At 42.5% G+C, this 72,089-nt stretch overlaps 1 protein-coding gene, 1 long non-coding RNA gene and 1 pseudogene across 7 annotated transcripts; 2 read left to right on the top strand and 1 right to left on the bottom strand.

Annotated features, from left to right (window-relative positions):
• The first annotated feature begins 6,791 nt into the window (after nt 1-6,791).
• On the top strand, nt 6,792-23,651 carry LOC115892096. Its single transcript, XR_004051984.1, has 4 exons — nt 6,792-6,841; nt 17,877-18,104; nt 19,628-19,820; nt 23,593-23,651. It is a non-coding gene; the product is annotated as an uncharacterized LOC115892096 (long non-coding RNA).
• Nucleotides 23,652-44,168: 20,517 nt separating this feature from the next.
• On the bottom strand, nt 44,169-45,437 carry LOC115892095 (annotated as a pseudogene). Its single transcript, XR_004051983.1, has one exon. The product of XR_004051983.1 is annotated as an uncharacterized LOC115892095 (transcript).
• A 147-nt stretch (nt 45,438-45,584) lies between these two features.
• On the top strand, nt 45,585-54,326 carry ZNF302 (zinc finger protein 302). Of its 5 annotated transcripts, none has more exons than XM_010359634.1 (5): nt 45,585-45,778; nt 46,694-46,768; nt 50,748-50,868; nt 51,108-51,191; nt 52,172-54,326. In XM_010359634.1, the coding sequence occupies exons 2-5, from the start codon at nt 46,760-46,762 to the stop codon at nt 53,155-53,157; spliced, it is 1,200 nt and encodes a 399-aa protein (XP_010357936.1). In that variant the 5' UTR covers nt 45,585-45,778; nt 46,694-46,759; the 3' UTR covers nt 53,158-54,326. The 5 variants fall into 5 exon arrangements, with proteins under 5 accessions (XP_010357936.1, XP_010357935.1, XP_030768569.1 ...); XM_010359633.1 differs by having other exon boundaries at nt 51,105-51,191; XM_030912709.1 differs by having other exon boundaries at nt 45,585-45,801.
• The last annotated feature ends 17,763 nt before the right edge of the window (nt 54,327-72,089 follow it).

Genomic DNA, 72,089 nt, shown 5'->3' with positions numbered 1-72,089 from the left:
AGAGCTCCACTTCTTTTTGCATTGTCTCAGTGCCCACAGGCCAGAATCTGTCTCTAAGGTTTTCATGCCTGAGGCCCCTGAGACAGCCTCTCCTTGCAGGTGCCTCCTCACCAGGTCTATTCAATGTGTCTCCTGATGAACACTTTTTGTTGTTACTGTTCTCGTTACACAGTTCTACAGATTTTTGAGTAGCCTATCACCCCATCTACCAAAGCTATTATTTTGAGTGTCTGATTCTGAAAAATGAGAGGATTTTCTGAGAAGCAGAACTTCGTGTACTAATACATGCACATGGGGTACATGGGATTTTTTACAACACGTGTGTATACATTGCATGCATCCCACAGAGCTGATAGATGAGTCTCAGGTCCTTCACATAAACCCAGACTGGGCCATCTTGCCCCTTCCTCCGGTCCAGTCCCCTCCATACCCTCCTGAACCTTCTCACCTCCTTTCCTCCCCAGCTGGGGTGCTCATCAGACTTCCTCCTGGTGCTCGTGCACAGGCGATTAGGGGGCCAGCCTCATCCTAGCCACCCTGACTGCAGCCGCCTCTGCAGGGGTGAGCCTGTGGACCAGAGGCCATTGCCGGGGATGCAGCTGTCTCCCTGAGGAGACTTTTCATCGTTGCAGATGACAAGGGTGATAACCCTGGGGGTGCTGGGTAGTTCTGTTGTAGGATTCCTGCATGCTGCCAGCTCTGTCCCTCCTCCTCTTACTCTCTACCAGACCACCATCACCACCAGCCCAGGATGCATCGCCTCTGGGGTGGACTCACTGGAAGAGGATGTTAAAGCTTATCCAAGCTGAACCCTTTCTAGAGATGAATCTTTGCCACTCATGCCTGATCTGAGCTCCATCTTCCTGCCCTGTTCTCCTTCTCACGTGAAGCTGGAATCCAGACATCTGCCCAAATCGGACTCAGTCTTTATTAGTCTGACTAATAAAACACCTGCAACTCAGCCACGTGTGTATGAGGTCTGTGTGCTGTGTGGGGAGTGTGGGAGGCTAGGCAGGAGATCCCGGGACATGGTGAGATGTGACACGTGAGGCCACTGAGAGCATGGGGACTGGAGTCAGGCAGAGCCGGGATAGGTCTAGGCCCTGCTGCTGACTAACTGTAGGATCACCGGTAAGCTGTTTTATCTTTCTGAAGCTCTGCCCTCATCTGTAAATGAGGATTCACGTAAATAACAAACATGTCACCATAGACTTCAGCAGCTTGGGAGAATAAAAATGATGTCAATAGCCACTGCATGAGTCAGTTTTCACATTGCTAATAAGGACATACCCGAGACTGGGCAATTTATAAAGAAAAAGAGGTTTAATGGACTCACAGTTTCACATGGCTGAAGAGTCCTCACAATCATGGCAGAAGGCAAAAGTTACATCTTATCCTATATGGTGGCAGACAAGACAGAATGAGAATCAGGTGAAAGGGGTTTCTGCTTATAAAACCATCAGATCTTGTGAGACTTATTTAGTACCATGAGAACAGTATGGGGGAAACTGACCCCATGATTCACTTATCTCCCACCAGGTCGCTCCCACAACACATGGGAATTACGGGAGCTACAATTCAAGGTGAGATTTGGGTGGGGAAACAGCCAAACCATATCAGCCACAGACAGACTTTCCCTTGCCCTGGCCTTTATCACAGTCGCAGGACCTGTAGCCCCTTAAACATCACTCTGGTAATGGCTGGGTCACTTAGAAGATGACCTGGACTGGCTCATCACAAATCCTCTGGGTCTTCTGGGTGACATTTGCCCTTTTTTTTTTTTTTTTTTTTGAGACAGAGTCTCACTCTTGTCACCCAGGCTGGAGAGCAGTGGCATGATCTCAGCTCACTGCAACCTCTGCCTCCCAGGTTCAAGTGATTCTCCTGCCTCAGCCTCCCAAACAGCTGGCACTATAGGCACGCACCACCATGGCCAGCTAATTTTTGTATTTTTAGTAGAGACGGGGTTTTGGCATGTTGGCCGTGCTGCTGTCGAACTCCTGGGCTCAAGTGATCTGCCTGCCTTGTAATCCCAAAGTGTTGGGATTATAGGCGTGAGCCACCACGCCTAGCACATTTGCCATTTTCTACTTCTTAGGTAGGTATCTCCTGAGGAGGCTGACCTTCTGCAGGGACACTCAGGACTTGACTTCTGCCACTGGGACCAGGACCCCATGCAGTCTCAGGCTGGAAAGAAGGAAGAGGAGGAGTGCACGGCAGAAGCTCACCTAAGGCAATGCTAGTGCCGTGGAGACAGCTCAGGCCCTGAAGTCTTCCTTGTAGAATGTGGTCCCTGGGACAAGTATCATGTCTCCTCTGAGCCTACTTCCAAAAGTATCAAATAGCCAATTGCATTTACCAGGAGGCTATTTGTGAGGCTATAAGGCAGAGACTAAATTTTACTTCTATTTACTAGAGACTAGAGCAGTGCTGGGCTCCAGTGACTATGCTACAAAAAAGTGGCATAACAAGTGTCTTAGTTCATTTCTTTGTAGCTATAAACTAAGTATCTGAGATCGGGTAATTTATAAAGAAATGGATTTCTTACAGATCTGAAGGCTGTGAAGTCCAAGAGCATAGTGCCAGCATCTGGTGAGGGCCTTTTTGCTGTCATAATATGGCAGAAGGCATCACGAAGTGAAAGGGCAAGAGCATGCATGTCAGCACAGGTCTCTCTTCCTCTTATTATAAAGTTGCCAGTCCCATCATGGGGACCTCATCCTAATGACCTTTTATAATCCCAAACACCTCCCAAAGGCCATGCATCCAACACATGAAATTTGGGGGACACATTCAAATCACAGTAACTGGTAATACCTGTCTACCTTCCTGAGTCAGGATGGCATGATAAGGTCACAAACAGAGTTAAATGTGGGACTTGGAGCTAAGGGGCCTGAGACTTGAGTCCTGGCTCTTCTTTGACCTGCTGGCTGAATGTAGGCATTTTAATTCACCTGTTTGCTTCTTACACAACTTAATTTTACATGTATTAAGTACTGAACACTCTGCTAGACTTAACATTCAATGTAGAGGTCATATTAAAGGGTCTAAAATTCTATTGAGAAGTATAAAATAAAATTTGAACAGATGAAGGACTAAATCATGTTTGTGTATGGGGTGAATCCACACTGTAGAAATGTCAGCTATTCCCAAATCCATCTAAATTAATCTTTGTTTCAATGAAGATTGATCTAAAACTTATCAAAGAGAATAAGTGCTTGAAATCAACCAAGAAAATTTAAAAAAACAAGAAGGATGAGCAGAATCTTTCTCACCCAGGATTACAACATAGGTATGAAACAAGGATTTATAAATAGTCTAATAGGTAGAGGATCATTGTGACAGAAACGAAACTACAGAAATAGACAGGAAAGTAGTTTAAGATAAAAAATGGCAGCTTCATGAATCATGGAGAAAGAATAGATTTGGTTTCTGTTTTTTTGTTTGTTTTTTGAAGATGGAGTCTCCCTCTGTTGCCTAGGCTGGAGTGCAGTGGCATGATCTCAGCTCACTGCAACCTCTGCTTCCTGGGTTTAAGTGATTCTCTTGCTTAGCCTCCTGAGTAGCTGGGATTACAGGTGTCTGCCACCCTCCCAGGCTAATTTTTGTATTTTTAGTAGAGACGGGGTTTCACCATGTTGGTCAGGCTGGTCTCGAACTCCTGACCTCGAGTGATCCACCTACCTCGGCCTCCCAAAGTGCTGGGATTATGGGCATGAATTGCCATGCCTGGCCTAGATTGCACTGGAAAAATGGCCAAACATTTAAAAGATCAGACTGACCTGCCAAGTCTGTCATTATGGATTAATGATTAATTGCCATAGATTCAAAGTTCCTTTGTTCACTTGACACAACTGGTTTTTCCCTCCTTCTCTCTGTCTCTCTCTCCTTCTGTTTCACTTTCATGATATGACACTCTCCTAGTGTTCTTCTCACCTCACTGGAGGATCCTTCTCATCTTCTTTTCTGGTTCCTTGTTTTATAGCAGGAATCATTCCCTCCCTCCCTCCCTCCCTTCCTTCATTCCTCTTCCTCCTCCTCCCTCCTCCTCCTCCTCCTCCTCCTCCTTCTTCTTTCTTCTTCTTTCTACTTCTCATCCTCTTCTTTTTCTTTCTTCTTCTTCCTCCTTCTTTTGTATTTTTTAAAATTTCATTTTAAAGAGACAGTGTCTCCCTATGTTGCCCAGGCTGGTCTTGCAGTCTGGGCTCAAGCGATCCTGCTGTCTCGGTCTCCCAGAGTGCTGGGATTACAGGCATGAGCCACTGTGCCTCTCTTCTGTTCTGTCTCTACTCATTTTGTAATTGATATGATCTAGCTTCATTATTCTAACTTCATCTACAACTTCCAAATTTAAACTTCCAGCCCCAGTGCTAAAATATTGCCACAAACTGAATATTTCTGGTCACTCAATATTTGCTGAATTAATGAAATTAAAAAAAAAAAAACTCTAAAATCCTCATGAGGAAGAAACATAATTTAAATAAATGAAAATGTTGAGTGGGAATTTTTAATAGAATAAAGATGCATTTTCCCCTAAAAATAGCAGTCAGTGTAATATAATAACAATGAAAATACAAACAAGATTGTAAAAAATTGATACATTATATTTTACATGTTAATGGGGTATGCATAATAATTGTTACATGCATAGATTTTTAATGATCAAGTATTGTAGCTCTGCCACCTAGACTGGAATGCTGTGGTGCGATGATAGCTTACTGCAGCCTTAAACTCCTAGGTTCAAGTGATCCTCCCACCTCAGCCTCCTGAGTAGCTGGGACCACAGGTGAGAGCCATCATGCCTGGCTAATTTTTTCAGTTTTTTTTGTAGAGACAAGGTCTCATCTGTTGCCCAGGCTGGTCGTGAACTCTATGCCTCAATCGATTCTCCTGCCTGTCTATCTGTATTAGGCCATTTTGCATTGCTATAAAGAAAGAAAAAGAGGTTTATGTGGCTCACAGTTCTTCAGGCTATACAAGCATGACACCAGCATCTGCTCAGCTTCTGATGAGGCCTCAGGAAGCTCATATTTATGGCAGAAGGTGGAGCTGTAACAGGCATGTCACATGTAAGAGAGGGAGCAGGAGCAAGGAAGTCCCCATCTTTTTTAATCAACCAGATCTCCTGTGAACTCCTTACCACTGGGGAGGACCCCAAGCCATTCATGAAGGATCCACCTCAATGACTCCAACACCTCCACTAGGCCCCACCTCCAACATTGGAGATCACATTTCAACATGAGCTTTGGAGGGGGCACACATCCAAACTATATCACCATCATTTAGAGTATTTATTATGTCTAGGCATTGGGACAATTCAAATCCTCTCTTCTGGCCACTTTGAAATATACAATACATTGTTATTACTGATAGTCACTCTACTCTGCTGCCAAAGAACAGAGCTTATGTCTTTTATCTAACTGTATGTTTGTACCTGTTAACCTAGCTCTCTTTACTCCCTCCCCTTTCCAGCCTCTGGTATCTATATTATAATCTCTGCCTCCATGATCAACTTTTAAAATTCCCACATAAGAGTGAGAACATGTAGTGTTCATCTTTCTGTGTCTGGCTCATTTCACTTAGTATAATAATCTCCATCTCATCCATGTTGCCGCAAATGATGGGATTTAATTCTTTCTTATGGATGGATACTATTCCATTGTGTATATATACCACCTCTTTATCCATTCCTCTGTTGATTGGTTGATTCCATGTCTTTGCTATTGTGAATAGTGCTGCAATAAACATGTGTGAGTTCAAGTATCCCTTTGATGTACTGGTTTCTTTTCCTTTGGATAAATGTCCAGCAGGGGAATTTCTGGATCATGTGGTACTTCTACTTTTAGTTGTTGATGTTTTTGAGAAATCACCATACTGTTTTTCCTAGTGGCCACACTAATTTACATTTCAGGCCACAGTGTATAAGTGTTATCTTTTCTACACATCCATGCTAGCATCTGTTTTTTGTTTTTTGTGTGTTTTTTTTTGTCTTTAATAATAGCCATTCTAGCTGGGGTAAGATGATATCTCATTGTAGTTTTGATTTGCATTTCCCTGGTGTTAGTGGTGTTGAGCATTTTTTCATTTACCTGTTGGCCATCTGTATATCACATTTTGAGAAACATTTTTTCATGTCCTTAGCCCAATTTTTTTTTTTTTTTTTTTTTTTTTGAGACGGAGTCTCGCTCTGTCGTCCAGGCTGGAGTGCAGTGGCCGGATCTCAGCTCACTGCAAGCTCTGCCTCCCGGGTTTACGCCATTCTCCTGCCTCAGCCTCCCGAGTAGCTGGGACTACAGGCACCCGCCACCTCGCCCGGCTAGTTTTTTTTTTGTATTTTTTAGTAGAGACGGGGTTTCACCGTATTAGCCAGGATGGTCTTGATCTCCTGACCTCGTGATCCACCCGTCTCGGCCTCCCAAAGTGCTGGGATTACAGGCTTGAGCCACTGCGCTCGGCCCCTTAGCCCAATTTTTAATGGGATTATTTGTCTGTTGTTTTTTAGTGTGGAGTTTTTTGAGTTCTTCCAACAGTATTTATGTTTTTAAAAAACGTACTTTGTTTTTTTTTTTTTTTCTGAGATGGAATTTCACTCTGTGGCCCGGGCTGGAGTGCAGTGGTGTGATATTGGCTCACTGCAATCTCTGCCTCCTGGGTTCAAGTGATTCCCCTGCCTCAGCCTCCTGAGTAGCTGGGACTACAGGCACCTGTCACTACACCCAGCTAAATTAAAAATATATATATTTTTAGTAGAGATGGGGTTTCACTCTGTTAGCCAGGATGGTCTCAATCTCCTGACCTCGTGATCCGCCCGCCTTGGCCTCCCAAAGTGCTGGGATTACAGGTGTGAGCCATCGCGCCCGGCTCCTATTCTTATAGTCTTCCATTTATCATGACCCAGCAATGAATACCTCTCCTAGGTATTCACCAAAGAGAAATGAAGACTTATGGTGACATAAAAACCTGATCAGCAATATCCATAACAGTTTTACTCAGATTTCAGTTTATTGAAACTGGAAATAACCCAAATGTTCAACTGGTGGATGGATACACAAAGTGTGTTACACTCAAGCAACTGAATGCTATGAAGTCGTAAGAGGAACAAACTACTGACACATGCAACAACACGGAAGAGTCTCACATAGATTATGATGAGTGAAAGAAAACAAACTTGGCCGGGCGCGGTGGTTCAAGCCTGTAATCCCAGGACTTTGGGAGGCCGAGACGGGCGGATCCCGAGGTCAGGAGATCGAGACCATCCTGGCTAACACGGTGAAACCCCGTCTCTACTAAAAAAATACAAAAAACTAGCCGGGCATGGTGGCGGGTGCCTGTAATCCTAGCTACTGGGGAGGCTGAGGCAGGAGAATGGCGTAAACCCCAGAGGCGGAGCTTGCAGTGAGCCGAGATCCGGTCACTGCACTCCAGCCTGGATGACAGAGCGAGACTCCATCTCAAAAAAAAAAAAAAAAAAGAAAAAAAGAAACCAAACTCAAAATGCTACTATTGGATGGTTTGTTTATATGACATTTATATTATACTTGGAAAAATAAGCAAAAATACCTGAGAAAGAATTTCAAAAATGGAGTATTAAGGACAAGAAGCCCTATGAAGTATTCTTTAAAACACACATATGCATGTGGGCATGCACCAATAAGTAGATTCTCAATGGAAAGATGTAAAGAGATCTAAATAATCAAAATTTTGTGAAAAATTTAACTTGCTAATCAGTGAGGTCATCATCCAGAGATCTTTAGGGTTTTGCAGAAAGTCGCAGTCAAGTCCTCACTGAATACTGCTGTGTATGTATGTGAGAAAATAACTCAAGACTAGGGAATAACCACCTGAAAGCAGGGGGAAACAATGACTGGAATTTACACAGGGCTGGAAATACTTTGTATTCCTAACAGCTGGAGAGGAATACCCTGGTTATTCATGGGGCATCAAGTAGTTTACTCAGAAAGGTATTATCTCAGTAGGAATATAAAATTTACCTTTGCATATGGCTGCTTTTGTGCCACCTAACAAAACTTGTAAAAAGCTTCAAATGGATCAACCTATTTCCAAATAACTCAACTGAATAATAGAACAAAACTCAAGAACATTTCTAGAAATACAGAGCTATTCAGCACCTAAAAAGTTAAATTTTACAGTATTTTGCATCCAAAAAATAATTACTCGGCAGGCAAAGAAGCAGAAAAGCATGACCTATCATCAGAAGAATCAACCAATATAAACAGACCCAGAAATGACACACATGGTAGAATTGGGAGACAAAATTATTTAGTTATAAAAATTGTATGAAATGTTCAAGAAAGGAGAGGAACACTTGACAAAACACAGATATATAAAAAAGACTCCAAAACTTGTTTAGATAAAAGACATGTTTTGAGAGGAAGTGGAGCAAAACAGCTGAACAGAATCCTCCAGTGATTATCCCCTCCTCCCCACAGAAACATCAAATTGAACAACTATCCATAAAAGAAATCCCCTTTATAAGAACCAAAAATTATGAGAGTGATCACAGTACCTGGTTTTAGCATTATATAAAGGAAAGAGGCATTGAGGAAGGTAGGCAAGACAGTCTTGAACCTCTGATGCCACCCCTCCCCAATTCCTTGGTAGAGATGCATGGTGAAGAGACAATCTGTGTGCTTTGGGGAGGAAGAGTGAAGTGATTGTGGGACTTGCATTGGAATTCAGTGCTGCCTGTCATAGTAGAACATAACACAAGAATGAATTTGGCTGGTGTCTATGGAGGGAGCAATTAAACCAGCCCTAACCAGAGATTAATCCTCTGTCCCAGCAGTAGGAAGCTGAGTTCTGGCTAGTCTTACCACCAGCAGGCTAAAGTGCCCCAGGGTCCTCAACAAATTTGAAAGGCAATCTAGGTCACAAGGACTGTAGTCTTCGGGCAAGTCCTGGTGTTGTGCTGGGCTCAGAGCCAACAGACTTGAAAACAGAAAATAGAAAATAGCCTCAAAAGAGCAAATCTGAGTAACTGCCCTTAAAGAGGAGGTAGAGAGAGGGATACGGGTCAACAGTTAATTCAAAGGGATAGTAACAGGGAACTCCCCAAACGTAGAAAAAGATATCAATATTCAAGTACAAGAAGACTATACAACACCAAGCAGATTAACCCAAAAAGACCACCTCAAGTATTTTATAATCAGACTCTCAAAGATCGAGGATAAAGAACGGATCCTAAAAGCAGCAAGAGAAAAGAAACAAGTAACATGCAATGGAGCTCCAATACATTTGGCAGCAGAATTTCCAGTGGAAACTTTACAGGCCAGGAGAGAATGGGATGACATATCTAAATGCTGAAGGAAAAAAATGTTTACCTGATAATAGCATATCCAGCAAAAACACTCCTCAAACATGAAGGAGAAGTAAAGACAGAAAAACAAAAGCTGAGGGATTTCATCAATACCAGACCTATCTTATAAGAAATGCTAAAGAAGTTCTTCATCTGAAAGAAAAGGACATTAATAAACAATAGGAAATTATCTGAAGGTACAAAACTCAAAATTAACTCACAAGTTGGAGTATTCTGTATTGATTACAATTTTATACTGTAATAGTAAGTACACAAATCAATACAGAACACTCTAACACTTTAATTGTGTTCTGTAAACCACTCATATCTTGAGTAGAAAGACTAAAAGAGGAACTGATCAAAAGTAATAACTACGACAACTTTTCAGGACATAGGCAGAACAATAAGATATAAATAAAAAAACAAAAAGTTAAAAAGTGGGGGACAAAGGCAAAGTGTAGAGTTTCTAAATATTTGTTTTTGTTTGTTTTTTGTTTATGCAATCAGTGTTGCCATCAGTTTAAAATAATGGCTTATATTATTTGCAAGCCTCATGGTAACCTCAAACCAAAAAACATACAACTGATACACAAAAAGTAAGAAGCAAGAAATTAAAACATACCATCTGAGAAAATCACCTTCACTAAAAGAAAGGTGGGAAGGAAGGAAAGAAGGAAGATCCAACCACAAAACAGAAAACAACAAAATGGCAGGAGTAAGTCCTTACTTATCAATAGTAACATTGAATGTAAATAGACTAAAGTTTCTAATCAGAAGACACAGTGGGTGAATGGATAGAAAAATAAGAATCAGTAATCTGTGGCCAAGAAACACATCTCACCTATAAAGACACACATAGACTAAAAATAAATGGATAGAAAAAGATATTCCATGCAAATAAAACCCCCCCCAAAAAGAGGAGTAACTATACTTATATCAGATAAAATTTATTTCAAGACAAAATCTCTACAAAGAGGCAAAGAAGATCCTTAAATAATAATAAAGAGGCCAATTCAGCAATAGGATATATATGCATCCAACACTGGAGATACATGAAGAAAATATTAGAACTAAGGAGAGAGCTAGACTTCAATACAATAATAACTAGCGACCTCAATATATCACATTTTTAGCATTGGACAGATCACCCAGATAGAAAATCAACAAAAGAATATGGGACTTAATCTGTACTACAGACCAAATGGACCCAATAGATATTCATAGAACATTTCATCCAGTGGTCACAAAACAAGTCTTTTTTTTTTTTTTTTTTTTTTTTTTTTTGAGACAGAGTCTCGCTCTGTCGCCCAGGCTAGAGTGCAGTGGCGTGATCTCGGCTCACTGCAACCTCCACCTCCCAGGTTCAAGTGATTCTCCTGCATCAGGCTCCTGAGTAGCTGGGACTACAGGTGTGTGCCATCACACCCGGCTAATCTTTTGTATTTTCAGTAGAGACGGAGTTTCACTGTGTTAGCCAGGATGGTCTCGATCTCCTAACCTCGTGATCCGCCTGCCTCGGCCTCCCAAAGTGCTGTGATTGCAGGCGTGAGCCACTGTGCCTGGCCCAAAACAAGTCTTAAATAACCCTACAAAATAAAAATAATATCAGATATCTTCTGTGACTACAATGGAGTAAAACTAGAAATCAATAAGATTTTTTTTTTCTGAGACGGAGTCTCACTCTCTTACCCAGGCTGAAGTGCAGTAGCATGATCTCAGCTCACTGAAACCTTTGCCTCCTGGATTCAAGCAATTCTCATGCCTCAGCCACCTGAGTAGCTGGGATTACAGGCATGTGCCACCACACCTGGCTAATTTTTTGTATTTTTAGTAGAGACGGGGCTCTCACTATGTTGGCCAGGCTGGTCTTGAACTCCTGGCCTCAAGTGATCTGCCCACCTCGGCCTCCTAAACTGCAGGGATTACAGGCATCAGCCACTGCACCCAGCCTAACAAAAGAAATTTTAGAAGTGATTAAAACACATGGAAATTAAACAAAATACTCATGAATGACTAGTGGGTTAATGAAGAAATTAAGAAGGAAATTGAAAAGTTTCTTAAAATAAACGATAATAACAACACAACATGGCAAAACCCATGGAATACAGTAAAAGCAGTACTAAGAGGGAAGTTTACAGCTATAAGCAGCTACATCAAAGAGCAGAAAAACTTCAAATAAACAACCTAACAATGCATCTTAAAGCACTAGAAAGCAAGAGTTTAACTTGCATTCTTCTGTTAACCGAGGTGTTTGGTAAATTGAGGCATTTGATGATTGGCAGGAAGTTTGTGAGTTATGTACGTTATCTGCACAGGAGGGCCATATGTCCTGGGCCATAAAGAAAGGCAGACCGGTAGCTTACCTGCTTTCTCTCTTTGCTTCCTCCTGGTCCTGCCAATCTGACTCCTTTTCCCTAATTAGGACTCCATAGTTAATTTTATAACCTATGGATAGTTCCTCTCAGCATCATTGGATGCCACTGAAAAGTTCCCCTTTGTTGAAAAGACATCAGTGTGAAATTATGGCCCTTGTTTACTTATGCCCCCTAGGAAGTTCTTCATAGTCTTTTGTGAGTTCTGTTTTCATTAAAAATTTAATAAATGTCTATGTGTCTAAGTCATGATATGTCATAAGGAATTATGTTTCTCACAGTAAACAAAATCATCTGCACTAAGGAATTGGCTTCTATGCCTTCACTTATAATTTCTGAGGCCCTCTCTTTTCCATCACTGGGTAAACCACTGGGAAGTTTTCTTTTCCTGCAACTATTATTAATTATTTTGGGTATATAGCTAGAAGTGGAATGGCCAAATCATATGGTCTTTTTACAGTGTTTGGTGGTTTATTTTTGGATTTTTTTGTAGAGATGGGATTTCACCATGTTGCCCAGGATGTTCTCAAACTCCTGAGCTCAAGTGATCCACCTCGGCTTCCCAAAGTGCTGGGATTATAGGTTTAGTTTTCTGGGGAACTGCCAAACTGCTTTCCACCCCTGCTCATTTACAGAAACTACTGCAATTTAACTTCCCCACGCTCTGCACCATTTTTACAGCAGCATTTCACAGCAGCTGCGCCATTTTACATTCCCACTGGCAAGGTACAAGAGTTCCAGTTTCTCCACATCCTCCCTGTATTAGTCCGGGTTCTCCACAGGAACAGAACCAATAGGACATATGCATATATAAAAGGGAGTTTCGTTAGCCAAATTGGCTCACATGATTACAAAGGAAAGTCCCGTGATAGGCCTACTGCAAGCTGTTGAAGACAGAAGCCAGTAGTGGCTCAGTCCGAAAGTCTCAAAAGCAGGAAAGTCAACAGTGCATCTTTCAGTCTGTGGCCAGAGGCCAGAGAGCCCCCAGCAAGCCACTGGTGCAAGTCCCAGAGTCTTAAAGGCTGAAGAACCTGGAGTCTGATGTTCAAGGGCAGGAGGAGCAGAAGGAAGCATTCAGCACAGGAAAAAGGAAGGAAGCCAGAAGACTCTTCAAGCAAGGGCAGCTCACCTTCTTCTACCTGCTTTGCTCTAGCCTCACTGGCAGCCCATTGGATGGTGCCCACCCACAGTGAGGGTGGATCTTACTCCCCCAGGCCAACAACCCACATGTCAATCTCCTCTGGCAACACCCTCACAGACACACCAAGAAACAATGCTTTACCAGCCACCCAGGCATCCTTCAATCCAGTCTAGTTGACACCTAATATTAACCATCACACTCCCCAACACCAGTTATTTTCCATCTTTTGAATTATAGCCTTCGTAGTAGATGTGAAGTCATATTGATGTGTGGTTTTGATTTGTGGTTTTGATTTGCATTTCCCTGACACAGATTCACACAGGCAATGGATACAAGCCCTGTGAACAGTCAGTAGATCTGACTAAGCACTCTTGATCACCCTTCACTACAAGGCCTCATACTTATGACTACTGTGGAATGTGCCCTGTTAATATAACTGACATGCTGCACAAAGAAGGCATCCTGAATGCCTTTGCAGGATTCTCTTCATTTGGCTCAACAAATTTTCAGACAAGGGTAAAATTCTAACTCTCCAACTCCTCCCATTTCTACTCCAAAGATTAATAGACACCACAATGACAGTATTTCAAACACTGAACTTCTCTGGCATAACACACCCTTCCCCATCCCAGAAAGTGGTATCTGCAACCAGCTGGTAGCTCAAGGTGCAATTTTGGATTATTGCTGATGCCATGTTTCTCTCACACCTACATTCCACCCTTCAGGAAATTCTCTTTCCCCTACATTCATAACCTATGCAGAACCTACTGCCTCCAGCAGTGGCCTCCTTCGCATGAGTATCTCTCTTTTGCATTCCTTTGACAGCATCTTTATTGATCACCCTGTTCTTGCCTGTGCCCCATACAGACAGCCCCATTAGATCATGTCACACATCAGCTCAGAACCCTACAACAGCTCTTCCTTCCTATGGGAGTAAAATAAAAAGTGGCAACGATGGCTTAAGATGTCATCAGACGTGGCTTCCTTCAAAACACTTACTTCACCCCTACTAAATGTGAACAATGTGGAAATAATATAACCAAGCAACGTGTTGAGGGCAACATGAAGATCTTGTGGGAAGTAGGCTTCCTACAATATGTTCTTATCTTAAATAACTCAGCCCAGAGTCCTAAATTTTGATCAAGTATTACAAGAGCAAGCCAAGTGGGATGGCTCATGCCCGTAATCCCAGCACCTTGGAAGGCCAAGCCAGGCAGATCATTTGAGGTCAGGAGTTTGAGACCAGACTGGCCAACATGGCAAAAACCCATCTCTACTAAAAATACAAAAATTAGCCAGGCGTGCTGGGGCACACCTGTAGTCCCAACTACTCAAGGAGGCTGAGGTAGGAGAACTGCTTGAATCTTGGAGATGGAGGTTGCAGTGAGCCGAGATCAAACCACTGCTCTCCAGCCTGCATGACAGAGTGAGACCCTGTCTCAAAAAAAAAAAAAAGGAAAAAGAAAAGAAAAAAAAAAGTATTACAAGAGCAGTCTACTGTTGGTGTATACTTGGGTTGTTTACTTTTTTAAAAAAATATATTTTATTTTACTTATTTAAAAAATTATAAATAGTGTGGCTACAGGTTTTCTCGCACATGTCAAGCACTTATGTGCATGATCTTCATGAGACAATGCTTCTATCTTGGTGTATTGGGTAGGTGTGGTGGTGAATTCCTATAGCAGCCACAGTTTTATGAAACACTGTGGCATCAGTTGGCTTCCTCTCAAGGCTTAGAGTATGTAATAAGGGAGGACTGGATTGTGCAAAGTATGTTCCCATTCATGACTTTACTGTACAATGACATATTGTTTCCAGAGTTGTACCAATTTACGCTCCCACCAGAATTTATGGTTATTTTGGTTGCCAACTGTTATTGTCAACACTTGATCTGTGAAATTTTCAAAGTCTGACAATCTCATAGGTGTTAAATCGCAGCTCATTGTGGCTTAAATTTGCATTTCTAATTGTTAATTGCTAATGAGATTAAGAATCTTTTCATGTGCCTGTTGGCTGTAGTATTGCCTTCTCTGAGAATTGCAGGTCTTTTGGTCAATGTTCTTTTAAAGAAGGATGACCTTTTTAATATTAAAGTGCAAGAGACATAGGAGGAAGAGGGCAGAGACTAGGATAGTAGAATTCTTTTCTACTTAGAATCCTGGGCTTTCAACTGAATTAGTAACTGAATGTGTTTTCTGGAGTTTGGCGTAATGTTTCTGGTTGTAAAATTCTTAAATTCTTTTCTGCTTGGGATTTGCTGAACAACTTGAATCTGTGAAGTGCCATCTTCAGTGCTCAGCAAACTCTTCCTCTCTCATATACTGCCTCTTCCCCATTCTTTCTCTTCCTTGAGAACTCCAATTCATTATAAGGCAGGTATTACCTGCTCTATCCTCCAGGTGTATTGAATTCTCTGTAATTTTTATCTTTCAATCTCTGTGTTGCATTCTGAATAATATATTCCAATCTACTTCCATTCATAATTTTCTCTCCAGGACATTTTAATTGCCATTCTTCAAAGATTTTTGTTAACATGGTAGGCATAGGTGCTTCATAATATGTATCTGATAATAACAAACCTGAAGATTTTATGAAAGTTTATTTTTAAACTCTTCAATCAATTTGCTTTGCTTCCATTTTTGGTGGTTATCTTTATCTGTCCTTGAAAAGAGATTTCATGGAGCTTCTCCATATCCTTAGAAGAACATGGCCTTCTCTTCTAGAGATTATATAATTTTATTTTCAGACAAGACCAGGATCCCTACCACTCTGGAGCCACTTTAAACCACACTTAAGACATAAAGTCCCTGCTCAGTCCAACCAGAAAAGCTTACATAGGGATTCTTCATTGTTGCTGCTTTTCCTCATGAGCTCCCTGGAAGAATTTTCGTGCCTTTCCATTATGAGTTCTCAGCTATTTTGAACATGAGTTAAGTTCATGAGTGGAGAGAGGGCCAACATTAAAAGACCTGATGTGACTCAGGGCAGAGGTAAGAAGAACTGAAATGGAGAGCCAGTCCTTGCTGTGTAGCTAAACTCCTGAGTTGTGTGTGTTCCATGACTTGTATTATTAACAGAAAAAACAGAAGGCACTCAAATAGACATGAGGGGAAGAAATCCAGGGCCATGTGGTGAGTCTACAGTGAAGGATGCTTTGAGAACACTAACGAGAGTGTCCACTAATTTTTTTCTTTTAAGACAGAGTTTCACTCTGTCACCCAGGCTGTAGTTCACTGTTGCAATCACAGCTGACTGCAGCCTTAACCTCCTGGGCCGAAGTGATCTTCCTACCTTAGCCTCCTGAGAAACTGGAACCAAAAGTGTATGCCACCATGCCCAGCTAGGGGTTTTTAAATTATTATTTGTCTTTAGTAGAGACAGGGTCTCTTTATGTTGCCCAGGCTGGTCTCAAATTCCTAGGCTCAAGAGATCCTCCCACCTTGGACTCCCCAAGTGTTGGGATCACAGGCATGAGCCACTGCTCCTGGCCTGGGCTTACTGATTTTCATTTGGAAGTAAAATTTGTAAATGTAGAATATGTTGTCACCAGAACCCAAAATGTACCAAAAATTGGACTTACATGTCCTTAATGAAAGTGTCAAATAAGTCTCCTGGGAGGGGGATGTTATTAATATAATGTCTTACCTGTGCTCCTAGAGAAAAAAAGGTGAATGCAGTTCAGATTTTGTCTGCAAATATTGTACATGATGCCAGAGCTGGGCAGGTACCCCTTCAGTTGCCTGGGAAAGGTGTATTGCATGCCTTCAGAGATGGATGCAAATTGCTATACAGAGGTTGTTGAAATTGGCACCAAACAAACATGTTAGCCAAATCTATAAGAGCAAAACATATACCAGTTGTTGACTGAATAGAATCAGCAATTATAATAATATTGGATATTGGCTATGGAGACCTCAATGGATGGGACCACAGCATTAAGGTGTTAGTAATCCATCAGGAATTTTATGTCATATATAAAAGTACAAAAATGTAAAAGACAGGAAATAAAACTAAATGAAAAAAGTAAAATAAAATACATAGCTGGGAAAAATGTATAATATTGATGCAAGAAATATGAGGGTTGGAAAAGGGAGAGTTGAACTAAGCAGAGACCATGAACAAGGAAAAGTGAACATGTACTTTCATTGTTAAATTGTTTGATGAATAATACAGTTGACCATCTTAAATAAAAATTCAACTATATAAAGCATCAACATCTTATAGCCCATCCTGAGGCTATCCAGATGCTCTACCTTAAGTACCTCATTAGCATGAACTCAGGTGTCATCAGTGGGGCTTACTGGCTTACTATGAATAACAAATGACACTCTTATCACTCAGGACATTCCAAGGGTTTCAGCACTCTGACAGGAACTGGTGATAAAGGCCAAATATATCTCATACCACAGTCTTACTTGATCTTCTCTCAGCTTCCTAGATCTGTGCTTTTTGATGTCTGCCAGTAAGTTTGGAGAATTCTCAGTCATCATTTCAAATAGTTTTTCTGCTCCTTTCTCTCCTTCTTATCCTGTTGGATTCATTCTGATTACATTTATATTATATACTTTGTAATAGTCCACAGATCTTAGATATTCCATTTGTTTCTTTCCTCCTTCCCTCTCTCTCTTCCTGTTTCTGCTTTTAAGTTTAAGAAGTTTCTATCAGCACATTTCACATTTGCTGACTCTTTCCTTGGCCATGTTTGTTAGGCCTCCAAGCCCAAGCTAAGCCATCATATCCCCTGTGACCTGCACATACACATCCAGATGGCCTGAAGCAACTGAAGAATCACAAAAGAAGTGAAAATGACCAGTTCCTGCCTTAACTGATGACATTCCACCATTGTGATTTGTTCCTGCTCTGCCTTAACTGATCGGTTAAGCTTGTGAAATTCCTTCTCCTGGCTCAGAAGCTCCCCCACTGAGCACCTTGTGACCCCTGCCTCTGCCCGCAAGAGAAAAACCTCCTTTGACTGTAATTTTCCACTACCCACCCAAATCCTGCAAAACTGCCCCACTCTTATCTTCCTTGCTGACTCTCTTTTCAGACTCAGCCCGCCTGCACCCAGGTGGTTAAAAAGCTTTATTGCTCACACAAAGCCTGTTTGGTGGTCTCTTCATACGGACACACGTGACATTTGGTGCCAAAGACTTGGGACAGAGGGACTCCTTTGGGAGACCAGCCCCCTGTCCTCGCCCTCACTGCGTGAGGAGATCCACCTATGACCTTGGGTCCTCAGACCAGCCCAAGGAACATCTCACCAATTTCAAATCGGGTAAGCGGCCTCTTTTTACTCTCTTATCCAACATTTCTCACTATCCCTCAACCTCTTTCTCCTTTCAATTTCTGTGCCACCCTTCAATCTCTCCCTTCCCTTAATTTCAGTTCCTTTCCTTTTCTGGTGGAGACAGGGGAGATGCGTTTTATCCGTGAACCCAAAATTCTGGCGCCGGTCACAGACTCAGGAAGACAGTTTTCCCTGCATGTTTAAACATTGTGGGGACACCTGTCTGACTATTCACCCACACTCCAGAGGTATTTGACCACCGTGAGGATGCCTGCCTTGATCCTTCACCTTGGTGGCAAGCACCACCTCCCTGGGGGGAAGTATGACCCCTTCTCTCCATGTCTCTACCCTCTCTTTTCTCTAGGCTTGCCTCCTTCACTATAGGCAACCTTCCACACCCCCACATTCCACCTTCTTCTCCCTTAGCCTGTGTTCTCAAGAACTTAAAACTTCTTCAACTCTCACCTGACCTAAAACCTAAGTGTCTTATTTTCTTTTGCAACACTGCTTGGCCCCAATACAAACTTGATAACGGCTCTAAATGGCCAGAAAATGGCACTTTCGATTTCTTCATCCTACGAGACCTAGATAATTTTTGTTGAAAAAATGGGCAAATGGTCTGAGGTGCCGGACATCCAGGCATTCTTTTACACATTGGTCCCTCCCTAGTCTCTGCTTCCAATGTGACTCGTCCCAAATCTTTCTTCTTTCTCTCCTGTCTGTTCCTTCGGTCTCCACCCCAAGCTCTGAGTCCTTTGAATCCTTTTTTTCTACAGACTCATCTGACCTCTCCCCTCCTCCTCAGGTCACTCCCCACCAGGCTGAATCAGGCTCCAATTCTTCCTCAGCCTCTGATCCTCTACCCTATAATCCTTCTATCATCTGCCCTCCTCACACCCGGTCTGGCTTAGTTTCATTCCACAACTAGCCCTCCCCCACCTGCCCAACAATTTCCTCTTAAAGAGGTGGCTGAAGCTAAAGGCATAGTCAAGGTTAATGCTCTTTTTCTTTATCCAACCTCTCCCAAATCAGTTAGTGTTTAGGCTTTTTTTCATCAAATATGAAAAACCCAGCCCACTTCATGGCTCGTTTGGCAGCAACCCTGAGACCCTTTACAGCCCTCGACCCTGAAGGCTCAGAAGGCTGTCTCATTTGCAATATGCATTTTATCACCCAGTCAGCTCCTGACATTAGAAAAAAACTTCAAAAATTAGAATCCGGCCCTCAAACCTCACAACAGGAATTAATTAGCCTCGCCTTCAAGGTGTACAATAATAACAAAGAGACAGCCAAGTGGCAACATATTTCTGAGTTGCAATTACTTGCCTCCACTGTGAGATGGGGCCCCATCTCCAGCACACAAAAACTTCAAAACACCTAAACCACAGTGGCCAGGCATTCCTTCAGGACCTTCTTCCCCAGGATCTTGCTTCAAGTGCTGGAAATCTGGCCACTGAGCCAAGGAATGCCTGCAGCCCGGGATTGCTCTAAGCCGTGTCCCATCTGTGCAGGACCCCACTGGAAATTGGACTGTTTAACTTGCCTGGCAGCCACTCCCAGAGCCCCTGGACCTCTGGCTCAGGGCTCTCTGACTGACTCCTTCCCAGATCTTCTTGGCTTAGTGGCTGAAGACTGACACTGCCTGAGTGCCTCAGAAGCCTCCTGAACCATCACAGACACTTTGCGTAACTCTTACAGTGGAGGGTAAGTCTGTCCCCTTCTTAATCAACATGGAGCCTACCCATCCCACATTACCTTCTTTTCAAGGGTCTGTTTCCCTTGCCTCCATAACTGTTGTGGGTATTGCCGGCTGGGCTTCTAAACCTCTTAAAACTCCCCAACTCTGGTGCTGACTTGAACACTTTTCTTTTATACACTCATTTAAGTTATCCCCACCTGCCCAACTCCCTTATTGAGACATTTTAACTAAATTATTTGCTTCCCTGACTATTCCTGGACTACAGCCACACCTCCTTGCCACCCTTTTCCCCAGTTCAAAGCCTCCTTCACATCCTCCCCTTGTGTCTCCCTACTTTAGTCCAGAAGTATGGGATACCTCTACTCCCTCCTTGGTGACCAATCAGGCACTCCTCACCATCCCATTAAAACCTAATCACCCTTTCCCTGCTCAACGCCAGTACCCCATCCCACAACAGGCTTTAAGAGGACTAAAGCCCATTATCACTGGCCTGTTACAACATGGCCTTTCAAAGCCTACAAATTCTCCTTACAACTCCCCCATCCTACCTGTCCAGAAACTGGACAAATCTTACAGGTTGGTTCAGGATCTTTGCCTTATCTGCAGCCCCTCTTACAAATTTTCCCAACAGGATACCCTCCTGCTCCTCCAACACCTATTCTCAAAGGGATATTGCAAATCCCCCTCCAAAGCCCACATTTCTTCCTCATCTATTACCTATCTTGGCGTAAATCTTTGTAAAACCACATGTGCTCTTCCTGCTGATCATGTCTGGATAATCTCCCAAACCTCAACCCCTTCTACAAAGCAACAACTCCTTTCCTTCTTAGGAATGGTTAGGTACTTTCACCTTTAAATATCTAGTTTTCCATCCTGACTAAATCATTATATAAACTCACAAAAGGAAAGCTAGCTGTCCCCATAAATCCTAAATACTTTCCCCACTCCCCTTTCCATTCCTTAAAAAACAGCCCTAAAAGCTGCTCCCACACTAACTCTCCCTAACTCATCCCAACCGTTTTCATTACACACAGCTGATGTATGGGGCTGTGCAGTCAGAATTCTTACACAAGAGCTGGGACCACGCCCTGTGGCCGTTCTGTCCAAACAACTTGAGCTTACTGTTTTAGCCTAGCCCTCATGTCTGTGTGTGGCAGCTGCTGATGCTTTAATACTTTCAGAGGCCCTCAAAATCACAAACTGTGCTCCGCTCACTCTCTACAGTTCTCATAACTTCCAAAATCTACTTTCTTCCTCACACCTGACACATGTACTTTCTGCTCCCCGCGAGCTCCTTCAGCCATACTTACTCTTTGTTGAGTCTCCCACAATTACCATTGTTCCTGGCCCAGACTTCAAACTGGCCTCCCACATTATTCCTGATACCACACCTGACCCCCATGACTGTATCTCTCTGATCCACCTGACATTCACTCCATTTACCCATATTTCCTTCTTTCCTGTTCCTCACCCTGATCACACTTGGTTTATTGATGGCTGTTGCACCAGGCCTAATCGCCGCTCACCAGCAAAGGCAGGCTATGCTATAGTATCTTCCACATCTATCATTAAGGCTACCACTCTGCCCCACTCCACTACCTCTCAGCAAGCCAAACTCATTGTCTTAACTTGGGCCCTCACTCTTGCAAAGGGACTATGTGTCAATATTTATACTTACTCTAAATATGCCTTCCATATCCTGCACCACCATGCTGTTATATGGGCTGAAAGAGGTTTTCTCACTACGCAAGGGTCCTCTATCATTAATGCCTCTGTAATAAAAACCCTTCTCAAGGCTGCTTTACTTCCAAAGGAAGCTGCAGTCATTCACTGCAAGGGCCATCAAAAGTTGTCAGATCCTATCACTCAGGGAAATGCTTATGCTGATAAGGTAGCTAACGCAGCAGCTAGCATTCCAACTTCTGTCCCTCATGGCCAGTTTTTCTCCTTCTCATTGGTCACTCACACCTACTCCCCCACTGAAACCTCCACCTATCAATATCTTCCCACACAAGGCACATGGTTCTCAGACCAAGGAAAATATCTCCTTCCAGCCTCACAGGCCCATTCTATTCTGTTGTCATTTCATAACCTCTTCCATGTAGGTTATAAGCCACTAGCCCGCCTCTTAGAACCTCTCATTTCCTTTCCATTGTGGAAATCTATCCTCAAGGAAATCACTTCTCAGTGTTCCATCTGCTATTCTACTATTCCTCAGGGATTGTTCAGGCACCCTCCCTTCCCTACTCATTAAGCTTGGGGATTTGCCTGGGCCAAGGACTGGCAAATTGACTTCGCTCACATGCCCCAAGTCAGGAAACTAAAATACCTCTTGGTCTGGGTAGACACTTTCACTGCATGGGTAGAGGCCTTTCCCACAGGGTCTGAAAAGGCCACCACAGTAATTTCTTCCCTTCTGTCAGACATACTTCCTTGGTTGGGCCTTCCCACCTCTATACAGTTCAATAACAGACCAGCCTTTATTAGTCAAATCACCCAAGCAGTTTCTCAGACTCTTGGTATTCAGTGGAGCTTTCTTTCCCCTTACCATCCTCAATCTTCAGGAAAGGCAGAATGGACTTAATGGTCTTTTAAAGACACACCTCACTAAGCTCAACCTCCAACTTAGAAAGGACCGGACAGTACTTTTACCACTTGCCCTTCTCAGAATTTGGGTCTGTCCTTGGAATGCTACAGGGTACAGCCCATTTAAGTTCCTGTATGGACACTCCTTTTTGTTAGACCCCAGTCTCATTCCAGACACCAGCCCAACTTGGACTGCACCCCAAAAACTTATCATCCCTACTATCTTCTGTCATACCCCTATTCACCATTCTCAACTACTCGTAAATTCCCTGCCCTAGTTTACACTGCCAGTTTACACTTTTCCTCCAAACTATCATAACTGATATTTCCTGGTTTTACCTCAAACTGCCACCCTTAAGTCTCTCTTAACGTGAATAGAAGATCTTCAGTCGTAAGGTGCACTCCAATACTTTCACCCTGATGAAGTCCTATTCTTTACTTTTATACTCACTCTTATTCTCGTTCCCATTCTTATGCCACCCTCTACCTCTCCCCAGCTATCTCCACCACACTATCAATCTCACTCACTCTCTCCTAGCTGTTTCTAATCCTTCTTTAACAAACAATTGCTGGCTTTGCATTTCTCTTTCCTCCAAAATTGCCAAGGCCTCGACTTACTCACTGCTAAAAGAAAGAGGACTCTGTATATTTTTAAATGAAGAGTATTGTTTTTACATAAATCAATCTGGCCTGGTATATGACAACATAAAAAAACTCAAAGACAGAGCCCCAAAACTCACCAACCAAGCAAATAATCACTCTGAACCCCCTTGGGCACTCTCTAATTAGATGTCCTCCGTCCTCCCAGTTCTTAGTCCTTTAATACCTGTTTTTCTCCTCTTATTCAGACCTTGTGTCTTCCGTTTAGTTTCTGAATTCATACAAAATCACATCCAGGCCATCACCAAACATTCTATATGACAAATACTCCTTCTAACCACCCCACAATATTGACCCTTACCACAAAATTTTCCTTCAGCTTAATCTCTCCCACTCTAGGTTCTCACACTGCCCCTAATCCTGCTTGAAGCAGCCCTGAGAAACATCATCCATTATCTCTCCATACCACCCCCCAAAATTTTCACCACCCCAACACTTCTCCACTATTTTATTTTTCTTATTAATATAAGAAGACAGGAATGTCAGGCCTCTGAGCCCAAGCTAAGCCATCATATCCCCTGTGACCTGCAGGTATACATCCAGATGGCCTGGAGCAACTGAAGAATCACAAAAGAAGTGGAAATGGCTGGTTCCTGCCTTAACTGATGACATTCCACCATTGTGATTTGTTCCTGCCCCACCTTAATTGATCAACTAACCTTGTGAAATTCCTTCTCCTGGCTCAGAAGCTCCCCCACTGAGCACCTTGTGACCCCTGCCTCGGCCTGCAAGAGAAAAATCCCCTTTGACTGTAATTTTTCACTACCCACCCAAATCCCATAAAACTGCCCCACCCCTATCTTCCTTGCTGACTCTCTTTTTGGACTCAGCCTGCCTGCACCCAGGTGATTAAAAAGCTTTATTGTTCACACAAAGCCTGTTTGGTCGTCTCTTCACACGGACGTGTGTGACAATGTTCAGTCTACTGATGAGCCCATCAAAGATGTTCTTCATTTCTGTTACAGTGTTTTTTATTTCTAGCACTTCTTTTTGATCCTCTTTTAGTGTTTGTATCTCTCTGCTTACATTACCCATGTCTTCTTCCATGTTGCCCACTTTTGCCATTAGAATCCTTAAAACTATTCTTTCTTCGTAATGTGTTTCTTCCAGCTGCACTAGCCTTTTTGGGTTGCCGCAACAGAATACCATAAACTGAGTGATATAAACAACAGAAATGTATTTTGCTCACAATCCTGGAGGTTGGAAGGCTTAGATCAAGGTGTCAGCCAGGTTGGCGAGGCCTCTCTTCCTTGCCTTCAGATGACTGCCTTCTGTCTGTGTCCCGACATGACCTTCCCTCCGTGAGCACACACTCGGGGTGTCTCTTGCCTTTCTTATAAGGACCCTAGTTCTATTTGTCTAGGGATCCATCCTTACACCAATTTTAACATTAATTACCTCCTGAAAGTCTCTGTCTCCAAATATAATCACATAGGGGATTAGGGTTTTAACATGAATTTGTCAGGGAGGAATAGACAAAATTTACCTTTTAGCATGTTTGCAACTTTTTTTGAGAGCCAGACATGATGTATTGGTAATATTGAAACAATAATAGAGGCAGGAGGCAGAGAAATTCTGAGAAAGTGGGTTCCCTGCAAAGACCCCACCCTCAAGCCTGGAACCATGGCCTAAAATGAGAACAGTTATCCCTGTTTTCCTGCCCAAATGTTGCCTTTTTGGCCCACTCTGCCCCCCTATCCTGCACCCATATATACCCCAGAATTCAGCTGGCAGAGAAAGTGGCTGAACATTGAGAGGAGAGAAGCCCAGGAGCATTGGAGACTACAGATTGATGCAGCTTAACTTCAGACGGTGAGACTTCGGAGAGAAGCCAGGCTGCAGATGGCCGAACTCAGAGCAAGGCCACCTTCCTGCTCCATCCCCTTTTCAGCTCCCCTTCCTGCTGACTGCCACTCTCATCAGCAATAAAACCCCCTGCATTTATCATGTTCAATTTGTTCATGTGACCTGATTCTTCCTAGATGCTGAACAAGAGCTCAGGATACAGAGGGCTGTCATGTTGAGCTGTTAAACACTTAAGCCATCCATAGATGGCAAAGCCAAAGGAGTACACTGTAACACATGGCCTCTGGGGCTCTTGGGGTCAAGCACCCCCACCCCCACCCCCACCCAATGCTGCTGGTAGAGAGCGGTGCTCTAGGCCAGTACAGGGTTCATTCCAGCTGGCTCTCAAATGGACTCTCCCCGGTTTCTGCACCTGCTCACCTGCATGCTCCCTTCCCCCCTTGAGGGGTTAAGAACTGTGGGGTGTGTGAAATGAGCCACACCAGATCCTACCTGCAACGGGGCCAAGGGAACTATCCCATTTCATCTGGGGTCTCACCTGAGATACATCAGACAAGTGAGTATAAATGTGGAATAGTTGGATCTGTCTCTTTTCCAAGATCCTGCCACCTCTCTCTTTATTTTAGGTAAAAGGAATGTTGGCTCTGTTTCCCTTCACGGAGGTCTAATGATCAGGTGGGACTGGAATAAAGTCCTGCAGCAACTGAAGTCATCCCATACTTTTCTATCTTTTCTTCTTTCATAATTTGAAATGGCTTATATCTCCTCCTTTACAATGTTAAGGGTTTTACTGCAAATTGCGGAAATATTATTAAGTAGAATATATGTCTGGCCCAGCAATCAGATACGCAACTCAGAACAATGTGACATCTGTTTGTTCTTAGAGGTGCAACCTGGAATCCCACCCCAGTGGCTGCAGGAGTGCATGCCAGGAAGGGTAGGCATGTGGCAGGTCTCCTTACCACCTCCCCTCCTGACTGGGATGCTTGGACATGTCTGCAGCACGCAGGAGCCACCACGACTAATGGCCATGAGGGGTGGGAGGGAATGGCGGCTGCCACCAGGGCTCCAGGACAACCGTAGAGGCCATAGGCCCTGGCATCTTCCGCTTGCCACCTTCCCCAGCTAGAAGTCTGCACCAGTGGACACTTTCAATGGGAGGAAACTCCCATGGTCGAAGGGGTCCTTACTGGTCCGAACAGGGGGAAGGGATACAATGATTAAAGGAACCCATTTGCACAGAGCAAAAGGTTCTTCCTCCAGGTCCCCCCACGCCTTAATGCCCTTTAAGCTGTTTTCTTTTCTATGCGAGAGGGTTTTTTCCCTGACTCCGCACTCTACTTACGATAGGGAAACATCATAAGAGAGAAGCGACCCCTGCTGGCTGATAACTGCAATTTTGTCAGGGCCCGTTTGGGACTTAATCTAAATGGACCCACCCCCTTAAAATACCTTTTTGTCCCAAACTCGATTCCAAGCTTCAGGTTGAGGCCCTAGAAAGGAAAACCAGATCTGAGGGATCCAAAGCCAGGCGACATGCCGTGTAAATGGGCAGAACCAATTTCTGCCGATTAAACCCCCAATTCATGGAAGGAGGCCATGCTCCATGGCACAGAGGGGGCCCAGGGAACTCAAAGGTTTTCGACAGTTGGGAAAATGGAGACAGGTTAGTGTGGATAATTCCTATTCTCTAGGCCCTCCCTGCCTCATGGGTGCAAGCCGCATTGGCACCCATGGGTGGCAACTGCCAAGGTCACCAGGACTTGGGGATAAAAAGACAGAAGAAGAAGCGGGAATGCCTGCTTCCTCTCTCCCTCACATCCTGGATTATCACTGAAAGAAGGACAGGAATGAGGGATGCCTAATTCCCTGTCTTTCAGAATGAGCAGTCAACCGTCTTTATCACCTCCAGTTTATACTCCGCAGGAGTGCATCCTGAATCACTGGCACTGCTTTGACCCTCAGAATCTGGAGGAAAAACATCCCATAGCCCTCTGTACGAAGGTTTGGCCAAATTATGATTTAAAGCAAGGACTGGCTTGGCTCCAGGAAAGAACCATTCATTTCAATACCATTCTGCAGTTGGATTTTTTTCTGTAAATGCAGGGACAAATGGTCTGAGGCCCCATATGTGCAAACTTTCTTTACCTTGTAGGGCAACCCTAACTCTGCCAAGAGTGTAGGATTGATCCAGCCCTCCTGTTTGCCATCTCAGGAGAGGCTGCCAAGGCCAACCCCAGGGAACTAGACTAAAGAAACAAACCCTGGAGATACCTCCAGCAGAGGAGCCAGCTCCCTCCAGCCCTGCTCCTCCGGGTCCACCCCACCCTCCCTATCCAGTTTCTCTTTCTTGCTTGCCCCCGCTGAAAACCCTAATCCTAGAGAAACCCCAGTCTCACTCTTGCTCCTCCAACAGATGCCTGGTGAATTTGGCCCTAGTAAGGTCCAGGTCCCCTTCTCTCTCTACAGGACTTAAGGCAAATTAAGGGGGATCTCAGCAAGTTTTTAGATGATCTTGACAGATAGATATATAGAGGCTTTCCAGAATTTAACGCAAGTATTTGAACTCTCCTGGAAAGACATGATGTTACTTTTGAATCAGACTCTGAACAACACTGAGAAAAAGGCTGCTCTGCAAGCAGCAGAGAGATTTGGGGATGAGCTTTGTATCACATATGGTGTCAGGGATGGGGATGAACTCTATCCAACTGGTAAAGGAGCAGTACCAATGAATGACCCTGGATGGGATCCCAATGATGAGATAGGGGAATGGAAAAGGAGACGCTTTCAGGTATGAATAGAGGATGGCCTATGTAAGACTAGAACTAAGCCTCTCAATTATGTCAAGCTGTACATGATGGACCAGGAATTTGATGAGAATCCCACTGCATTCCTATAGAGGCTAGGAGGGGCCTTGGTAAAGCACACCTCTCTGTCTCCTGATTCAGTAGAAGGATGACTAAACCTAAAGGACAAATTTGTTACTCAGCCCCACAGATCAGGAGAAAGCTGCAGAAACAGGCTCTGGGACCAGATAGTTCCCTAGAGAACGTTCTGGAAGTGGCCATCTCCGTCTTTTACAATAGAGATAGGGAGGCCCAGGAGAGAGAGAGGAGACACAAGGCAGAGGATTTAAGGGCCACCACGCAAAGCCACAAACCCCAGAATTCCTGAGATGCACATGTTAACTGCTACAGATGTGGCAAGTCAGGGCATTTTAAGGAAGATTGCCCAAGCAGTATGAGGAAGCCACCTCAACCCTGTCCAATCTGCAATGGGGACCACTGGAGGGCGGACTGCCCCCAGGGACCCTGGTCACTGGGTTCAGAACCAATATCCTAAATGGTTCAGCAGCAAGACTGATAGTTTTCGGGGTCCTTCTCCTTAGTTCCAGTGGTCCAGACCACCATTACCATGCAGGAGCCCCGGGTAAGTCTGGAAGTCAAAGGAAGGAAAGTGGACCTCATTCTGGACACTGGGGTTGGTCTTTTCATTCCCCTCCCCAATCTGGTCCCCCTCTCCTCTCAGCATAACCATGAGGGGTGGTCTGAGGAAGGCCTTTAACCTGTTATTTTCCTCAGTCCTTTAGTTGTAGCTGGGGAGACCTTTTGTTTACCCATGCCTTTCCAATTACGCCTGAAAGCCCAATTCCTCTGTTGGTTGGGGATATCCTGGCCTGTCTAGGGACCACCATCCTGATGGCCCCAGAAAAGACTTTGTCTCCCCTTAGTAGAGACTGATATTAACCCAGAAGTTTGGGCAATTCAAGAGAAAGTTGGCTGAGCCACAACTGCCATACCAATCCAGATCCACCTTCAGGATCCCACCTCCTTAAACAGTATCTCCTGAAACCAGAGATTGGAAAAAGATTAGAAGCCATCACTGATAACTTGAAGATGCAGAGCCTCCTCAAACCCTACAACAGCTTTTGTAATACTCTGATATTGGGGGTACAAAAACCCAACAGGGAATGGAAACTAGTTCAAGACCTCTGCCTCATCAATGAGGCTGGGGTTCCAGTACACCTGGTGGTTCCCAATTCATATATCCTGCTAGCTCAAATACCCGAGGGAACCAAATGGTTCACAGTCTTGGACCTAAAGGATGCCTTCTGCATACCATTACACCTCGACTCCCAGTATGTGTTTGCATTCAAGAATCCCTCCAAGCAGACCACCCAGCTAACCTGGATGGTGTTACCTCAGGAATTCTGAGACAGCCTCTACTTGTTTGGGCAGGTATTATCAAGAGACCTCTCCAAGTTCCTTTATCCTCAGGTTAAAGTTTTACAACACATAGATGACATTCCCCTCTGCACTCCAACTGAGAAAATCTCTCAGGAGGGCAGTAAGGCTCTTTTTAAATTCTCTGGCTAACAGAGGATATAAGGTTTCAAAATCTAAAGCTCAGCTCTGTCAGATTTCAGTGAAGTACCTGGACCTCGTCTTGTCAGAGGGGACAAGGGTAATGGGCAAAGAAAGGATTAAGCCCATCGCCTCCTCTCCCCTCCCATAAGCCTTCAAGCAACTGAGGGGATTCTTAGGCATTACAGGATTCTGCAAGCTATGGATACCTGGGTATGGCGAAATAGCTTATCCTTTACATCACCTAATAAAGGAGACTAAAGCCACTAAAACTCTCTCTCCAATTTGGGAACCAGAGGCTAGAATGATTTTTGACCAACTAAAACAAGCTTGGCTTAAGGTACCAACCCTTAGTCTTCCCATAGGGAAGATGTTTAATCTTTGTATGTCAGAAAATAAGGGAATGGGCCTGGGAGTCCTAACCCAGGCCCAGGGTCCAGCCTAGCAGCCTGTAGTCTACCTAAGAAAGGAGCTTGATTTGGTAGCTAAAGGATGGCTGGTTTGCCTCCGGGCAGTTGCAGTGGTAGCCTTGTTGGTACCAGAGGCTACTAACGTTAGCCATGGGGAATAACTTAACCATTTACACTCCACATAATGTGGAACTGCTTTCTTCTAAGAAGTCTCTGGATAAAGGACAACTGCCTCCTCAGGTATCAAGCTCTGCTGTCAGAGGGGTGTGCAGTCCAATTAAGAACCTGTCTCTCCCTAAACCCAGCCCTACCTTCCTCCCAGAGGAAGCTGGGGAGCTTGAATATGACTGCAAACAGATAGTAGTACAAACCTATTCAGCCATATAAACCCCAGACCTCAGCTGACAGAGAAATAAGTGGCTGAACATCGAGAGAAGCAGCAGCAGCAGAGCATGGGAGACTACAGATGGACGCAGCTTGACTTCAGACAGCACGACTTTGAAGAGGAGCCTGGCCAGAGACAGCTGAACTCCAGGGAAAGACCCCTTTCCCGCTCCATCCCCTTTTCAGCTCCCTTTCCCACTGAGAACCACTCTCATCAGCAATAAACTCTCCTGCATTTACCATCTTCAACTCGTTTGTGCAACCTGATTCTTCCTGGATGCCAAACAAGAGCTCAGAATACAGAGACCTGTAACACTGAGCTGTTAAATACTTAAGCCATCCACAGATGCCAAAGCTAAAGAAGTGCACTGTAACACATGCCCTCTGGGGCTCCAGGGGTCGGGAACCAATCTCCAAGCCCCCCCCAGATGCTGCTGGTACAGAGTACTACTCCTAGCTGGTACAAGGTTCATTCCAGCTGGCCCTTAAAGGCACTCGCCCCGGCTTCTGCACCTGCTTACCTGTGTCCTCCCCCACACCCCCTCATGAGGGGTTGAGAACTGTGGGCTGAGTGAAACAAACCACTCCAGTTCTTGTCTGTGAAGGAGTCAACGGAATTATCCCATTTCAATATGAACTAAGGTAAACAGGACTTTACTATGAGGTTTTATGTTTATCTGGCTATAATTTTGGCTGTTTATTTGCTGTAGCTGTAGGTTTCAGAGGATTCAATTTCCTCTAACGTCCTTATTTATATCCCTGTGGTTGTCTGTGGGTTTCCCTAGAAATTCCTGTCTGTGTCTTAGAGCACTATTTATCACTTGCCATCCACAGTTATTATACTGGAGCCCCATTGATGTGGTGATAAGGTATTGTAGAGAGGTAGCATTCTATTATCTCATGATTACATCTCGGTTTTATCAGTGAGCCTGTGTCCTTGGGCTGACCTTCAGAAACATTTTTTTTTCTCCCTTTGAGATAGGAAGGCTAGATGGGATGGACGGACTAGTTCTTCTCCCAGGTCACACATGATTTCGTAAAGTGGCTTCCCTTGAGAGCAGGCTTTTGTTATGTAACACAGAATACTTTGGGCTTATTTCAAAATGCTTGTTTCCTTGGGTGTGTTTCAGAATGATTTTCACCCTTCCCCCTGCCTGAAGCATGAGATAATTTTTCCCCAGTCTTCATCATGAGAATCTGGCGTGACTCCTGGAGGTAAATATCATGAAAGTATGGGTGCTGCCCCCATTATGAGACTGGGCTCCCAGGTTTTAAGTCTCAAACTTGTCCACCCTTACCCTCCAGCAATGTAATTAGTTCACCTGTTCCTATCAGTTGCCGGCTCCAGAGGCTTCCGCTTTCCAAAATCTGATCCTCTATATTTGCTGTCTCTCCAGTTTGGGGGGCATTGCTTTGCCCTATGAACTCAATTCTTTGATGGACTTAAGAAGGGTTATTGATTTTCAGTTTGTTCAACTTTTTGTTGTTGTGAGGATGGAAATTATAAGCTCTTTACATGTTAGAGTGGAAACCAGAAGTCTAGACATATATCTTCTTTTTCTCATTATCAAGTTTTTTCCCCATACTTTTGTCAACAAATGTAGGTTAGTTATAAAAGCTACATGGCATATTTGTCCATTAATTTCATCTTGTTTATCATTTTTGTGCTTACCAATTCACTCTTTTCTGGTTAATGATTATTCCATCACCACTGCTTTGTGTGCATGGTAATTATTAGATGCCAGAAACTGAATTTTACGGTGTTTAATGTTTCATTTGTTTGTATAGGTTTACGTGATATTGGGCCTCGATAATGTCATTCAATAAAATTACTTGGCAGCAGGTTTTCCTCTTGCCTGCTTGGTTCTAGGTCTTCCTTTTCCAAACTTTTCCAGTGTGGGGCCAGAGCAGCCTCTGGTCTAAGTTTAATTAGCCCCATTATTTAGGAGATACCTTTCTACCTAGGGTTTTCTGTACTAATAGGTGTTCCACATTGGCAGGTGAACACACAATTTCCAGCCCTGGATGAGCTCAAATAATTGTTTGGGATGTTGCTTTCTAGAGGTTCTGTTTCAAACCTCAGGTAAGTGTCTGATCACACTTGTGCAGATCAGGACTTAGTCAAAGATTTACATGGATACTTCTGCAAATCTTTGCCTCTCTCCTGTCCCCTACTATTCCCACCTAAATTCTCCCTGCTGTGGTCACCACATATCCTTATTTTTCTCCTACACTGTAAGCAGGAACAACTGTAGGGCTCACACACTTTGTATCTTTTCTTGTTGAGATCTCAGTCCTTCATTGCCTGTTGCCCAATGCCGGAAAACAGTGTTACTATTTTCATATATTTCATCTGGTTTTCTTCTTGTTGAAAGCAAGAGAAAATTCTGGTCATTTCATTGGATCATGACCTGAGGCAGAAATCAGGCTCATTCTTAATTTATTAAATGGCTTATAATCCATTCTATTAATATTTACTTAAATTCTCAATTCTGCAGGAAAAACACTCCCAAAACCCTTATTCATACATGACATGCTTCATTTCTGGATTGAGCCAACAAGATCTACTCAGTCAATCCTGGCTTTGGAAGAGCTCAGAGCAAAAGTTCCTAGCAAGGCCTTTTATGTTCCTCTGGCTCTATGACCAGAACCAGCTGTCTAGACATTTAGGCCAGGTAAAGGTGTCTTAGTCTGTTCTGGCTGTTATAACAAAAACCATAAACTGGGTTGCTGAAAAACAACAGAAATTTATTCCTCAGTTTTGGAGGCTGGGAAGTCTAAGATCCGGATGCCAGCACATTCAGAGTCTGGTGAGGGCTGCTTTCTGACACCTAGAAGGCACCTTCTAGCTGTGTCTTCACATGGCTGAAGGGGCAAGGCAGCTGTCTGGGGCCTCTTTTATAAGGGCACTCATCCAGCCTGATGACCTAATAACGTCCCAAAGGGCCCCCCCCCCAAACTATCATATTGATGATTAGTTTTCAACAGAGGAATCTTGAGGGAACAGAAGCCCTCAGACTACAGCGAAAGCCATTGGTAGACACATCGGCCCTCGGGACCATGAGGGATTTCATATCTTAAAGGGCTCATCATAAATCCCACTAATTTATCTTGACCAAAGGTTAAAGATGGATACCCAGGAATCTCCACAGATAAGACTAGAGCTATGCTAGGCCACTATCTTCTTACACATCAGCACAACATACAAAATAAATTGTAGATGCTGCTAAATTTATAGATTAAATGCCTGTATCAGAAAAGAAATGTCTTAAATTGGCCAGGAGCGGTGGCTCATGCCTGTAATCCCAACACTTTGGGAGGCTGAAGCAGGTGGATTACGAGGTCGGGAGTTCAAGACCAGCCAACCAACATGGTGAAACCCCGTCTCAGCAAAAATACAAAAATTAGTCGGGTATGGTGGCGTGCACCTGTAATCCCAGCTACTCAGGAGGCTGAGACAGAATCACTTGAACCCAGTAGGCAGAGGTTGCAGTGCACTTCAGGCTGGGCCACAGAGCAAGACTCCATCTCAAAAAAAAAAAAAGGAAATGTCTCAAATCAATGACAGATTCAACCTTAGAAACTTGAAAAAAAAAAAGTGAAACTCAAAACAATAAGGAAATAATACAGATTGGAGAGAAATTAATGATACAGAAAATGGAATAATAGAGAAAAACCAGTGAAACAAAAAACTGATTTTTTTAGATCAATAAAACAGATCCATCTCTAACCAGACTGACAAGAAAATACAAATTACCAATGTTAGGTACAGATGAGGTGACATCCCTAGATTTTATAAAGATTTATTTATTTATTTACTTGTTTATTTGAGAGACAGGGTCTTGCTCTTTCAGCTTGGTTAGAGTGCAGTGGCACGATCATGACTCACTGCAGCCTCGAACTCATAGGCTGAAGCAAGTGGATTGCTTCGGCCTCCAGAGTAGTTGGAGCTTTTACAGATTATAATAGCGTAATAAGGAATTATATTAACAATTTTATTCCAATAAATTCCACAGTTGCCAGTTTGAAAACAAAGAAATAAAACTGAACTTACTTATAAACAACATCAGAGCAAGATGGCGGAATAGGAGCAGCTCCAGCCTCCAGCTCCTAGCGCGAGTGACACAGAGGACGGGTGATTTCTGCATTTTCAACTGAGGTACCGGGTTCATCTCACTGGAGAGTGCCAGACAATCGGTGCTGGTCAGCTGGTGCAGCCCGACCAGCCAGAGCTGACGCAGGGCATGGCATTGCCTCACCTGGGAGGCGCAAGGGGGAAGGGAATCCCTTTTCCTAGCCAAGGGAAACTGAGACACACAACACCTGGAAAATCAGGTAACTCCCACCCTAATACTGCGCTTTACCAAGGGTATTAGCAAAAGGCACACCAGGAGATTATATCCCACACCTGGATGGGAGGGTCCCATGCCTACGAAGCCTCCCTCGTTGCTAGCACAGCAGTCTGAGATCTAACTGCAAGGCAGCAGTGAGGCTGGGGGAGGGGCGCCTGCCATTGTGAGGCTTAAGTAGGTAAACAAAGCCGCCTGGAAGCTTGAACTGGGTAGAGCCCACTGCAGCTCAAGTGGGCCTGCCTGTCTCTGTAAACTCCATCTCTGGGGACAGGGCATAGCTAAACAAAAAGCAGCAGAAACCTCGGCAGAGGTAAATGCCCCTGTCTGACAGCTTTGAAGAGAGCAGTGGATCTCCCAGTACAGAGGTTGAGATCTGAGAACGGACAGACTTCCTGCTCAAGTGGGTCCCTGACCCTTGAGAAGCCTAATTGGGAGACATCCCCGACTAGGTGCAGACTGACACCTCACACCTCACACAGTGGGGTACACCCCTGAGACGAAGCTTCCAGAGCAAGAATCAGACAGCAACACTCGCTGTTCAGCAATATTCTATCTTCTGCAGCCTCTGCTGCTGATACCCAGGAAAACAGGGTCTGGAGTGAACCTCAAGCAAATTCCAACAGACCTACAGCTGAGGGTCCTGACTATTAGAAGGAAAACTAACAAACAGAAAGGACACCTATACCAAAACCCCATCAGTTCATCACCGTCATCAAAGACCAAAGGCAGATAAAACCACAAAGATGGGAAAAAAGCAGAGCAGAAAAGCTGGAAATTCAAAAACTCGAGCGCATCACCCCCTCCAAAGGAATGCAGCTCATCGCCAGCAATGGATCAAAGCTGGACAGAGAATGACTTTGACGAGTTGAGAGAAGAAGGCTTCAGTCAATCAAACTTCTCAGAGCTAAAGGAGGAACTACATAACCAGCGCAAAGAAACTAAAAATATTGAAAAAAGAATGGAAGAATGGATAACTAGAATAATCAATGCAGAGAAGGTCATAAATGAACTGACAGAGATAAAAACCATGACACGAGAAATACGTGACAAATGCACAAGCTTCACTAACTGACTTGATCAACTGGAAGAGTATCAATGATTGAAGATCAAATGAATGAAACAAAGCAAGAAGAGAAGTCTACAGAAAAAAGAGGAAAAAGAAATGAACAAAGCCTCCAAGAAATGTGGGATTATGTGAAAAGACCAAATCTACATCTGATTGGTATGCCTGAAACTGAGGGGGAAAATGGAATCAAGTTGGAAAACACTCTTCAGGATATCATCCAGGAGAACTTCCCCAACCTAGTAAGGCAAGCCAACATTCAAATTCAGGAAATACAGAGAACGCCACAAAGATACTCCTCGAGAAGAGCAACTCCAAGACACATAATTGTCAGATTCACCAAAGTTGAAATGAAGGAAAAAATCTTAAGGGCAGCCAGAGAGAAAGGTTGGGTTACCCTCAAAGGGAAGCCCATCAGACTAACAGCAGATCTCTCAGCAGAAACTCTCCAAGCCAGAAGAGAGTGGGGGCCAATATTCAACATTCTTAAAGAAAAGAATTTTCAACCCAGAATTTCATATCCAGCCAAACTAAGTTTCATAAGTGAAGGAGAAATAAAATCCTTTACAGACAAGCAAATGCTTAGAGATTTTGTCACCACAAGGACTGCCCTACCAGAGACCCTGAAGGAAGCACTAAACATGGAAAGGAACAACCGGTACCAGCCATTGCAAAAACATGCCAAAATGTAAAGATCATAGATGCTAGGAAAAAACTGCATCGACTAACAAGCAAAATAACCAGCTAATATCACAATGACAGGATCAAGTTCACACATAACAATATTAACCTTAAATGTAAATGGACTAAATGGTCCAATTAAAAGACACAGACTGGCAAATTGGATAAAGAGTCAAGACCCATCAGTTTGCTGTATTCAGGAGACCCATCTCACATGCAGAAACACACATAGGCTCAAAATAAAGGGATGGAGTAAGATCTACCAAGCAAATGGAAAACAAAAAAAAGCAGGGGTTGCAATCCTAGTCTCTGATAAAACAGACTTTAAACCATCAAAGATCAAAAGAGACAAAGAAGGCCATTACATAATGATAAAGGGATCAATTCAACAAGAAGAGCTAACTATCCTAAATATATATGCACCCAATACAGGAGCACCCAGATTCATAAAGCAAGTCCTTAGAGACTTACAAAGAGACTTAGACTCCCATACAATAATAATGGGAGACTTCAACACCCCACTGTCAACATTAGACAGATCAATGAGACAGAAAGTTAACAAGGATATCCAGGAATTGAACTCAGCTCTGCACCAAGCAGACCTAATAGACATCTACAGAACTCTCCACCCCAAATCAATAGAATATACATTCTTCTCAGCACCACACCACACTTATTCCAAGACTGACCACATAGTTGGAAGTAAAGCACTCCTCAGCAAATGTAAAAGAACAGAAATTATAACAAACTGTCTCTCAGACCACAGTGCAATCAAACTAGAACTCAGGACTAAGAAACTCAATCAAAACCGCTCAACTACATGGAAACTGAACAACCTGCTCCTGAATGACTACTGGGTACATAACGAAATGAAGGCAGAAATAAAGATGTTCTTTGAAACCAATGAGAACAAAGATACAACATACCAGAATCTCTGGGACACATTTAAAGCAGTGTGTAGAGAGAAATTTATAGCACTAAATGCCCACAAGAGAAAGCTGGAAAGATCTAAAATTGACACCCTAATATCGCAGTTAAAAGAACTAGAGAAGCAAGAGCAAACACATTCAAAAGCTAGCAGAAGGCAAGAAATAACTAAGATCAGAGCAGAACTGAAGGAGATAGAGACACAAAAAACCCTACAAAAAATCAATGTATCCAGGAGCTGGTTTTTTGAAAAGATCAACAAAATTGATAGACTGCCAGCAAGACTAATAAAGAAGAAAACAGGGAAGAATCAAATAGATGCAATAAAAATGATAAAGGGGATATCACCACCGACCCCACAGAAATATAAACTACCATCAGAGAATACTATAAACACCTCTACGCAAATAAACTAGAAAACCTAGAAGAAATGGATAATTTCCTGGACACTTACACTCTCCCAAGACTAAACCGGGAAGAAGTTGAATTGCTGAATAGACCAATTGCAGGCTCTGAAATTTAGGCAATAATTAATAGCCTACCAACCAAAAAAAGTCCAGGACCAGACGGATTCACAGCCAAATTCTACCGGAGGTACAAGGAGGAGCTGGTACCATTCCTTCTGAAACTATTCCAATCAATAGAAAAAGAGGGAATCCTCCCTAACTCATTTTATGAGGCCAACATCATCCTGATACCAAAGCCTGGCAGGGACACAACAAAAAAAAAGAGAATTTTAGACCAATATCCCTGATGAACATCGATGCAAAAGTCCTCAATAAAATACCGGCAAACCGAATCCAGCAGCACATGAGAAAGCTTATCCACCATGATCAAGTTGGCTTCATCTCTGGGATGCAAGCTTGGTTCAACATACGCAAATCAATAAACGTAATCCAGCATATAAACAGAACCAAAGACAAAAACCACATGATTATCTCAATAGATGCAGAAAAGGCCTTTGACAAAATTCAACAGCCCTTCATGCTAAAAACTCTCAATAAATTTGGTATTGATGGAACGTATCTCAAAATAATAAGAGCTATTTATGACAAACCCACAGCCAATATCATACTGAATGGGCAAAAACTGGAAGCATTCCCTTTGAAAACTGGCACAAGACAGGGATGGCCTCTCTCACCACTCCTATTCAACATAGTGTTGGAAGTTCTGGCTAGGGCAATCAGGCAAGAGAAAGAAATAAAGGGTATTCAGTTAGGAAAAGAAGAAGTCAAATTGTCCCTTTTTGCAGATGACATGGTTGTATATTTAGAAAACCCTATTGTCTCAGCCCAAAATCTCCTTAAGCTGATAAGCAACTTCAGCAAAGTCTCAGGATACAAAATCGATGTGCAAAAATCACAAGCATTCTTATACACCAGTAACAGACAAACAGAGAGCCAAATCATGAATGAACTTCCATTCACAATTGCTTCAAAGAGAATAAAATACCTAGGAATCCAACAAACAAGGGATGTAAAGGACCTCTTCAAGGAGAACTACAAACCACTGCTCAGTGAAATAAAAGAGGACACAAACAAATGGAGGAACATACTATGCTCATGGATAGGAAGAATCAATATCGTGAAAATTGCCAAACTGCCCAAGGTAATTTATAGATTTAATGCCATCCCCATTAAGCTACCAATGACTTTCTTCACAGAATTGGAAAAAACTGCTTCAAAGTTAATATGGAACCAAAAAGGAGCCCGCATTGCCAAGACAATCCTAAGTCAAAAGAACAAAGCTGGAGGCATCACGCTACCTGACTTCAAACTGTACTACAAGGCTACAGTAACCAAAACAGCATGGTACTGGTACCAAAACATAGATATAGACCAATGGAACAGAACAGAGCCCTCAGAAATAATACCACACATCTACAGCCATCTGATCTTTGACAAACCTGAGAAAAACAAGAAATAGGGAAAGGATTCCCTATTTATTAAATGGTGCTGGGAAAATTGGCTAGCCATAAGTAGAAAGTTGAAACTGGATCCTTTCCTTACTCCTTATACGAAAATTAATTCAAGATGGATTAGAGACTTAAATGTTACATCTAAAGCCATAAAAATCCTAGAAGAAAACCTAGGTGATACCATTCAGGACATAGGCATAGGCAAGGACTTCATGTCTAAAACACCAAAAGCAACAGGAACAAAAGCCATAATTGACAAATGGGATCTAATTAAACTAAAGAGCTTCTGCACAGCAAAAGAAACTACCATCAGAGTGAACAGGCAACCTACAGAATGGGAGAAAATTTTTACAATCTACTCATCTGACAAAGGGCTAATATCAAGAACCTACAAAGAACTCAAACAAATTTACAAGAAAAAAACAAACAACTCCATCAAAAAGTGGGCAAAGGATATGAATAGACATTTCTCAAAAGAAGACATGCATACAGCCAACAGGTATATGAAAAAATGTTCGTCATCACTGGCCATCAGAGAAATGCAAATCAAAACCACAATGAGATACCATCTCACACCAGTTAGAATGGCAATCATTAAAAAGTCAGGAAACAACAGGTGCTGGAGAGCATGTGGAGAAATAGGAACACTTTTACACGTTGGTGGTATTGTAAACTGGTTCAACCACTGTGGAAAACAGTATGGCGATTGCTCAAGGATCTAGAACTAGAAATACCATTTGACCCAGCCATCCCATTACTGGGTATATACCCAAAGGATTACAAATCATGCTACTACAAAGACATGCACACGTATGTTTACTGCGGCACTATTCACAATAGCAAAGACTTGGAATCAACCCAAATGCCCATCAGTGACAGACTGGATTAAGAAAATGTGGCACATATACACCCTGGAATACTATGCAGCCATCAAAAAGGATGAGTTCGTGTCCTTTGTAGGGACATGGATGCAGCTGGAAACCATCATTCTCAGCAAACTACCGCAAGAACAGAAAACCAACCACCACATGTTCTCACTCATAGGTGGGAATTGAACAATGAGATCACTTGGACTCTGGAAGGGGAACATCACACACCGGGGCCTCTTATGGGGAGGAGGGATGGGGGAGGGGGGAAGGATGGCATTGGGAGTTATACCTGATGTAAATGACGAGTTGATGGGTGCTGACTTGAGTTGATGAGTGCAGCACACCAACGTGGCACAAGTATACATATGTAACAAACCTGCACGTTGTGCACATGTACCCTAGAACTTAAAGTATAATAAAAAAAAGTTACTAATATATACTTTAGATATACATACTTGTTATATGTAAATTATACTTCAATAAAGCTATTAAAACAAAAAACTAATTTAATAAACATATACAAGATCTTAAAATAAAATTAGAATAAACTTAATAGGTTAATGAAGAAAGAAACATTAAAAAGAAACATTTACTTAATACTTTAAATGATAATATTTAAAGTGCAACTTCCCCAAAACTCAACTGTTTATGTAAAGCTAATAAGAGACCATCAGGCTGGGAGGATAGAGGAGCCTTAATTTGGCCAAAGTACAAACACAAACAAAAGTTACAAATTATACACTTTAGATAAACATACTTGTTACATGTCAATTATATGCTAATAAAGCTATTAAAACAAAAAATTAAATTTAACAAACATATTAAATAATTGCCAGCAATTATTCTGGAAGTCACAGATATGCAACTTCCCCAGTTACTTCTGCAGATAGCATCACTATTTTAGAACCTGAGACAGGCCTTTTGAGATGTCTTTTCGGGTTTTTTTGTATGTCTAACACCAATGGCTCCACCTGGATTCACCAACTGTTCCTGTGGTCCCACCCAGAAGGAACTGCATGCAAAAAGACAGCTTCAACTCTCTATGAACTCATCTCCAATCCAACAAATCAGCACTCCACATACCCTAGCCCCCGGTCCACCAAGCGTTTTTGAAAAACCCCTAGCCTCCGGGCCCTCAATGAGATCACTTTGATGGTAACTCTGTCTCCCCCATGGCATAGCCAGCCTCCCATCAATTAAACTCTCTGCAATGCCATGGTCTTCCTGAATTGATTTGTTTGTGCAGCAGGCAGGAAGAACCCTTCAGGCGCTTACACCACTCCAATCTTATGTAAATTCTTCCAAAGAATAAACAATGAGGGTACATTCTCTGTACCAATCAGTGTCTCTGCAGGAAAGAAATGGCATACTCACACAGGATATATGACAAGAGTTTAATGAATGGCTGTAAACGAAAAATAAAATCCTAAGGCCCCCAAACATCTGAATGGACCCCTCCTCTTGGCCAAGGGCATTCCAAGTTAACCTGAAAAACTAGTTCAGGCGAAGATGGAAGGAGGAGTCAGACCTGCCTCATTATACCCATCTCCCTTTTGGAATTCAGGAAAAGCTGACCAAGGTTTAGCATCAACACAGACCTTAAGTCTGATAAGAAACATTTACAATCTGTTCACTCTGAAGCCTGCTACTTGGAGGCTTCACCTGCAGCATAAAACCTTGGTCTCCACAAACACTTATCACAACCCAGACATTCCTTTTTATTGACAATAACTCTTTGAACCAACTGCCAATCAGAAAATTTTTAAAACTACCTAAGACCTGGATGCCCCCACCAACCCCACCTCAAGTTGTCCTCTTGCTCTTCCAGATGGAACCAATATAAATCTTACACACATTGATTGATGTATTATGTCTCCCTAAAGTATGTAAAAGGAAGCTGTACTCTGACCACGTTGGGCACATGTCATCAGGACCTCCTGAATCTATGTCATGGGAACATCCTTAGCTTTCGAAAAATACTTTCTAAATTGATTGAGACCTCTCTCAGATACTTTCTGGTTCACAGGCTTATGGCTGTGCTGTGAGCAAAATTAAGGGAAACCAATAAAAAAGTGAGAAACCCAAGGCAAGTGAGAGCAACATATCTAATGAGAGGTAAGGAAAAGGAGCCATTTCTACAATCCAGTGAGACCTGTAACTGCAGGAGAGGCCAAGGTCACAGAAGAAATGCAGCCACTGCCAAACTGTAGCCCTGAAAAAAAACCAAAGGGCAACGTTGCCCAATGATGCAAATCCAGAAAAGGTCAGGTCCTGGGGTACAAAGCAGGCTATGGAATGAAGACTAACTCTGTTGGAATAAATATAAATCACCTCTACATCCCCCAATTCACAATGAGCTGGTATCATCCTGACACCAAAATCCAACCACTCAAGGACATAGACAAAATGTTCTATGCAAGATATTGGCAAAGCGAATGAAATTACATATAAAGAATACTATATGCTGATTAAGGAGGATTTGCACCAGAAATGCAAGGTAGGTTTCAAATTACAAAATTATTTGATGTAATTTAAAACATTCAGAGACGAAGGAAAAGAAAACTGTATGCATATTTGATTAAATGCAAGTGAGATGTGTTATAAAATTCATCTTTTCTTGATTTAAAAAATTCCTTCACAGAGGGTGCAGTGGCTCACGCCTATAGTTTCAGCACATTGAGAGGCCGAGGTGGGCAGATCACTTGAGCCAGGAGTTCGAGACCATGTTGGGCAATACGGCGAAACCCTGTCTCTACAAAAATTACAAAAAATAGCCACGTGTGGTGGCACCTACCTATATAATCCCAGGTACTCAGGAGGCTGAGGTGGGAGAATTTCTTAAGCCCAGGAGGATGAGGCTACAGTAAGCCATGACTGCACCGCTGCACTTCAGCCCAGGTAACAAAGCATGACCCTGTCTCAAAAAAAAAATTTAAAATTATCTTAGGAAATAGAAATAGCAAGCCAAGTGCGGTGGCTCATGCCTGTAATCCCAGCACTTTGGGAGGCCGAGGCGGGCGGATCATGAGGTCAGGAGATAGAGACCATCCTGGCTAACATGGTGAAACCCTGTCTCTACTAAAAATAAAAAAAATTAGCCAGGTGTGGTGGCGGGTGCCTGTAGTTCCAGCTACTCAAGAGGCTGAGGCAGGAGAATGGTGTGAACCCAGGAGGAGCTTGCAGTGAGCTAAGATCATGCCACTGCACTCCAGCCTGGGTGACAGAGCAAGACTCCGTCTCAAAAAAAAAAAAAAAAAAAATACAACTTCAAGCCACAATGGGTTACTATTTCACACCTAGTAGATTATCAAACTTTTAAAGTTTCACAAAGAGAGTGTTGGCAGTAAGAGTTGGCAACCAAAATAACCATAAACTCTGGTAGGAGTGAAAATTGGTACAACTTCAGAAAACGATTCATCATTGTACAGTAAAGTCATAGATGGGAACACACTTTGCAGAAGCCAGTCTTTCCTTATTACATACTCTAAGCCTTGAGAGGAAGCCAGCTGATGCCACAGTGTTTTGTAAAACTGTGGCTGCTATAGGAATTCACCACCACACCCACAGGACACACCAAGGTAGAAGTGTCAGAGGTGTTTAAACCAGAGCAACTCCATCTTGAATAGGGCCTGGGTAAAATAAAGCTGAGACCAACTTCCCAGACACTTACAACATTCTAAGTCACAGGATAACATTGGAGGTCGGCACAAGATACATGTCAGGTCATAAAGGCCTTGCTGGTTAAACAGGTTGCAGTAAAGAAGCCAGCCAAAACCCACCAAAATCAAGATGGCGAGGAGACTGACCGTTGGTGTTCTCACTGCGCCTTATGTGTCCAGAATAGGTTCCTTCCGGTGGGTTCGTGGTCCCACTGGCGTCAGGAGTGAAGCTGTAGACCTTCGCAGTCACTGTTACAGCTCATTAAGGTGGCGCATCTGGAGTTGTTCATTCCTCCCAGTGGGTTCGTGGTCTCCCTGGCTTCAAGAGTGAAGCTGCCTCTAGACCTTTGTGGTGTTACAGCTCATAAAAATGGTGCCAACCCAAAGAGCAAAAGAACAAAACACTCCACACGGTGGAAGGGGACCCCAAGGCCTTGCCGCTGCTGGTGCTGGTGGCCAGTTTTTATTCCCTTATTTGGCCACACCCACATCCCACTGATTGGTCTATTTTACAGAGTACTGATTGGTCCGTTTTTACAGAGTGCTGATTGGTGCACTTACAAACATTTAGCTAGACACAGAGCTCTGATTGGTGCATTTTTACAGAGTGCTGATTGGTATGTTTACAAACCTTTAGCAAGACACAGAGCACTGGTGCATTTACAATCCTTCAGCTAGACAGAACAGTTCTCCAAGTCCCCACCTGACCCAGAAGCCCAGCTGCCTTCACCTCTCAGTTATATGCTAATTATATGCATTAGCACGCTAAGAGACATTCTCACCAGTGCCACGACAATTTACAAATGCCATAGTAAGGTTCAGAAGTTACCCTGCATGGTTTAAAAAGTGGGGAAGCCCTCGGCTCCGGGAAATTGCCACCTCTTTCCTGGAAAACTCATGAATAATCACCCCTTGCTTAGCATATCATCAAGCAATAACTACAAGTATCCTTAGTCCAGCAGCCCAAGCTGCTGCTCTAACAGTGGAGTACCCATTCTTTTGTTTCTTTACTGTCTTAATACACTTGCTTTGTCTTCGCACTGTGGACTCCCGTGGATTTTTCTTGTGTGAGATCTAAGAACCCTCTCTTGGGGTCTGGACCGGGACCCCTTTCTGGTAACAGAAGCACCGCTTCACCAAGATCATGCAGGTCAGTACTTACTAAGTACAAAAAAGTCTATAACCACACTATTTATAATTTTAAAAATAAGTGAAGTCAATTGACATTTAAGTGTTAAAAAGAAAGTAAACAACCCAAATACACACAAAGAGTAGACTGCTCCGGCTTGCATACAGAGAGGTTGGTTGCCCCTTTGGGTGGGCCGGGCAAGGTCAGGGCCTAAGAAGCACTTCTGGGGAGACGGGGTGTCAGGCGCTGACGGCTGCAGGAGGAGGGACTCCTCCCAGGATGAAGGTTTCCGTTCTCCCAGTGCTCACTCAAATTCAGTATTTCTAAGTAATTCAAGGGGGCGTAACGCGCGTCAGAACGGTCATTGGCGTCACAGATACGTGTCCCCTTGCATTTCCAGGAAATGTCCTTGGTTGGCGAACTACAGTCGTGATAGTCGGGTCACAGGGCGTTTTGTCAGGTATCGTCTTGGGCAAATGAGGGCCAAAAAAAACCAAAAAGAGCTCTGAAGATGAACTGCATAGCAGCAGGGTTTGGGATGAGAGGGACCCCCTTGCTAGCAAAGGCGAGCACTTGCGCGGTACCAGCAAGGGTTGCCCACGTCCCGGAGGGAAACGTTTGTGTGAGCGCAGGAATGACCCGGAAGACCTTGGCGCGGCTGCAGAGTTTTCTGGGAAATGTAATTTCTTGGTCCAGGCGCCATGACCCTTACAAGTAGAGGGTGTCCCTTGGTTCCGAGATGTATCGTTCACCAGAGGACGACTGTGTGCCCCAGGACACTGCGCGTGGTCCTAGCTGGCCGGCTCTGGCTCCACAGCCCCAGCCGGCTTAGCTTCTTATGAAGCCCTGACCGGTTTACCCGCTGCGCACAAGGTCCGCGCAGCCGCACAGACCCTTGGGAAGTGTGGTCTTCCGGTGCCGGCGGTTCGCGGCACCGGGGACATGTGTCCCGCACGCGGAGGATTCTGGGAAATGTGGTTCGGCCGTGGGTGCACGAGGTCAGTCCCGCGATAACCTCAGGGCTGGAGGCAGATTCCAAGCTAAGGAACGGTTTGGGGCAGTGTCGTTCCCGGAGGTCGGCGGCTGTTACCTGCTCACCAGCTACGCGGCGCGTCAGGTCCACGGAGACGCGAGCTCCGGGCGCCTGCGGGGACGGTGAGGCCCTGCTGAGGACTCCGGCAAGTGTGGGTCCCGGCGGCGACGGCGGGGCTCAGGCCTTGCGTCCGCCCCGCGGTTTGACACCGGCCGGGGCTTTGGCATTTCCTGCCCTTCGTGTCGAGTCGTGTAAACGCGGGGTGATGACGGCGCCGACCTCTTGGCACTGTTGTGAGAGCGAAGTGGGCGCGAGAGCAGACGCCAGCCGCAGTTGTTTTGGGGTTATGTTGTCATCAAGCCGGCGCTTTCAGTTGTGTAACCTTGAACAAATAGGTTTTGTATCTCGGAATTTCAGTTTTGTCTTCATTTAAAAAAAAAAATCTGGTTTAAAACTCCTGACCTCAAGCGATTCGCCCGCCTCCGCCTCCCAAAGTGCTGGGATTAAAGGCGTAAGCCACCGTACCAGCCTGGCCAACATGGCGAAACCCCGTCTCTACTGAAAATACAAAAAAAAAAAAAAAAATTAGCTGGGCGTGGTGGCACGTGTCTGTAATCCCAGCTCTTCGGGAGGCTGAGGCAGGAGAATCGCTTGAACCTGGGAGGCGGAGGTTGCAGTGAGCCGAGGTCGCTCCATTTTACTCCAGCCTGGGCGACAGAACGGGACTCCGTCTCAAAAAAAAAGAGACAAAAAGAAATCTGGAATAATGTGAATGTCCACCGTCCAAAGTGGTGAAGATTGAACAAGCTGATAGTTATTACTGTTGTTTTATCAGTCTTTTATATACAGAATAATTGATTTTCCCCGCAGGTGACACCTGGTAAACGGTTAGCCCTTGCGGAGAAACACCCTGTTAGTTCCCAGGGAGACACTGGCGCCCCGGAGAGTGATTACCAGTGTGCCTTTCCATTATGGTGTGTCACAGGTGCCAGCCTGATTTTTCATGACTACTGTTTCCTGTCCTTCTGTGCCCTCAGGACACTGCCCATCTAAGATAAGAGCCTGGAAAGGGGACTCTATTGGCTATTGGAAATTGCAGAATAATGGCTCAGGTAAGTCGGTGTGTCCCCAAGTCTTCCTGAAACACTTCATGAGGCCTCTGTGTGTTTGCTGTGCTTCTGCCTGTTCCCACCTAATCAAGTCCATTTAAGGGACTGGATCTATGGTTCCTTTCACTATAGGAAGGATGGAGCCCACAAGAGAACACCAAGGTATTGCTCTCTTCACCCAGTGTTCCTCTTTTCTACAGTTTTCTGCTAGAAGACTTTCTAGATTGCCAAAATTTTTAAACTGTAATTCACAATGCAACTTTGGAATGTAAGGTTATTTGGTTTATGATTGTCAAAACTGTACCATGTGGTCTCAAGTGAAGAGATATTTGGAGTCATCCTTGATTCTTCCTTTTGAATATTAGTTATCTAATATTCAGGTCCTCTAGTTGGATCTAAACGATACACCGTGTACAGTATCTAACCATTAGCTAGCCCATCACCACCACCACCACTACCACCCGAGTCCAAGCCACCTGGATTACTGGGGTAGCCTCCTAGCTGTATTCCCAGCATCTGCCCTTAACCCGCATCAATCGGTTCTCAGTACAACTGTTACTGTGATCCTATTGCTATATAAATTCCTGTCATTCTTCAACCTAAAATTTTTCAGTGGCTCTAACTGAGTCACTTCTGCAATGACCTATTTGTACAGTTAGGCCATTACCTCTCTGATCCCGCCTTCCTTCTCTGCCTCCTCATTCCTTTGAGCTCTAGCCACTGTCACTAGTTGCTGTGCCATCCACGTGGAATATTCTTCCCCTACCTATGCACAAGCTTGCATCCTTATCTCCTTCATGTATTTGTTCCGTGGTTACTTTCTCAGAAAAGCTTCCCTGAACGCCTATTTGCAGTTGCAGTCACCTTCCTTTGACTAGCACTTCCACCCCTCCGTCACTGCTTTGTTTTCCATGGCGTGTGTCACTCACTAGCTGATGTACTGTATGTTAAGTATATGCACCTGCTCATTGTCTGTTCCTCCTGGTGGGAGGAATGTTTTTCCTTTTTTGTTGACTGCTATAGCTTCAGTACCCAGAGTGTTACCTGGCACCAAATAGATTAGTAAGTAATTGTTGGGTGAATAAGATGAGTAATGAAGAACTGGTGGGGCAGAATCATGGCATGGAAGGTGAAGCTTGCACAGGAGGGGATGTAAGTAGCAGATGTACATGTTGGGTGAAGTCTGTTTTCCTGGAATAATTAGATAATTAGAACTGAAAAACTGGCATAGTGGTGCATGCCTGTTGTCCCAGCTACTTGGGAGGCTGATGAGGTGGGAAGATTTCTTGAGCCCTGTGGTGTGAGGCTGTAGTGAGCTATGATTATGTCACTGCACTCCAGCTTGGTGACAGGGCAAGAACCTGTCTCTTAAAAAAAAAAAAAAAAAAAAAAAAGTAAAGGCTAAAGTGAGCTAATACCAAAACCATTCATTGGTTCATCTTCTAAACACTTACGAAGTACCTGTTAGGAAAAGTTGTGCATGGATTTCAGTGTACACTGACACACAGAACTTCATGATCTAGTGCAGTATTGCCTAAGAGAACTTTCCGTAGTGGTGGAAGTGTTCTGCACGTGTACTGGTCAGTACGGTAGCCACCAGCCCTGTATGACTATTGAGTACTTGAATTTTGGCTTAAGCAACAGAGGAAATGAATTTTAAATTTTATTTGTTTTATTTTTACATTTTAATTAATTTAAATGTTGTAGCCAAGTTGGCTAGTGGCTCCTGTGTTGAAGATGGCAGCACTGGTAGAAAAGTAAGAAAGCATAAGAAATTTAAAGAAGTGCTAGAATAGATATCCTGTGTTTTTTTGCGGGCTCAGATGAGTGAACATCTCAAGCTGCCTGGGCAACTGAAGGGGAAGAAAGAAGCATCCTGGCTCTAAGTTGTAATGACTGGTTTGTCAAAGATATGAGAAATGTTATTTTTATTTGGGATATAGGCAATTAACTATCACAGTGGCAACTCCAATTAACAGGTGAATTTAGAATAAATGTTGTGTAGCAAATTGAACTGTCAAATCTTACTTGAGGATAAGTTATTGTTTATTTGGAAAACATATGTGTTAGATTGTATCTGCTTGCCTATATAAAAAGATGAGATTTCTTCCTGTCCTTTTCATCTCAATAGTGGATTGCTTGTGAAGTGCCTCAAGGTCTGATTTAATGCTTATTCAGTAATAAAACCGTTTTCTTTTTGTTTCTACATTTGTGGAGAGGATTTTCTGCCATTGGAAGGAGGTTTGAATTTTAATTATTTTCCCCAAACCTGAGAAAAGTAGATTCTGGCTTTAAAACCAAAGACCCATGTCACTTGTGGACATGCATGCAAAATATCCAAATAAAGTACTGCAATACCGAATGAACTCTCAGAGCTAAAAAATAACCACAGTAGAGCAGTCTGTTTTACAAATCACAGACAGTAATAATGCTGTATTAAATGGATGTACTTTTTGCACATATTGTAATTTGACTAGCCAATAAACTATTATTGAATATTTAAGCTTCTAAAGTTTTACTATTTTAAATAATACTGTGAAATGAGTACTACTGAGAAGAATTTCTAAGTGCATCTGTGAGCTTTTTTTTAGAATATTTTCTTTGAAATGTGCTTTTATTTTTTTCTCTTACTTGCAGGTCCTATTTAAGGACTGTCTATGGCAGGAGTCCTCAACATTTTTGACACTAGGAATCAGTTTCGTGGAAAACAATTTTTCCATGAAAGTGGGAGGTGGTGGAGGTGGTGGTTTGGGGACGAAACTGTTCTACATCAGATCATCAGGCATTAGTTAGATTCACATAAGGAGCGTGCAACCTCAATCCCTTGGATGCGCAGTTCTCAGTAGAGATTGCGCTCCTATAAGCATCTAAGCCAGAGCTGATCTGACAGCAGGTGGAGCTCGGGTGGTAATGCTCACTTTCCTGCCACTCACCTCCTGCTCTGTTGCCCCATTCCTAAAAGCCACAGACCAGTACCAGTCCGTGACCGGGCGTTAGACCCCTGATCTATGACATCTTCAGTCTTTTCACCCAGGAGTCTCATATTTCAATTATTAAATGTTTGTCAGTACTCAGTTTAAGTATACACCATAAATATATTTTTCTTTTTTGTTTATGAATCAGTTATGTGTATGTTTTAGTCTATTTGTGCTGCTGTAACAGAATACCCCAAACTGAGTAGTTTATAAATAATGAAAATTGACTTCTCATGGTTTTGGTGCCTGGGAAGTCCAAGACTAAGGGGCAGACATCTGGCAAAGGCCTTCTTGCTGTGCCATTTTATGGTGGATTGGCAAAGAGAAGAGAGAGAGGCAAAGGGGGGCCTGAACTCATTTTTTAAAATAAGGAACCCGCTCCCCCAGTGATGACATTAATCCATTCATGAGGACAGAGTCCTCAAGGCCAATCGTCTCCTAAAGGTCTCACCTCTCAATACTATTAGAATGGCGATTAAGTTCAATATATGCTTTTTTAGGGAATACAATCAAACCATATGTCTATCAGTCTTTAATATAAAGATGTCTTTTTTTCTGAACCCATTTTTTGTGAGCTTTAGTGAATCTTCCTGAGTATCCCATTTGAGAGAAAATCACTTTAGCCTTATTTTTAATTACTTACCTAGCACTTAAGCTCTAAAAGATATAACTAAATACTTGACTCTGTGCTGTCAAATGTCAAATGTTGCTTTTTAAAAATTCATGTAATTCTAAACTTTTAACAAAATTTAGTGAAGTGAAGCTATCATGTTTGTCTCTCATTCTTATTGTGTAAAAATTCTAACTACATAACTGTCCTCTTTATTGTATGTTAATTCCAACTACATAACTGTCCTGTTATTACTTAACTGAGATCACATTCCCAGTCATTGTCACAACTCCTGAATCTTGTTCCATTTCTTCCACAAGCAGGCTGATTTTGCCCCTTCTTCAGTGACAGAAGAGGCCTGGGCTATGACTGAGCTTAAATATATTTGCTATTTCAGGTGACATTTAGTGATGTGGCTATAGACTTCTCTCATGAAGAGTGGGCATGGCTAGATTCTGCTCAGAGGGACTTATACAAGGATGTGATGGTCCAGAATTATGAGAACCTGGTCTCTGTAGGTAAGGATATCACCCCTTCCACTCCAATAGGGGACACCTGTCTTTTGCCATTCTGAATTGCTGGAGAGCCTCCTAAGTAAATGGCTGAATTTCTGTAGCATGTTCCCAAGGAAATGTGCGGCTCTGTTGTGCCCTGCCTGAAGCTTATCTTTCCATTTCAGTGAACACCCTTCATCCGTTCTTGTGGTCCGTAATAGAGGATCACAGCTTAAACAATTCTATATTCTTCCTGTAAGCAGGTCTTTCCGTAACTAAGCCATATGTGATCATGTTATTGGAGGATGGAAAAGAGCCCTGGATGGTGGAGAAAAAACTGTCAAAAGGTATGATTCCAGGTGAGTCATGGTGAACAAGACTAAGGAAGTTTTTGTTAAAAGATGTTTATAGTGAGTGTGGAGGCATTTTATGGATACTGTCTTCAAAGATCTCAAATAGAAATGAAAAATTGAGGGATATTTAGCTTATATTTTCCAAACAATTGCTTCTCCCTCTAAAATTATTATCTCTATCACTCATGTCATCTACTGAAGGTTAGAGGTTTTTGCCATCATAATAATTCAAATTGTTACCATATTCATGACAAAGTAAGACAATTTATTCTTTCTTAATTCTACTTAACCAAAATATACTAATAGTTTTAAGCTAAGAAAAGCTGTCAATTAGATGGAAAATCACTTTTCTAAATTTGTAGATGAAATATGAACATATTAGAGGAAGTAAGGGACATACAAATGTTTCTAGGAATAATATTTTCTAATGTTCAAGAAATAATATGATTCACACAGTTTCTTCATAACCTCAGAAAGCCTAAATCTTTGTCAGCTATAAAGAGCATTTAGATTACTTTGTTTTTACTGCAATTGTTTAATGTAGTAGTATCAATTCTGTATTTTAAGCTTGATAATCTGGCAGCAAATTGAGATTAATGGAAGGTTGGAGAAAAAGGCTATGAGACAAAATGCAATGTTTCCTACATGAATATAGGCACAAAAAGATGATTCGTAATCCAGAATGCCTTCTACATCTTATTTCTGATAGTTTTGTTTTTTTCAATACTATTTTATCCATTTTGTATAGTTTACCCATTTCCTTTATCACACTCTGTTCCTACTTCTGTGAACTTTCTATTCTCTGCTCCATTTGAGCATTGTTCAGAAGTCACTGAAATACTTGAGTTGTCAGAGCTATGTGTTTTCTGGGGGCTTCATTTCTTATCCATTTCTCCTAATTCCACTGTAGAAGTTTTTTTCAAGAAGTGGAAAAAAAAAAAAAAGCAGTGTTTTGCTTTCTTGATATATTTCAGATTGGAAATCAAGATGGGAAAACAAGGAATTATCAACAAAGAAGGATATTTACGATGAAGATTCACCCCAAACAGTAACAATAGAAAAAGTTGTAAAACAGCGTTTTGAATTCTCAAATTCTAATAAGAATTTGGAATATATAGAATGCAACAAATTTAGAAGCACCTTTCATTCAAAGTCTACTCTTTCCGAACCACAAAACAATTCTGCTGAAGGGAATTCACACAAATATGATATATTAAAGAAGAATGTATCAAAAAAGTCAGTTATAAAAAATGAGAGAATCAATGGTGGAAAGAAACTTTTGAATTCTAATAAAAGTAGGGCAGCCTTCAACCAGAGCAATTCTCTTATCCTTCCCCAGACTTGTAATAGAGCTAAAATCTATACATGCAGTGAATGTGGGAAAGCCTTTGGCAAACAGTCAATCCTCAATCGCCATTGGAGAATTCATACAGGAGAGAAGCCCTATGAATGTCGTGAATGTGGGAAGACTTTTAGCCATGGCTCATCCCTTACACGACATCAGATAAGTCATAGTGGAGAGAAACCTTACAAATGTGTTGAATGTGGGAAGGCCTTTAGCCATGGCTCATCACTTACTAACCATCAGAGCACTCACACTGGAGAGAAACCATATGAATGTATGAACTGTGGAAAGTCTTTTAGTCGTGTGTCCCTTCTCATTCAGCATCTAAGAATTCATACGCAAGAAAAACGCTATGAGTGTCGTATATGTGGGAAGGCCTTCATTCATAGTTCATCTCTCATTCATCATCAGAAAAGCCATACTGGAGAGAAACCTTATGAATGTAGAGAATGTGGGAAAGCTTTCTGCTGTAGCTCACACCTTACTCAACATCAAAGAATTCACAGTATAAAGAAAAAGTTTGAATGCAACAAATGTCTCAAAGTCTTTAGTAGCCTGTCATTTCTTGTTCAACATCAGAGTATTCATACTGAAGAAAATCCCTTTGAAGTTTAGAAATGCAGGAAATCCTTTAACCAGCTTGAATCACTGAATATGCATTTGAGAAATCACATTAGATTGAAACCCTACGAATGCAGTATATGTGGGAAAACCTTCAGTCATAGGTCATCCCTACTTTGACATCACAGAATTCATACTGGAGAGAAACCTTACGAATGTATTAAATGTGGGAAGACCTTCAGCTGTAGTTCAAACCTTACTGTACATCAGAAGTCATACTGGAGAAAAGCCATATAATGTAATGAGTGTGGGAAAGCTTTTAGCAAAGGCTCAAATCTTACTGCCTATCAAAGAGTACATAATGGAGAGAAACCCAATAATGTGGTAAGTGTGGAAAAGCCTTTAGATCATATGAATCACTATACATGTGAGAAATCTTACAGAAGAGAAACTATTTGAAGCAGTGTTTATCATGGTAAACTTCATAGATCCTCCCTTATTTAACATCAGAAAAAATTTATACTGGGGAAATGTTGTATGAATGTGGTGAATATGGGAGACTTTTAGCAATGATACAGACATTTTTATTTATCAGAGTTTATACTGTAGAGAAATCATATGAAGTCAATAAATGTGGGAAAGCCTTTGTCAGTATTAGTCCCTTAATTGACATAAGTATACTCACACTAGGAAAAAACTGTGTACATGTAGCAAATGTGGGAAAGACTATAGGCAATAGGAATCTCCTACAAACTCCTACAGGAAAAAAGTATGAATGTGGAAAATTTAGAAATTGAAGGAATTCTTCAGTTCCAAGTGCATCCCTTATTCTACAGGAAATAAACTGGAGAGAAATCTCATCATATAAGAGATGTAGCAAAGTGTTCACTAAGAGTGTTTATCTTGCTAGACATCAGAAGATGAATGGTAGAGCAACCTGAAGGATTTAGAAATTACATGTAAATCTGCAGTGGTGCTATTTGTAAACAGGATTCTATAGGAGAGCAAATAAACATAATTAAGTATGCATTTCTTAGAGCAGTAGCTTGCAGTTTCAGTTGAGTTCTACTTAGAAATTCTTTTTAGCTAGTGGGCATGTGAAGATATTTAGTCACCCAGAGGAGCCAGTAAATATTATAATGTTAAAAATTAAAGCTGCAAAAGAAATAAAATGGTGTTAATAAAAGTTTGGTATCTAATAAGATCATTTTGTATATCATGAAGTCTTTCTCTGTGACTGTTTCTGGCAAAAAAATTTCAGTAAGATTAGCCTTAGTATAGTGTTTAGTGGGAGACTAGCAAACTTCGAGAAAAATGGCCTGCTCTTTATACTAAGAATAGCAGTATTTTGGTGAGGATTGTTCAGAGTCCATTTCCAGTAGGCTTAATTAAATACATTTCAAGAAAATTTACTGAGCATCACTCATGTGTATTACACAGGGATGGGATATAGGAATCCAGTAGTTCTGAGCTCTAGTGGTGTGTCAAAATCACTGGAAGGACTTGTTAAAGCACAGATTGCTAAGCCTCAATCCTAGAGTTCCTGTATGAGTTGATTTCAATTTGCATTTTTCACACATTCTTAGGGGCCACTAACACTGTCCAGAATATAATAATAATGTTATGATGTCACTGACAACATATTGTTTCCTCAGTCATACCTATTAACCATTCCTTGAGTATCTTCTGTGGACCTGATAAGAAACACTTCATACTCTTTAAGAGCTCCGAGGTGTGTGTGTGTGTGGGTGTGAGAAGAGCGTTAAGCTTTGGAGTCTTGTTACCTGGGTTTAAATCCAAGTTGCATGTATACTGGCTTTGTGTGACCTTGGACCAACTTCTTCACTGTGTCATGCCTCAGTTTCTCCATCTGTAAAATGGTAATAAAGCTATTTCACAGCTTTGTGAAAATTAAATGAGTTAATTGATGCACAATGTTTACAACAATGTCTGGCCTCTCAATAGCGTTCAATAAGTATTAGCTATTGATTTCATCTTCATCATCTCCTCATGGTTGCTTCTTCATTCTGGTCTCAGATGTCACATCTAATCACTTGTCACTCTTATCTGTTTACTGTTTCACATTTTTGGGGGAGAGCTCTTACAAAACACCCCTGTTTCCTTCCAACAAATCCTTTAGTGTCTGAGCCGTTTTGAGGGAATGTTTCTTGCCTAAAATAACCTGAGGAGAAACAAAGAGACCAGGTAGGAGATAAGATGAGAATTCAACAGGTCTGTGAGAAGGAAGGAGGGTGCCCTACAGAGTTGGGAAATGGGCTGAGTGAAGGAGGCATCAGGCTTCCACATGGAGGAAAGGAGGTTTTACCCACTGAGACCAGAACACTACAGGTCTTCAGCAGCATCTGTGAGTACAGCATCCCATGGGCTGGGTGCCACTGCCTTCACTCTTCTGAATGGAAGTTACAGCCTGTCAATGAAGGTCACCGATGCCTGGAAAGTCAGAGTTTCCTTGTTAGCCTTGGGCCAGTCAGATGTGATTAGAGCTCAGTTGTTGGTAAACACCTAGAAAGAAGCAAGGCACATATCACTGAGTACTTCCTGGGAGCTTAATTCTTTGCTGCTGAGGGGGAGTCAGTCTTTAAACAAATTGCAGTTGTGTTAGAGGAAAACAGCTTTATATGCAGAAGTAATTGATGCAAGATACAAGACAATGACAAGGCTGTATGGTGCAGAGTGTAAGCACTCTGGCATCAAATAGGGAAAAATTATTATGATCATAATACAATACTGTTAATAGCAACAACTGCGCTTTGTGTTTGTGTGCTGCATTCAGACAAATGCTCTTAGCTCTGGACATAAATTGCTAGGTGTGAATTCAGCCTATTGGGACTGTCACTTGCTTAATCTATAAATTTGGGGAAGTCACTTCATTTCCCAATTTCTCCATCAAAACAAAAATATTTCCCATCTTACCGGGTGGTTGTGAGAATTAAAAGATTTATAAAGCAAGCAACAAAGTGCCTCTGCGTGGAAGTTTGTTGCTGTGTTTTTCCTGCTTTTAATAATCTTCCCACATACTGTAAGGTAAATATGGTCATCATCTTCATGTCAGTGACCTGAGTCTCTCTCAGAGTCACACATCTTAGGAATATAGGCTACGTTTGAACATTCAGTAAAAGACCACACAATATTGCCCTCCTAGGACAGATATCAGAAGACGGGGATTTCTCTTGGCAACCATACAGGCTCTCTTGCCTCCTTGAACAAAAAATATTTCCTTTGGTCATACTGTTTCTTCTGCCTAGAATGTGTCCCATACCCCATTTATTACCACGCTTACCTAATGCCAACGGAGGCGTGCCTACCTTGCAAAGCTCACTAGGTGTGTCAAAGATGAACAAAGCTGGACATTAATGACAGTGGTGAGAACAAACTAATAACTAGTGCAATGGGGAAAGGAATTTGGCGTGAAGTGAACTCAGTTTTGATTTGTACAAAGGTGAATGAGTACGTCAAAGGGAAGGTGAAGAAATTGGGGGTGGTGAGGAGGGGTTCAGTGGACTCAGAAAAGTGAAAAATTACAAAACACAGGAAGGGAGGGGGCTGGTCTGTGTGCAGTCTATCTGCGTTTGCTGCTGACACTTTGAGTTAGGCCCCTATCCTCCCACAGAGCCTGGGAGACAGGGGCCTTATCTTCAGGTGTTGACTAGAAGAAATTCTTTGGACAGCCTTTAGTTTTTCAGGCGTCATTAGAAAGCGTTAGTGTTGTTCAAGTCTTAATAGGCAAAAGTTGACAGGCCTATTCAAGAAGGCTCAGAGGGGCCTGGGTAGAGTTTGGTCAAAGAAAATCTTTGTCAGGTGTCACCCTAGGCTTCCCCAGCCCACTGAGGAGGAATGGTGGTGAAGAAAGAACATAGGCTCAAGGGATCAAGGTACAGGGTGTGAGTTTCTGCCAAGAGTTGCGTGACCCTGAGAAGGTAACAAGTTTTCCAGATCTCAGGTTCCTTTTCTGTAGAGCAGGAATAATAGAAACTAACTCTGAGGAAATTAGGATTAAATGAAGTGCTACCTAAGTTACCCTCAGAGCTCAATAAATGTAGTTATTGTTATTTTGCCTCTTTGCTTACACACCACCCTGGCACACCCAACCAAGTCCTGATCTCTACTTTTGTAAGTGTGCCACATTCCCTGCACAAAGATTCCAGAAGATGAGAAATACTTAACCTAGAACCAGCAAGGCCAAAAAAAAAAAAAAAAAAACCCAAAAAACAAAAAAACTCTCCTAGTAGGTGACATTGGTGCAGAACAGGGAAGGATGCAAAGGAGGAGAGGAGAGGAAGAGGCACTGCAGAGATCTGGACTCAGTGTCCCAGGCAGAGGGAAAAACTGAGAAGTGGGAAAGAGCTTGGAATGATCAGGACAGGTTGGCAGGAGAGCAGTGAGCAAAGGAAGATGGAATAGAGGACAGATTTCTAGGACTGTATCTCTTTAGAAATAACATCCAGAAGGTCCCTGCATGGTGCTGGGCACTGGGAACACACATTACACATTAGCCATCTTTGGTACTCTCACCTCAACTGAATGATGGTTAATATTTCCCCTTTAAGACTTTCTTAGGAAAATGGAGGTGAAAGGTAGCAAGGTAGCTTGCACAAGGCCACAGCCTTGAGATAGGGCACAGCACGATCCGAACATGTTTCCGGATTCTGCAGGCCATGCTCTCCCAAGGATCTGCACATGCCACTGTACATGAATGGTGGGTTACTAAGAAGTTATAGTTCATACTTCCCTACCGCATACCACTGATTTCCAGAAAGAGGAATTTTTTCATGTAATACTTGATGTAAGTTTAGGATTCTGGATTGAGAGTGAGCCTATTAGGAAGAGAAGGCCTGAAGAATCCCAGGATGCTACGATCTTCCATGTCAGTGTGCCACAGCCATGTGGTTGAGAGCTCAAGAATATGAGACTGAGGGATAGTTAACACATCTGTGCTAGGAGGGAAGCGACTGTATCAGTACTTCAGACTCAGCTGAACTCTCTCCCAGGCCCTACAAAACTGTCTAGATGGGTCCTGTCCTTCTTACTGGCCTTCCTAGCTTGGTCCCAAAGAGCCACATGCACCCACTGGGTGGTGTGGGTAGACAGGTCATGTGACAAATGAAAGTTCACCCTACCAGTACCAAAAGTCCAGCCCATGAGAATGCAGGCTGCAGGAAACACTCCTGTCTCAGGCTGTCATTTGGATATGAAGCACATCCTTCTGGGTAATGTAGCTCTTCACATTCTCTGAGGCAATAGCTAAGTTGCACCCAGAGGAGCACTAGGAAGAAGCATCAAAAGACTCTTATGATGAGAGTGGTACTTCACATCGGTTCTTACGAAGGGGCTTTCTTGTATGGATAGTTGTTCAATTTGGTGTTTCTGTAGGAAGGAAGGAATGATCACTGGAGGATTCTTTTCAACTATTTTATCCTACTTCCTCCCAAAACATATTTTTTTTCTAAACATGTTTTGGATCTTTTTAAAAATACGTCTGTGTTTTGTCAAGTATTCCTTTACTCTCTTGAATATTTCATACAATTTTAATAACTTTTAATATACTTGTTTCCCAATTCTACCATATGTGTCGTTTCTGGGTCTATTTATACTGGTTGATTGTTCTGATAACAGGTCATACTTTTCTGCTGCTTTTGCATTGAAATATTTTGCATTGTAATTAAATGCAAAGTAATTAAGTAATTAAAATAATTTCTGGTAATTATTTTTTCAATGCAAAATATTGTGAAATTTAAATTTTTTTAGGTGCTGGATAACTCTGCATTTCTACAAGTATTCTTGAGTTTTGTTCTGTTACTCAGTTATTTGGAAATAGTTTAACCCATTGGAAACCTTTTGCAAGTTTTGTTAGGTGGCACAAGGCAACCATATGCAAGGTGAATTTTATATAATACTTTTCTCAGTTATCTACTTGTCTCCCCATGAATAACCAGGGTATTCCTCTTTCGCTTTAGGAATACAAAGTATTCCCAGCCCTGTGTAAATTCCAGACATTGCTTCCCCCTGCTCCTTTCAGTTGGTTGTTCCCTAGTCTTGGGCTATTTTCTCACATGCATAAACAGCAGTATTCAGTGAGAACTTAACAAGGACTTTCTGCAGAACCCTGAAGATCTCTCTGTGCAGCTCTCTCCTCTATAGTCTCCTGTCCTGAAAATGTAGCCACCTTGGCCACCGTAGACACCTAACTCTGTCTCAGGAACTCAGAGATTACTGATTTCCCCTGGAATTCCCCCTTCCTGCATAGCAGTCTGGAAATTCTCTGAAGGCAATCTGAGGCAATTACGTAGTTCCTTGTTTCCCTCTCCCAGAGATCACTCTTCTGTGCTCCCTGATACCCAATTTCTGAAAATTATCATTTTTGTTGAGTGTTCGATGTTCTAGGTGGGAGTGTAAATCTGGCCCATGTTACACCATTGGGGCCAGAGACAGTAATCTTTTTGTCTTGTTTTGATGTCTTATGACACTCTGTTGACTACAAACATGGGGAGAGTATTATTTATTATAATAAATATCATGCCAGAGTAGGCAAAGAACATAATGAAATTAAGGCTTTCAGGAGTAACTGTGGATTTTGGTGGAGGGGGCAATATATGCAAATATTTATTGATAATCTCTAAGTGCAGGATGTTTCTTTAATGACTAAATTTTTTTTCCCCTTATCTAACTTAAATTTGGTAGTGGCAGAGAAATAACAAGATAGCTCAGTAAATACAAGCATGTTAGCAGAGAAAGCAGGGAAAGGAGGGAGGCAATTGGAGGGCAGGAAGTGGGTAGAAGAGATACGGCCAGAGAAGCTAATAATGTAGCATTTGAGTGGTGTCCTGAAGAAAGGTTGGGATTGAGTTTTGAGTTTTGAAACATATGTTAGCATTCCAGGTTTTGTGCTAAGTGGTAGGTTCATAAATGACTACTACATTATTAATAATCATTCAATGAAGACTGAACTCAAAATTTCCCTAGGGAAAGAGAGTTCTAGAATATAAGATTTGTCACTTCCCAGCATCTTCACCACTCCTTTCCTCCTTTTTCATTTCCCACCATTTTTGATAACTCTCCTTGCAATTCCTTGTAATATATATTTGTTCATTTGTTTGTTTTCCAGAGACAGGTTCTCAGTCTGTCACCCAGGCTGGAGTGCAGTGATGCAGTCATAACTCACTGCAGCCTGGAACTCCTGAGCTCAAGCGATCCTCCCACCTTAGTCTCTGGAGTCACTGGGACCACAGGCGTGCACCACAAAGACTGGATAATTTAAAAAAAAAAAAAATTGTAGACATGGAGTCTTGCTATGTTACCCAGGCTGGTCTTGAAGTCCTGGGCTCAAGCAGTGCTCCTGCATTGACCTCTCAAAGTGCTGGGATTACAGGTGTGAGCCACCATGCCCAGCTCTTGTAGTTTTTTGATTTGTGTACTCTACTTATCACTTCAGGACAGTCTTTATCACTCTCTTCCTTTGTTGTCCTTTGTCACCTCCCACCAAGTTCAGCTTCCTTGCCACTCTTCCTCTGTGTCCACCGTCCCCTCACTTTGCATCACTCCTTCCTCTTCACTCTCTGTGTGGGCTGTGCCCCCCTTCCAGGCTCTATATTGGCATCACCTCTAGGGAAGGGGTTGCCCAGTTTATGGTACAAGCAGCAGAGTGTGTGAGCACTTGTTTCTCCACATTCTGACACATTGCTTGTCAGACATTTTCTCCTTGCCAGTCCAATAGATGAGACAAAAAGCCATCCCAGGACAAATGTTTTAATGGTGCAGAGACTTACTGAATTAACCTCCATTCATGATGTCCTATGATAAACTTCTTCACTGAATGATTGATTATTAATAATATAGTAGTTATTAATGAACCTACCACCTAGCACAAAACCTGGAATGCTAACATATGTTTCAAAGCCACTTTTTGTGTTGTTTTCTTTGAACTTTTCTGCTAGGAACGTTTGCTCCTTTTCCCACCAGTATGTTGGTCTTATCATTTGTAGGAGCTGTGGAGAGACTCCACACATACTAGGAAAATAAGCCAATTGTAATATGACTTGCAAATATCTTCACCACATTTTCTCCTAACATTTTGAACTTTTTTTTGATGTAATTGGCCATGCATAATATTTCATTTTTTATGCAGTCAAATTTATCAATTTGGGTTTTAAAATCTTTGGAATGATCTTCTTTCTTCTGAGATTCTAAAAGGTATTCTTTTTTTTCCCCAAGAGTTTCGTGGGACTTTTTTCTTACTCTTTCAATATAGAAATATTTCAGACATCTGAAGTTAATTTGAAGTAGACTGTGAGAGGTAGAGCTAACTGTTTAATTTCCTCAGATGTTCAATCAATGGATTCAACACCACTTTATTTAAAAAATCATCCAGATTAGGCCGGGCGCGGTGGCTCAAGCCTGTAATCCCAGCACTTTGGGAGGCCGAGACGGGCGGATCACGAGGTCAGGAGATCGAGACCATCCTGGCTAAAACGGTGAAACCCCGTCTCTACTAAAAAATACAAAAAACTAGCCGGGCGAGGTGGCGGGCGCCTGTAGTCCCAGCTACTCGGGAGGCTGAGGCAGGAGAATGGCGTAAACCCGGGAGGCGGAGCTTGCAGTGAGCTGAGATCCGGCCACTGCACTCCAGCCCGGGAGATAGAGCGAGACTCCGTCTCAAAAAAAAAAAAAAAAAAAAAAAAAAAAAAATCATCCAGATTGCCTTGATTAGCAAGTTACCTTTTTTCACAAAATTTTGATTATTTAGATCTATTTCTGTCTTTCCATTGAGAGTTCACTTATTGGTGCATGCCCACATGCATATGTGTGTTTTAAAGAATACTTCATAGGGCTTCTTGTCCCTAATACGCTATTTTAAAATTCTTTCTCAGCTATTTTTGCTTATTTTTCTAAGTATAATATGAATGTCATTCAAATGAACCATCCAATAGTAGCATTTTGAGTTTTGTTTCTTTCATTCATCTTAATCCATGTGAGACTCTTCTATGTTGTTGCATGTGTCAATAGTTTGTTCCTCTTGTGGCTTCATAGCATTCAGTTGCATGAGTGTAACACACTTTGTGTATCCATCCACCAGTTGAACAACATTTGAGTTGTTTCCAGTTTCAATAAACTGAAATCTGAGTAAAACTGTTATAAATATTGCTGATCAGATTTTTTGTTTTGTTTTGTTTTTTTGAGATGGAGTCTCCCTCTGTCGCCCAGACTGGAGTGCAGTGGCGTGATCTCAGTTCACTGCAACCTCTGCCTCCCAGGTTCAAGCGACTCTTCTGCCTTAGCCTCTTGAGTAGCTGGGACTACAGGCGGGTGCCACCATGCCCAGGTAATTTTTGTATTTTTAGTAGAGACAGAGTTCCACCATATTGGACAGGCTGGTCTTGAACTCCTGACCTTGTGATCCGCCCACCTCGGCTTCCCAAAGTGCAGTGATTACAGGCGTGAGCCAGTGCACCCGGCTGCTGATCAGGTTTTTTATGTGAACATAAATCTTCATTCTCTTGGGTGAATACTTAGGAGAGGGATTGTTGGGTCATGATAAATGGAAGATTAATTTTATAAGGATAAAGTGCATCTTTTTCTTTAAAATAAATCTCATTAGAAGAACTCAAACAACTCCACACTAAAAAAACAAAGAGACAAATAATCCCTTTAAAAAGTGGGCTAAGGACATGAACACACATTTCTCAAAATGTGACATACAAATGGCCAACAGGTGAATGAAGAAAATACTCAACACCACTAATTATCAGGGAAATGCAAATCAAAACTGCAATGAGATATCATCTTACCCCAGCTAGAATGGCTATTACTAAACAGACAAAAAAATAGCAGATGCTATATGGATGTTTAGAAAAGATAACACTTATACACTGTTGCCTGAAATGTAAATTAGTGCAGCCACTAGGGAAAACAGTATGGTGATTTCTCAAAAACGCAAACAAAAATGGAAGTACCACATGGTCCAGCAATTCCCCTGCTGGACACTTATCTAGAGGAAAATTAATCAGTGTATCAAAGAGATACCTGCATTCACATGTTCATTGCAGCACTATTCACAATAGCATAGATACGGAATCAACCTAAGCATTCATCAACACATGAATGGATAAAGAAAATGTGGTGTGGTGTATATACACAATGGAATAGTATATGGCCATAAAAAGAATGAAATCTTAATCACAGCAACATTGATGACATGGAGGTCATTATGCTGAGTGAAATAAGCCAGACACAGAAAGACAAATACTGCATATTCTCACTTCCATGTGGGAGCTAAAAGAGTTGATCATGGAGGCAGAAATTATAATGATAGATATCAGAGGCTGGGAAGGGGAGGGAATGAAGACAGCTAGGTTAACGGGTACAAACATACAGTTAGATAAAATATATAAGCTCATTCTTTGATGGCAGAGTAGAATGACTATAGGTAACAATAATGTATTGTATATTTTAAAGTATCTAGAAAAAAGGATTTGAATTGTCTCAACACATGAAAATAATAAATACTCAAAATGATGGTGATGTAGTTTGGATGTGTGTCCCTCCAAATCTCATGTTGAAATATGATCCCCAGTGTTAGAAATGGGGCCTAGTGGAGGTGTTGGAGTCATGGTGGTGGATCCTTCTTGAATGGCTTGGGACCCATCCCAGTGGTAACATGTTCACAGGAGATCTGTTTGATTAAAAGAGATGGGGACCTCCCTGCTCTTGGTCCCTCTCTGACATGGGACATGCCTGTTATAGCCCCACCTTCTGCCATGAATATGAGCTTCCTGAGGCCTCATCAGAAGCTGAGCAAAAGCTGGTGCCATGCTTGTACAGCCTGAAGAACTGTGAGCCAAATAAACCTCTTTTCTTTACAAATTACCCAGTGTCAGGTCTTTCTTTATAGCAATGCAAAATGGGCTAATAGAGATAGAGGCCAGATGTGGTGGCTCACACCTATAATCCCAGCACTTTGGGAGGTCAAGGCAACAGAATTGATTAAGGCCGAGTTCAAGACCAGCCTGGGCAACAGAGTGAGATCTTGTCTCTACAAGAAAACTGAAAAAATTAGCCAGGCATGGTGGCTGTCACCTGTGGTCCCAGCTACTTAGGAGGCTGAGGCAGGAGGATCAATTGAACCTAGGAACTCAAGGCTGCAGTGAGCTAGTATTGTTTCACTGCACTCCAGTCTGGGTGACAAGGCAAGACCTTATCTCTTAAGATAGATAGATAGATAGATAGATAGATAGATAGATAGATAGATAGATACCTCAAATACTGTTATTTGATCATTAACATTCTATGCATGTAACAATATTATGCATACCCCATTCATATGTACAATATGTACAATATTATGTATCAATTTTTAAAAATCGTATTGGTATTTTCATTGTTATTAAACTGCTATTTTTAGCAGAAAATGCACCTTTATTCTATTGAAAATTCCCATTCAATATTTTCATTTATTTAAATTCTGTTTATATTTGTCCCTCATGAGGATTTTAGAGTTTAAAAAAATAGTCATTAATTGGAGGGATCTGGCAAGATGGCCGAATAGGAACAGCTCCAGTCTGCAGCTCCCAGTGAGACCAATGCAGAAAATGGGTGATTTCTGCATGTCCAACTGAGGTACCTTGTTCATCTCGCTGGGACTGGTTAGGCAGTGGGCAGCCCATGGAGGGCAAGCAGAAGCAGGATGGAGCGTTACCTCACCTGGGAACTGCAAGGGGCCAGGGACCTCCGTCCTCCAACCAGGGAAAGCCGTGAGGGACTGTGCTATCTGGCCCAGATACTATGCTTGTCCCACAGTTTTTGCAATCTGCAGACCAGGAGATCCCCTCATGTGCCTACACCACCAGGGCCCTGGGTTTCAAGCACAAAACTGGGCAACTGTTTGGGAAGACACTGAGCTAGCTGTTTTTCACACCCCAGTGGCACCTGGAACACCAGTGTGATAGAATTGTTCACTCCTCTGGAAAGGGGGCTGAAGCCAGGGAGCCAAGAGGTCTCACTTGGTGGGTCCCACTCCCATGGAGCCCAGCAAGCTAAGAACCACTGGTTTGAAATTTTCACTGTCAACACAGCAGTCTGAAGTCGACCTCGGATGATCCAGCTTGGTGGTGGGAGGGGCGTCTGCCATTACTGAGGCTTGAGTAGGCAGGTTTCTCCTGACCCTGCTGAGGACTGGCTGGAACTAAACACAGTGAGGAAAAGCAGCTGTGATCAGACTGCCTCACTAGATTCCTCCTCACTGGGTGGGACATCTCTGAAAGAAAGGCAGCAGCTCCAGTCAGGGGCTTATAAATAAAACTCCCATATCCCTGGGACACAGCACCTGAGTGAAGGGGCGGCTTTGGGCACAGCTTCAGTGGACTTAAACATTCCTGCTTGTTGCCTCTGAAGAGAGCAGTGGATCCTGACAAGGAAGGTTCTCCCAGCACAGTGCTTGAGCTCTGTTAAGGGACAGACTGCCTCCTCAAGTGGGTCCCTGACCCCCATGCCTCTTGACTGGGAGAAACCTCCCAATGGGTTGACGGACACCCCATACAGGAGAGCTCCAGCTAGCATCAGGCTGGTGCTCCTCTTGGACAAAGCTTCCAGGGAAGGAGCAGGCAGCAATTTTTTCTGTTCTGCAGCCTTTGCTGGTGATACCCGGGAAAGTAGAGTCTGGGGCGGACCTCCAGCATACTGCAGCAGACTTGCAGAAGAGGGGCCTTTTAAAAGAAAAACTAACAAACAGAATGCAATAACATCAACATCAACAGAAAGGACCCCCCCCTACACAGAAACCCCATCCGAAGGTCATCAACCTCAAAGATCAAAGGTAGATAAATCCACGAAGATGGGGAGAAACCAGCACAAAATTGCTGAAAATTCCAAAAACCAGAATGCCTCTTCTCCAAATGATTGGAAGCCCTCTCCAGCAAGGGCACAAAACTGGACAGAGAATGAGTTTGACGAATTGACAGAAGTAGGTTTCAGAAAGTGGGCAATAACAAACTCCTCTAAGATAAAAGAGCATGTTCCAGCCCAATGCAAGGAAGGTAAGAACCTTGACAAAAGGTTACAGGAATTGCTAACTAGAAAAACCAGTTTAGAGAAGAACATAAATGACCTGATGGAGCTGAAAAACACAGCATGAGAACTTCATTAAGCATACACAAGTATCAACAGCTGAATCAATCAAACAGAAGAAAGGATAACAGAGATTGAAGATCAACTTAATGAAATAAAGCATGAAGACAAGATTAGAGAAAAAAGAATGAGAAGGAATGAACAAAATCTCCAAGAAATATGGGGCTATGTGAAAAGACCAAATGAACAATTGATTCGGGTCCCTGAAAGTGATGGGGAGAATGGAACCAGGTTGGAAAACACACTTCCGGATATTATCCAGGAGAACTTCCCCAACTTAGCAAGACAGACCAACATTCAAATTCAGGAAATACAGAGAACACCACTAAATACTCCTTGAGAAGTGCAACCCCAAGACATATAATTGTCAGATTCTCCAAGGTCGAAACAAAGAAAAAAATGTTAAGGGCAGCCAGAGAGAAAGGTCAGGTTACCTACAAAGGGAAGCCCATCAGACTAACAGCAGATTTATCTGCAGAAACCCTACAAGCCAGAAGAGAGTGACGCCCAATATTCAATATTCTTAGAAGGATTTTCAATCCAGAATTTCATATCCAGCTAAACTAAGTTTCATAAGTGAAGGAGAAATAAAATCCTTTGCAGACAAGCAAATACTGAGCAGTTTTGTCACCACCAGGCCTGCCTTACAAGAGCTCCTGAAGGAAGCACTAAATATGAAAAAGAAAACTGGTACCAGCCACTGCAAAAACACACCAAAATATAAAGAATAATAAGACACTATGAAGAAACTACATCAACTAGTGTGCAAAATAACCAGCTAGCATCATGATGACAGGATCAAATTCACACATAACAATATTAACCTTAAATGTAAATAGTCTAAATGCTCCAATTGAAAGACACAGACTGGCAAGTTGGATAAAGAGTCAAGACCCATCGATGTGTGTATTCAGGAGACCCATCTCACATGCAAAGACATACATAGGCTCAAAATAAAGGGAATGAGGAATATTTACCAAGCAAATGAAAAGCAAAAAAAAAAGCAGGAGTTGCAATCCTAGTCTCAGATAATACAGACTTTAAACCAACAAAGATAAAAAAGACAAAGAAGGGCATTACATAATGGTAACGGGATCGATGCAACAAGAAGAGCTAACTATCCTAAATATATGCGCACCCAATACAGGCACACCCAGATTCATAAAGCAAGTTGTTAGAGACCTACAAAGAGACTTAGACTCTCACAGAATAATAGTGGGAGACTTTAATACCCCACTGTCAATATTAGATCAACAAGACAGAAAACTAACAAGGATATTCAGGACCTGAACTTAGCTCTAGGACCAGGCAGACCTAATAGATATCTACAGAACTCTCCACCCCAAATCAACAGAATATACATTCTGCTCAGCACCACATAGCACTTACTCTAAAGCTGACCACATAATTTGGAAGTAAAACACTCCTCGACAAATGGAAAAGAACAGAAATCATAACAAGCAACCTCTCAGAACACAGTACAATCAAATTAGAACTCAGGATTAAGAAACTCATTCAAAACCACATATCTACATGGAAACTGAACAACCTGCTCCTGAATGACTACTGGGTAAATAATGAAATTAAGGCAGAAATAACAAAGTTCTTTGAAATCAATGAGAAGAAAGATACAATGTACCAGAATCTCTGGGACATAGCTAACACATTATTTAGGGGGAAATTTATAGCACTAAATGCCCACATTAGAAAGCAAGAAAGATCTAAAATCGACATCCTAACATCACAATTAAAAGAACTAGAGAAGCAAGAGCAAACAAATTCAAAAGCTAGCAAAAGACAAAAAATAACTAATATATGACCAGAACTGAAGGAGCTAGAGACACGAAAAATCCTTCGAAAAATCAATGAATCCAGGAGCTAGTTTTTTGAAAAGATTAACAAAATAGATGACCACTAGCCAGACTAATAAAGAAGAAAAGAGAGAAGAATCAAGTAGACACAATAAAAAATGATAAAGGGGACATCATCACTGATCCCACAGAAATACAAACTACCATCAGAGGATACGATAAACACCTCTATGCAAATAAACTAGAAACTCTAGAAAAAATGGATAAATTTATGGATTCATACACCCTCCCAAAACTAAACCAGGAAGAATTTGAATCCCTAAATAGACCAATAATAAATTCTGAAATTGAGGCAGTAATTAACAGCCTACCAACAACAACAAAAAAAGCCCAGGACTTGATGGATTCACAGCCAAACTCTACCAGAGGTACAAAGAGGAGCTGGTACTATCCCTTCTGAAACTATTCCAAACAATATAAAAAGAGGGCATCTTCCCTAACTCATTTTATGAGGCCAGCATCATCCTGATTCCAAACCCTGGCAGAGACACAAAAAAAGAAAATTTCAGGCCAATATCCCTGATGAACATCGATGTAAAAATCCTCAATAAAATACTGGCAAACCAAATCCAGCAGCACATCAAAAAGCTTATCCACCATGATCAAGTCTGCTTCATCCCTGGAATGCAAGGCTGGTTCAACATATACAAATCAATAAACATAATCCATCACATAAACAGAGCCAATGACAAAAACCACATGATTATCTCAATAGATGCAGAAAAGGCTCTCGATAAAATTCATCACCCCTTCATGCTAAAAACTCTCAATAAACTAGGTATCGATGGAACATACCTCAAAATGATAAAAGCAATTTATGACAAACCCACAGCCAAGCTGAAATTGCTTATCAGCCTAAGGAGTTTTGGGGCTAAGATGATAGGGTTTTCTAAATATACAATCATGTCTTCTGCAAACAGAGACAATTTGACCTCCTCTCTTCCCATTTGAATACCACTTATTTCTTTCTCTTCCCTGACTGCTCTGGCCAGAACATCTAATACTATGTTGAATAGGAGTGGTAAGAGAGGGCATCCTTGTCTTGTGCCGGTTTTCAAAGGGAATGCTTCCAGCTTTTGTCCATTCAGTGTGATATTGGCCACTAAATCTGTCCCTGGAAGCTGCTGAGAGATCACCATAGGGGGCAGAATGGGAGAGAGTGGGGCAAGGACAGGAGGGCCATCTGTTTCCTCCTTCCTACTCTCACCTGTCTGGAAGCACAGCTCTCTGATCACCAGCAAGGCCAGCACAAGCAGTGCCCCCTTCATCGTGTTGTCCACTGGAGTGCTCTGCTCAGGGCAGGACTTCTGCTGCTTTATAAACAAATGCCTGTGGGCTGGGGGACTGGCACATGTGCTTTCCTCGCCTGAGAAATGGTGCCCACGGGAAGCCCCTCCCACTCTGTGGAAACAAAGGGCTAAATATGTTGATCCAGCTGCTGTTGATTCTACTGCTGGTGGCTTTGGAGAGAAGCAGTTGTACCTTGGCCAAGGAGCAACTGCAGCTGACCTTTCTAAGAGGCACCATTCGGAGGATAACATCAATGTTAAGGAACAAGGGAGATAACCTCTCGTTCTGACTGCCTGGGATCTGGGCAGGACAGAGCCATATTTCTCTTATTGCTGAAAATGGGCAAGAGAAATATCACTGAATTCTTTCCCCAGTAATGAATATTAATAATTAACAGCCCTGGGAAAATAATGCATTCCTAGGAGGAGGCCTCTAAAATGGCCACTCTAGGAGTGTCTGCCTTATGCAGTTGCAGATAAAGGATGAAACATGCCCTAGTCTCCTGCAGCGCCCCCAGGTTTGCTAGGATTAGGAAATTCCAGCCTGGCAAAGTCTAGTCAGACCGGTTCTCTGCTCTTGAACTCTGTTTCCTACTAAGATGTTTATCAATGACAATGTGTGCCCAGCAGGACATGGACCTTCATTAGCAATTCTAGTTTCACTCTGACCTTGTGATCTTGCTCTGACCTTCTGCCTTGTGATATTTTATTGCCTTTGAAGCATGTGATCTCTGTGACCCACACCCTATTCATACACCCCTCCCCTTTTGAAATCCATAATAAAAACTTGCTGGTTTTGTGGCTGAGGGGGAATCACAGAACCTGCCAACATGTGATGTCTCCCCCGGACACCCAGCTTTAAAATTTCTCTCTTTTGTGCTCTTTCCCATTATTTCTCAGACCAGCCGACACTTAGGGAAAATAGAAAAGAACCTACGTTGAAATATTGGGGGATGTTTCCCCCGATACCTGTGGATTTTAGCGTCCATGGGAAGTCCTGGAACCAATCCCTCATAAATCTGAAGGGACAACTATATGTGAGTCTATACTGATCAAATAAATGATTTATGTTCTCACTCATAAGTGGGAGCTAAGCTATGATGACCCAAAGGCATAAGAATGATACAGGGGACATTGGGGACTCAGGGGAAAGGGTGGCAGGGAGGTGAGGGATAAAACACTATGCACTGGGCACAGTGTACAATGCTTGGGTGATGGGTGCACCAAAATTTCACCAATCACCACTAAGAAACTTATTCATGTAAACAAACACCACATGTTCCCCAAAAACCTATTGAAATAAAAAAAGACACAAAAAATAGAGGGAAGAAAAAATACAAATAAATGATTGAACAAGTAAATAAATGAGGAAGAAAAGACATATTCCTTACAGAATAATTCCAAATTATGTATGTAGATCCTCTCCTCCCTGCTACTATTTTCCCCATTCCCTACTTTTTTCTTTTTCTTTTTTAGAGACAGGGTCTTTCTCTGTCACCCAGGCTGGAGTGCAATGGTGTAATCATAGCTCACTGCATTCTCAACTTCCCAGGCTCTCAAGCAATCCTCCTACTTCAGCCTCCCAAGTAGCTTGGACCATAGTCCACCACACCCAGCTAATTTTGTTATTTTTTAGAGACAGGGTCTCATTATGTTGCCCAGGCTGACCTTGAACTCTTGGGCCCAAGGGATCCTCCTGCCTCGGCCTCCCAAAGTGCTGGTATTGTACACTTGAGCCACCACACCTGACTGCCCTACTCTTGTCTTCAGAAACATCTAGCCACCCTCAAGCTTACTGCCCTCCCACCTTGAGTATGTGCTGGATGTTTCTCAAGAAAAGAGTAGGGAAAGGGAAAAGCAGTAGAGAAAGCCAACACAGATGACACTAATCAAGTGATAAGTGATAACCAGTGCCCAGACATTGATGTCACAGGGCCCTGCACTGCCAGGGTGTGTTCCCTAAAACCCTAACCCCAATATAAATATTATGAGAAAAAATGCCAAACTCAGCTTGGTGGGCATTTGACAATGTCCACCGCCTCAAGACTACCAAAGTCATAAAGAAACAAGGCAGGACTAAGACACTGTCACACACAAGACGACATGATGAAGAGCTGAGAGCTGAAGCTCATTGCTTGGCACCTCTCAACCAAGAGCCATTACCAGATGTGAATCGTATTTTGCACAGGGTTCTAATCAAGGCCAAAAGCTTTGCATTCTACCTTTGACTCTGTGGCTTCAGCAAACCTTATTCTGTCACTGCTGACTCAGAGAAAGGGTCAACCAAGAACCTCTAACCAAAAACTGCCTTATTCTGAACTAACAAAGTACCGAAAACTTTCACTTTATTTAACTAATATGAAGCAATTTCAAAAGCAAATATGCAGCAAGTTTCTGTAAAAGTTCTTGTTCATAGACTCCAGAGGCAGGGCACAGTGACCGACGCCTGATGAGTATCTCTCCCAGCACTTTGGGAGGCTGAGGTGGGAGGATCACTTCAGTCCAGAAGTTTGAGATGGGCCTGGGCAAGATGAGGAAACCCCATCTCTACAAAAACTAAATAAAAAAAAGTTAGCCAGGCTTGGTTGTGCACACCTGTGGTCCCTGCTACTTGGGAGACTAAGATGGATGACTTGAGCCTGAGAGGTTGAGGCTGCAGTGAGCTCTGATTGCACCACTGCAATCCAGC

The sequence above is a fragment of the Rhinopithecus roxellana genome, chromosome 12 (assembly GCF_007565055.1).
Source record: "Rhinopithecus roxellana isolate Shanxi Qingling chromosome 12, ASM756505v1, whole genome shotgun sequence".
NCBI classification, from domain to species: Eukaryota; Metazoa; Chordata; class Mammalia; order Primates; family Cercopithecidae; genus Rhinopithecus; species Rhinopithecus roxellana.
This window is presented reverse-complemented; position numbering and strand designations above follow the sequence as displayed.

What these genes read in the sequence shown, in the direction of transcription:
- ZNF302 (XM_030912707.1), top strand. An exon ending in TGAGAACCTGGTCTCTGTAG is followed by an intron (nt 50,869 to 51,104) that starts GTAAGGATATCA and finishes TCTTCCTGTAAG; the next exon opens with CAGGTCTTTCCGTAACTAAG. An exon ending in GTCAAAAGGTATGATTCCAG is followed by an intron (nt 51,204 to 52,171) that starts GTGAGTCATGGT and finishes GATATATTTCAG; the next exon opens with ATTGGAAATCAAGATGGGAA.